Source organism: Carica papaya, chromosome 1 (assembly GCF_054855325.1).
Source record: "Carica papaya isolate Zhongbai chromosome 1, ASM5485532v1, whole genome shotgun sequence".
Lineage (NCBI taxonomy): Eukaryota > Viridiplantae > Streptophyta > Magnoliopsida > Brassicales > Caricaceae > Carica > Carica papaya.
In genome coordinates this window covers 9,602,843-9,674,931 of record NC_142309.1, presented here as the reverse complement: position 1 = coordinate 9,674,931, position 72,089 = coordinate 9,602,843, and the positions used below count along the sequence as shown (strand labels likewise).

At 34.9% G+C, this 72,089-nt stretch overlaps 3 protein-coding genes and 5 non-coding genes across 8 annotated transcripts; 4 read left to right on the top strand and 4 right to left on the bottom strand.

Moving 5' to 3' along the window:
* Positions 1-18,221: 18,221 nt before the first annotated feature.
* On the top strand, positions 18,222-23,430 carry XBCP3 (xylem bark cysteine peptidase 3). Its single transcript, XM_088218760.1, has 5 exons — positions 18,222-18,860; positions 20,142-20,377; positions 20,516-20,656; positions 20,746-21,177; positions 23,094-23,430. Exons 1-5 carry the CDS (start codon positions 18,422-18,424, stop codon positions 23,187-23,189), a joined length of 1,344 nt encoding a protein of 447 aa, XP_088074886.1. The 5' UTR covers positions 18,222-18,421; the 3' UTR covers positions 23,190-23,430.
* A 5,835-nt stretch (positions 23,431-29,265) lies between these two features.
* Positions 29,266-33,470, bottom strand: LOC110818110 (Pentatricopeptide repeat (PPR-like) superfamily protein). Its single transcript, XM_022046872.2, has 4 exons — positions 30,260-33,470; positions 30,027-30,100; positions 29,671-29,767; positions 29,266-29,577 (listed from the first exon to the last, which is right to left on the bottom strand). The coding sequence occupies exon 1, from the start codon at positions 33,236-33,238 to the stop codon at positions 30,578-30,580; it is 2,661 nt and encodes an 886-aa protein (XP_021902564.2). The 5' UTR covers positions 33,239-33,470; the 3' UTR covers positions 29,266-29,577; positions 29,671-29,767; positions 30,027-30,100; positions 30,260-30,577.
* An 11,635-nt stretch (positions 33,471-45,105) lies between these two features.
* LOC110825448 (Mannose-binding lectin superfamily protein) lies at positions 45,106-47,574 on the top strand. The gene is made up of 5 exons (XM_022055899.2): positions 45,106-45,275; positions 45,375-45,602; positions 45,696-46,145; positions 46,214-46,432; positions 46,529-47,574. Exons 1-5 carry the CDS (start codon positions 45,273-45,275, stop codon positions 47,405-47,407), a joined length of 1,779 nt encoding a protein of 592 aa, XP_021911591.1. The 5' UTR covers positions 45,106-45,272; the 3' UTR covers positions 47,408-47,574.
* Positions 47,575-49,408: 1,834 nt separating this feature from the next.
* On the top strand, positions 49,409-49,526 carry LOC148269184 (U5 spliceosomal RNA). Its single transcript, XR_015815929.1, has one exon. It is a non-coding gene; the product is annotated as a U5 spliceosomal RNA (small nuclear RNA).
* A 699-nt stretch (positions 49,527-50,225) lies between these two features.
* On the bottom strand, positions 50,226-50,387 carry LOC148269183 (U1 spliceosomal RNA). Its single transcript, XR_015815720.1, has one exon. It is a non-coding gene; the product is annotated as a U1 spliceosomal RNA (small nuclear RNA).
* A 2,493-nt stretch (positions 50,388-52,880) lies between these two features.
* On the bottom strand, positions 52,881-53,042 carry LOC148269182 (U1 spliceosomal RNA). Its single transcript, XR_015815851.1, has one exon. It is a non-coding gene; the product is annotated as a U1 spliceosomal RNA (small nuclear RNA).
* Positions 53,043-54,263: 1,221 nt separating this feature from the next.
* LOC148269181 (U5 spliceosomal RNA) lies at positions 54,264-54,381 on the top strand. The gene has a single exon (XR_015815935.1). It is a non-coding gene; the product is annotated as a U5 spliceosomal RNA (small nuclear RNA).
* Positions 54,382-55,074: 693 nt separating this feature from the next.
* Positions 55,075-55,236, bottom strand: LOC148269180 (U1 spliceosomal RNA). Its single transcript, XR_015815025.1, has one exon. It is a non-coding gene; the product is annotated as a U1 spliceosomal RNA (small nuclear RNA).
* Between the last annotated feature and the right edge of the window lie 16,853 nt (positions 55,237-72,089).

The window sequence follows — 72,089 nt, the reverse complement described above, 5'->3', positions numbered from 1 at the left end:
TAGGGTCGTCCTCATACCCCGTCCGGTATGAGCGCCAAAGATATGAAATCTCAATACCCCGTCCAGTATGAGGGTGAAGCAGCTTTTCCCCATACCCTGTCTGGTATGAGCGTCAAATTACCAAGTCTCCATACCCCGTCCGGTATGAGACAACGTTCACGGTAGGGTTTCCTATGTACCCGACCCATCTACCATCTCCTAAGATATCTAGTAAGGTTGTCATCCTATCTGTTTATTTGATCACACTCATTTTCTGTTTTCTCTTAGTCTCTATTACCAAATCAAACATAATCACATAAACAAATAAACATGCATCCGGTAATGCAATCGTGTCTCAAATCTCAAAATCAAACAGTGGTCAGGTAAAGCAGTAATACATGCATTTAAATCATAAAATAGATAAAATATATACGATCATACTTTTATACTGTAAAATAAATCAACAGAGAACAATGTCTAGTTTGGGCTCCATTAGCAATCTGTAATTAGTTAGACACATCTATTTAATTTGTACAAAATACCGTATTATTATTTATACAAACTTCAATTCTATGATATGAAATAGGGTGATAGGTCTTTACTTGATTTGACACCGAAAAGTTAAATAGTTTACTGTGCCTACCGACGGTCCCTGGGTTCCGTGAATTTTTCTTCGGGAACTCAGACGTACTTATAATACCTACAAATGTCCCAAATAAACCCAAAATCAGTCCCAAGGCCTACTCGGCCAATTTCAAAAATTTGGTACGGCAGCTTCGCCGCCTGCGGTGGTGGTCCACCTCGGGTTGGCCATTTCAGCCGAATTCAATTGATTTTACATCGATTCCTATGAGCACACACGTTAAAGGGCCCTGGTGGGCCAAAAAAACATGAAAAATTGAAACTCATCGGCGGCGGGGCTCTCCGGTACGACGGCTCCTCTTGCTCACATTGCGGTTGGGTGTTTCGCTTCGATCAACCTGTAGAAAAGGAAACAGTGATCACAACAGTAGAAAAATTATATAAAACGGGAATCAAGAAGGGCCTCATCGGAGGCGGTTTGTGAAATTCTCCGCAGCGGCGCTGCCGGGCTTTGGCGGTGTTTTTCGGCCAATTGGCCGATTTTTTCACTCCGATTTAGTCATGGGTGGATTTAAAATTGAATTTCATGCAAAAGAAATTTTTTTCTTTACATTTTTTTAGCGGTCGAAAAGGATTCCAGTGCGGCGGCGGGTGGTGGCGATCATCTCTCCGGCGGCTGGGTTATCTTCTCTGGCGAGGGGGTATGGCGGCTAGAGTTAGGATTTGGGTGCGGATGGGGTTATTTATACCCATCCATTTTTGATCTGGGTCGTCCATCACTTTTGATATGGATCGTCCGATTGCGATTAAATAGGGAGTGAATTTAGACCGTTCATCGCAATTCAATCTGGGACGTCCGTGTGCGATTCACTCTGGGTTATCCGTGCGTGCGGGAACGGATCTCAACCGTTTGATTGCGCGTACATGGATCGCCCACATAGCTCTCCCCGCGTGGCCTCCCGCTTCAGCGCCTCTGCCACTTAGTGCATCCTGGTTGGTCGGGGCTGCTGATCGGGCGTCTGACGTGGTGCAATTTTTTTAAATTGTAATTTAACATTCGATTTCCGATTTTTCTTTCAAAAATATCTCATAGAACATAAATTTTTATTTATTTTTCTCAAAATTATTTTTAAATTAAATCTTTTTATCAATTTACTTAATTTTTTTTATTAAATTAAAATAAAAAATATATAATAAAATAAATTAAATAAATAATAAAATTATATTTATTAAAAAAAATAAAAATAAAAAAGAAAAAAAAAATTAGGTGGGTGTTACATCATATATATATATATATACATGTTATAAGACGCAGCAGTTGCTATAACTCCAAAATAATAATTTTAATTGTTATTAATTTTTTTAACACATTATATATATTTATATTGGTGCAGAGGGTACAACCCCTGCCTAATTTTTCCTTCTCTTTTTTTCTTTGTTTTTTTCACCGTGCACATTATATATATACATCTCCTATATATGTATATATATATATATACATATTAATGCGGCATGGCAGCAGGGGATACAACCCAATTTTTTATTTCTTTCGTCCAGATTATATAAATATATATATTTACTGGGTCTAATTTCTGAAGCAACTCTAATTTTTGAAGCAACTCTAAAAATTATGTATACATATATCTCACACATGTATATGTACATATATCTCATATATATATTGCAACTATCTTAATTTTTTAGCAACTCAAATTTGAACCTTTTTTTTTTAAATTCGTAATATAAATAAAAAAAATTCAAATAAAATAAAAATAATCAAATAATAATTTATATATTTAAACTCTTCAAATATTTAAAATTTAACATCAAAAATTAAAATTTAATAATATAATTTAAATACAAAAATTTACGACTTTTATAAAACTGTAAGATTATAATATTTATATAACGCATTCCAAAAAATAAAAAATAATTAAATCTAATCTATTTATACTTAAAAATTTTATTATAAATTAAAAATCAAATTTAAAACATACATAACAATGAATTCTTAAATTAAAATTATTCAAAAATATGAATACTTTCTATTAATTAATATTAAAATCAATATTTATTATTTAACTTTTTTATCAACGAAATTCATGAACAAATTAAAAAATATAAAAAATATGTATTAAAATTTTCTCACAAAATTTTAATAAAAAAAATTCCCTAATTTTTTTTTGGCATGTGGCTTATTCTTTTTCAGCTCTCCTCTCAACCTTTTCAATCTCCACTCATATATATATATATATATATATAGGTGGCATGGGTGGTGATATTTCTTTTTGGATTCTTCTGGACTCATCTACTTTTTTTTTTCTTTTTAACACCCAATCATATACATATATATATATATATGTTTTTCTTTTTTAATTATTATTATTTAATAAAATAATTTTGTAAATAAATTAAAATTCAAATTAAATTTGTAGCACCCGGAAAGGAGGAAAAAAAAAAAAAAAAAAAAAAAAAGGGGGGGGCCACGTCAGCAGCCACGTCAGCAGTCCCGGCCAACCGGGGCCTGCCACGTGGCAAGACCGCGTCACTCCGAAAGGAGCCACGTTGGCGATCCGCGTGGGTGCGATCCGACGGCCCAGATCAATCGCGCGATCGGACGGCCCAGATTCAATCGCACGGACGGCCCATATTCAATAAAAAACGAACGGCCCAGATTAAAACGAAATGAACGGCTGTGATCAAAAGGCAAGGGGTTATAAATAGAACCCCCACACCAGACCACAAACCCTAGCCGCCCGCCGCTCGCCGGAGAAGACGAACCAGAGGCCGACCGCCGCCACCCGCCGCCGCACCGGGGAAATTTTCGACCGCCGATCGAGGTAAATTTCATACCCCCGACTCGTTTTTCTCCGCTGATTCCTCCTATGGCCAAATTGAGGCCGAAATCCCGGCCAAACGGCCGGAATACGCGGCCGAAACCCAGCGGCGCCGCCGCGCCCCTCTCGGTTTTTGCCTCCGACGAGGTCCTTCCCGGCCTCCGTTCGATGCAATTTTTATATCACCGTGATCACCATTCTTTTCTCTACAGGTTGACCGAAGCCGAATCACCAAAACACGAACCTCGCCGGAGAGCCGCCGTACCCGAGAGCGCCGCCACCGGTAAGCTCCGCTTTTCCGTGATTTTTGGCCCCCCCGGGGGCCCTAGGGTTGTTTTCTGACAAGGACCAATGCGAGTGTGGCCGAATTCGGCCGAAAACAGCCAACCCGAGGCGACTCGCCGCCGCCAGCGGCGGCGCCGTCGCCGGAGCACGGCGGAGCCGCTGTGCCGGAGTTGCGATTTGGTCCGAAAGGGGCCCTGGGCCTAATTTGGATTTTTTTGGAACACGTGCAGGTATTGTTAGTGTGTTTCAGTTCTCCGGAAAAAATTCAGGGAAAATTAGGGACGGCCTGCAGGCGCACTGTGAATCGTATTCGGATCCCGAAAACAAGTAAAGACACCTCACCCTATTTCCTATCACGGTATTAAAGTTCAAAATGATAAAACGGTATTTCTTGAATTAACGCATGTGTGAAATTGCTTAAGGTTGCTAATGGAGCCCGAGTCTAGTGTGATTGATGATTTACTGTTATTTGGCCTGTTTTACACTGTTTTACAGCTTTAAATGCATTATGGGGTTTGATGTGTTCATTTTATAGTTTCGAATGCATATATTACTGTTTTATTAATTATGGGTTGAATGACTGAAGAACTGATACTGTATGTTGTCTGTTCAGCATGAATTACGATTTGCTTGTTTAAATGTGAATTGATGATGCTTAATGAGGAAAAAGGGAAATAAAACATTGTATAGACTGATAATTGTATGATGGGGTCAGCCTGATTAGATATCCTGGGAGATGGTGGACGGACCGGGTCCGTAGGGAACCCTACCGGGATTGTGGTCTCACATGCCGGACGGGGTATGGAGATCTTATGGTTTTGGCGCCCATACCGGACGGGGTATGGGGACGGCCCGTTTCACCCTCATACCGGACGGGGTATTGAGGTTTATGGTTTTGGCGCCCATACCGGACGGGGTATGGGGACGGCCCTGGAAACTGATTATGAATGTTAAGGGTTAACGGGTAGCGAGACCCCTAGGGACCCCCATGGATACTAGTAGGCTGGTAAATGAGAAAAGGATATGTTGTATAATGATTGAATTACAAAAGGCGTGATAAGTGCTATGTTGTACAGCTTATATTATTCCATGATTGTGATAATGTTATTATTTTTCTTATATTGTTTTCATAAATTCCACCGAGGTAAGTGGATGGTAAAGGTTTTCATGTTAATAAACGAGTTTATTGTAAATTAAGCTCCATTGGTCTTTTTGTATTTTTCTACCCACCTTTACCTCCGTGACGGTGAGATATCGTGATGTTCTTACTGGGCTAGTGTAGCTCACTCCTTATTTAACCATTTCAGATCAGGAAGACATGGTTCCCGAGCCCGTTCCGCAGGAGGACGACGAAGGGGATACCTAGAGACTCTGTAGTCATACTCATAGTTTTATTTTCGAGTTTCTCTCTTAGTTAGTTTAATCTTTTATATCTTAAGTACGTTTCTGGTTTTTCGTGTAAGGGATGTTAACTGAAATTTTGATCTCGCTTCCGCATTTGATATATTTAAATACTCATTTCATTTTAATATTTCCGGGGCCGTTACAAAATTTTATAATAATTTCAATTATTATAATAATAACACATATTATATTATTATACTAATAATATAATAAAAAATATACATATTAATTTTTATTTTAAAAATAAAAAAAATTTAATTTGTTTCTAATATTAATTATATTTTTGGTGCTAACAGAAAATATAATAATATTTCATTTAAATCAAAAATTTTATTTATTTAATTAAATTAAATTATCTAATTTTATTATCAAATAATTAAAATAATTAATTCATTTAGCAAAAGTCAGAACACCGTTAGTGTACAAACCTATAGGTTCAATATTAAACCAGTAACAAATTAGTCAAATCAATGTACTAATTAAGATTGACGTATAGCAACACTTATCAACGATCGGATAATATAAAATGTACAATTATTTTAGAAAATCTGCTAGAAAGATGTAATATTTTCTTTCGTCATTATTACTCCAGTTTAATCTAAAGATATGGTTTAACTGTCAAATCTCAATAGGTAACTAATTATGTTCTATGTCAATTATAATTGATTAATGAATGACATAAAAAAAAAATTTTCTTTCATTCAACTGTCCTGACCAAGATCTTAATTTAGTCATTATAATAAATGACAATATAGAGTTTAAACTTATTACTAAAGTTGACAGATTTCGATTTGATCAATCATTAATTCTAAAAGTATTTAATCACACCTAATATTATTTCAACTATGGTTTTATAAGTATATGTGTATATAATCAAAGTATAATAAATGACTTGTCAATTACTATGATGATCTCATGTATAAGAAAATTTTTACATCTCGTCAAAATAAGAGAATACTCAATTGACAGTTTAAGATGATATTATCAATTAAAAATTCTTAATTGAATCGGTTCAATAATCATATCTCTATATGCATCATCTATATATGTGATTTAGTTAATGAGTCAACTAATTTTTATCTTATAAATACTATGTAACGGCCCCGGAAATATTAAAAGGAAATGAGTATTTAAATATATCAAATGCGGAAGCGAGATCAAAATTTCAGTTAACATCCCTTACACGAAAGACCAGAAACGTACTTAAAATATAAAAGGTTAAACTAACTAAGAAAGAAAACTCGAAAATAAACTATGCGTATGACTACAGAGTCTCTAGGCATCTCCTTCGTCGTCCTCCTGCGGAACGGGCTCGGGAACCATGTCTTCCTGATCTGAAATGGTTAATTAAGGAGTGAGCTACACTAGCCCAGTAAGAACATCACGATATCTCACCGTCACGGAGATAAAGGTGGGTAGAAAAACACAAAAAGACCAATGGAGCATAATTTACAACAAACTCGTTTATTAACATGAAAACCTTTACCATCCACTTACCTTGGTAGAATTTATGAAAACAATATGGGAAAAAACAATAACATTATCATAATCATTGAATAATCTAAGCTGTAAAACATAACACTTATCACGCCTCTTGTAATTCAATCATTGTACAACATATCTTTTTCTCATTTACCAGCCTACTAGTATCCGTGGGGGTCCATAGGGGTTCCGCTACCCGTTAACCTTTAACATTCATAATCAGTTTCCAGGGCCGTCCCCATACCCCGTCCGGTATGGGCGCCAAAACCATGAACCTCAATACCCCGTCCGGTATGAGGGTGAAACGGGCCGTCCCCATACCCCGTCCGGTATGGGCGCCAAAACCATAAACCTCAATACCCCGTCCGGTATGAGGGTGAAACGGGCCGTCCCCATACCCCGTCCGGTATGGGCGCCAAAACCATAAGATCTCCATACCCCGTCCGGCATGTGAGACCACAATCCCGGTAGGGTTCCCTACGGACCCGGTCCGTCCACCATCTCCCAGGATATCTAGTCAGGCTGACCCCATCATACAATTATCAGTCTATACAATGTTTCATTTCCCTTTTTCCTCAATAAGCATCATCAATTCACATTTAAACAAGCAAATCGTAATTCATGCTGAACAGACAACATACAGTATCAGTTCTTCAGTCATTCAACCCATAATTAATAAAAACGTAGTAAATGCACACAAATCTGTAAAATAAACACATCAAACCCCATTCTGCATTTAAAGCTGTAAACAGTGTAAAACAGGCCAAATAACAGTAAATCATCAATCACACTAGACTCGGGCTCCATTAGCAACCTTAAGCAATTTCACACATGCGTTAATTCAAGAAATACCGTTTTATCATTTTGAACTTTAATACCGTGATAGAAAATAGGGTGAGGGGTCCTTACTTGTTTTCGGGATCCGAATACGATTCACAGTGCGCCTGCAGGCTGTCCCTAATTTTCCCTGAATTTTTTTCCGGGGAACTGAAACACACTAACAGTACCTGCACGTGTTCCAAAAAAAATCCAAATTAGGCCCAGGGCCTCTTTCGGCCCAAATCGCAACTCCGGCACGGCGGCTCCGCCGTGCTCCGGCGACGGCGCCGCCGCTGGCTGCGGCGAGTCACCTCGGGTTGACTGTTTTCGGCCGTTTTCGGCCGAATTCGGCCACTCTCGCATTGGTCCTTGTCAGAAAACAACCCTAGGGCCCTCGGGGGGCCAAAAAATCACGGAAAAACAGAGCTTACCGGCGGCGGCGCTCTCGGGTGCAGCGGCTCTCCGGCGAGGTTCGTGTTTTGGTGATTCGGCTCCGGTCAACCTGTAGAGAAAAGAATGGTGATCACGGTGATATAAAAATTGCATCGAACGGAGGCCGGGAAGGGCCTCGTCGGAGGCAAAAACCGAGAGGGGGCGCGGCGGCGCCGCTGGGCTTCGGCCGCGTATTCCGGCCGTTTGGCTGGGATTTCGGCCTCGATTTGGCCATAGGAGGAATCAACGGGGAAAAACGAGTCGGGGGTATGAAATTTACCTCGATCGGCGGTCGGAAATTTCCCCGGTGCGGCGGCGAGTGGCGGCGGGTGGCGGCGGTCGGCCTCTGGTTCGTCTTCTCCGGCGAGCGGCTGGCGGCTAGGGTTTTTGGTCTGGTGTGGGGGTTCTATTTATAACCCCTTGCCTTTTGATCACAGCCGTTCATTTCGTTTTAATCTGGGCCGTTCGTTTTTGATTGAATCTGGGCCGTTCGTGCGTTTGAATCTGGGCCGTCCGATCGCGCGATTGATCTGGGCCGTCGGATCGCACCCACGCGGATCGCCAACGTGGCTCCTCTCGGAGTGACGCGATCTTGCCACGTGGCAGGCCCTGGTTGGCCGGGACTGCTGACCGGGCCTGCTGACGTGGCTGCTGACGTGGGCCCCCCCCCCCCCCCTCTCTTTTTTTTTTTTTTTTTTTTTTTTTTTTGTGTCCTCCTCCTTTGCGGGTGCTACATACTATCACATATATATTAGTTTTACCGGATCATTAATGTTATATTTTAATGATCCAATGATTAAGAACATTTTAAATTAAATCATAAAAGATTTTACTCTCATTATCAAAATCCCTATCTTGATGTAAAATTTATAAATTTAATTAAGAACTTTATCACATAAATTAAACAATAAGATAATAAATATAATAATAAAAATATTATTATTATATATTAAAATAAATTGTCAAATAATAATGTATTCAATATATTACACGAATAATTGGATCGTGGACAAAACACTTATATCTCTAACACTTCTTATAAAACTAGTCTATATGTAATGGTATTTCTCAAATATATTTGTTATAATATACAAATTAATTAGTTATTTATTTAACTAAGCAGTATTTTGTTCATATTCTTGATGCTAATCTTGATAATAAATAAAAATTACAACTCTTCTGAAAATATGACTCATATTGCCTAAGTTGATTCAACTCAAGTTTTTAAATGACTCTTGAAGATATTATAATTTTTTTAGTATTAAGTACATGTATTTTTAAAATTTTGTTTTTTAAATACATTAAACTTTACCAGTTATGGAATTGAAGTTGGATAATTTAGGTTATAAGTTGAAAATTTTTGCATAAATACGAGAAAAAAAATATTTGATAATTTTTGGTATGAAACAATTTTAAAATATTTTGGATGATTTTATGACATTTATGTATTTAAGTTATATTTGTAATTTTATTTTCATAATAATTTGAATAATTAAAATAATTATATTTATGATTCAAGTAATAAAATAAATATATAATACTAAATAGAGTTGTTAAAGCTCATGAAATAGAAGAATTAATAAGATTCAAAGAAATATGAAATTGTAAGAAATCTAAAAGTGCAGTTCAAGAATGAGAGAGAACTGATGCTGAAGATACTTGTAAAATGAATTTTCTTATCTTTTATTCATTGGGGAACTTGGTTTTTATACAGAGAGAAAAATAAAACTTTTAGTTATTACAAAGTAAACCATATAGTTATAATATTTACAAACTAAACCCAACAAAATACATTAATTATAATCCTAACAAAACTTGTTAGGTAATCTAATAGCCCCCCTCAAGGTGGAATATACAGGTTTTGTATACCCATCTTGGACATAACATTTTAAAATTGCGAGACAGCTAAAGCTTCAGTAAAACAGTCTAACAATTGATGGAAGGAGGGAACTGAGAGTAGATGAATAAGACCTTCTAAAAGTTTTCTCCGGATAACATGACAATCGATCTTTATATGTTTAGTTCTCTTATGAAAGACCGAATTTTTAGCAATCTTTATAGCTTACAAGTTATCACAATATAAAGCTGTTGTATAAAAAGATAGAAGCAGATCATTAAACAAGTACTTCAACCATTGCAACTCACATGTGACTGCAGCCAAAGCCCTACTGTAGCGCCCAGGAAATTGAAGAAGAAGAGAAGAAAAAAAAAAAAAAAAAAGAGGGGGCCACGTCAGCAGCCATGTCAGCAGTCCCGGCCAACCGGGACCTGCCACGTGGCAAGACCACGTCGATCCGGGACGGGCCACGTTGGCGATCCGCGTATGCGCGATCGGACGGCCCAGATCGAACGTGCGATCGGACGGCCCAGATGCAATCGCACGAACGATCCAGATTCAATCAAAAATGGACGGCCCAGATTAAATCAAAATGGACGGCTGAGATCAAAAGGCAAAAGGGTATAAATAAGACCCCCACACCAGACCACAAACCCTAGCCGCCTGCCCTCACCGGAGAAGACGAACCAGAAGCCGGCCGCCGCCACCCGCCGCCGCACTGGAGGGATTTCCGACGCCGATCGAGGTAAATTTCATACCCCCGACTCGTTTTTCCACGCTGATTTCTTCTGTGGCCAAATCGGAGCCAAAATCCTGACCAAACGGCCGGAAAACACGGCCGAAGCCCAGCGGCGCCGCCGCGCCCCTCCTCGATTTTTGCCTCCGATGAGGCCCTTCCCGGCCTCCATTTAATGCAATTTTTATATCACCGTGATCACCATTCTTTTCTCTACAGGTTGATCTGAGCCGAATCACCAAAACACAAACTTCACCGGAGAGCCGCCGCACCCGAGAGTACCGCCGCCGGTAAGCTTCGGTTTTCCGTAATTTTTTGGCCCCCCCAAGGGCCTTAGAGTTGTTTAATCGCAATGATCGATGCAAGTGTGGCCGAATTCAGTCGGAAACGGCCGAAAATGGCCAAACCGAGGCGAATCGTCGCCGCAAGCGGCGGCGCCGTCGCCGGAGTACGGCGGAGCCGCCGTGCCGGAAATGCGATATTGGCCGAAAGGGGCCCTGGGACTAATTTGGGATTTTTTGGAACACGTGCAGGTATCAGTAGTGCGTTTCAGTTCTCCGGGAAAAATTCAGGGAAAATTAGGGACAGCCTGTAGGCGCATTGCGAAGCCGTGTTCGGACCCCGAAACGAGTAAGGACCCCTCACCCTATTTCCTATCACGGTATTAAAGTTCAATAAATGATAAAACGATATTTCATGAATCAACGAATGTGTGAAATTGCTTAAGGTCGCTAATGGAGCCCGAGTCTAGTGTGTTTGTCGGTTAACTGTTATTTGGCCTGTTTTACAGTTTTAAATGCAGCATGAGGTTTGATGTTTTCATTTTATAGTTTCGTGTGCATATTTTATTATTTTACTGATTATTGATTGAATGATTGGGATATTGATACTGTATGTTGTCTGTTTGGCATAAATTATTGTCTTGCTTGTTTGTATGTGTATTGATAATGCTAACTGAGGGAAAAAGAGAATGAAAGATTATGTAAGTGGGTAATTGTATAATGTGGTCAGCCTGACTAGATATCATGGGAGATGGTGGACGGACCGGGTCCGTAGGGAACCCTACCGGGATTGTGGTCTCCCATACCGGACGGGGTATGGAGATCTTATGTGTTTTGGCGCCCATACCGGACGGGGTATGGGGACGGCCCGTTTCACCCTCATACCGGACAGGGTAATGAGGTTTATAGTTTTGGCGCCCATACCGGACGGGGTATGGGGACGACCCTGGAATATGATTTCAAATGTTAAGGGTTAACGGGTAGCGGGACCCCTATGGATCCCCATGGATACTAGTGGGCTGGTAAATGAGGAAAATATATTGTGTAACGATTGAATTACGAAAGGCTTGATAAGTATTACGTTATACAGTTTATATATGTTTTCATGATGATGATGATGTTATTGCTTTCGTATATTGTCTTATGAATTTCACCGAGGTAAGTGAATGGTAAAGGTTTTATTATTGATAAAAGGTTTTGTTGTAAATTATGCTCCATTGGTCTTTTTGTGTTTTCTACCCACCTTTACCTCCGTGACGGTGAGATATCGTGATGTCTTTACTGGGCTAGTGTAGCTCATTCCTTATTTAATCATTTCAGATCAGGAAGACATTGTTCCCGAGCCAGTTCCGCAGGAGGACGACGAAGGGGACGCCTAAAGACTCCATAGTCATATTTGTAGCTTTTACTTTCAAGTTTCTCCTTTAGGTAGTTTGATCTTTTATATTGTGAGCACGTTTTTGGTTTTAGTGTAAGGGATGTTAATCGAATTTTTGACTTCGCTTCCGTATTTGATATTTTTAATATACATTCCATTATGAATTTACGGGGCTGTTACACCTACACTCTGCTTCAAAAGAAGACTTAGAGATAGTATTCTTCTTCTTTGTTTTCCAAGAAATAATTGTCTCTCTAAAAAAAATCCAAAAAAACTAGTGATAAACTGTCGGAAATCAATGCAAGATGCCTAATTGGAATCACTAAAAGCCTCGAAATGTAAAGAATTCTTGCTGGGATAAAATAGTCCTTATCTAGATGTACCTTTGAGATACCTAAAGACTCATTAAGCAGCTTGCAAATGCACTCGAGTAGGCGCATCTAAAAATTGAGAAAGCTGCTGCATAACATAACAAATATAAGGATGAGTATTTGTAAGATACAATAACTTCCCTATAAGTTGGTGATATTTAGTGACATCAACTGCAGATGACTTCATGCCAAGAAAGTTTAAAAGATGAAGACATAAGAGTGGGGCTTGGCTTACAACCAATAAAACCAATGTCTCTCAATAGATCCAGAGTGTATTTTAACTGGCAAATATTAATACTTGTATGTGATCTAGCAACCTTGAGGCCCAAGAAAAATCTCAATTCATTAAGATCTTTGATTCTAAACTGATCACGCAAATATGTTTTGACTGATTGAATTTGAGAAAAATCATTACTTGTTAAAATCACATCATCTATATATATGACCAAAGTAATGAATGAAGAATCATTGTATTTAAGAAATAATGATGAGTTCGCACGAGCCTGCAAAAACCCTTGGCTTCTTAATGCATCTGTAAGCTTAAAGTGCCATTGTTGGCTGACTTGCTTTAAACCACACAGACTTTTCTTTAGTTTACATACTTGATTTTTGTGAAAAACTTAAAAACTAGGTTGATGAGTCATATAGACCTCCTCATACAGATCATCATGTAAAAAGACATTATTTATATCCATCTAGTGTAAAAACTAGCCTTTAGCTACAGCCATTGCTAAAATAGTTTTGATGGTAGTCAATTTTGTAATAGGAGAGAAGGTGCCTAAATAATCAATACCAAATTGTTGTGTATATTCTTTAGCCACTAACTGGTTTTGTATCACTCAACAGACCCATCAACCTTTCTCTTTATTTTATAAATTCATTTATAATCGATGGGCCTTTTATCATATAGTAAGGTAACCAAGTCCCAAGTTTAGTTCTCTTCAAGTGCTTTCAATTCAGTAAGCATTGCCTCTTTCCAATGGGGAAATTGGATTGCTTGATTGTAAGTCTTAGGCTCGATATCTTTAGAGATAGATGAAACAAATGGTTTATATTTTGGGGTAATTTTGTCATATAACAATACATGGGAAATACAATGTGGTGTTAATGAAATGGAGTTGACCTGAGCTTTAAACCATATAGATGGTAATCTTGAAATCAAACTGGTTGTTTATAAGACCTAGTAGACTTCCTTTTTGGCTGTGGATTTATGGTATCATTATGAACGAACTCTGTGGCTCTAATAGGATCAGTTTCTATAGATGCTGGTTAAACATTTTAGTTAGCAACAAAGTTAGAAATAGGAAAAAGTGAAGGAGGATTATGAGAATTAACTGGTGCACTAGAGGTGGCATGCACTATATCACCCTACTATCTATAAGATCAGATAAGTTGTTGTCAAATTATGTCATAAAATCATCGATGAAAGGAAGCATAGGACATTCAGTATTCAAGGACTTGGATGTATGAGGAAAAACATGCTCAACAAAATTGATATCTCTAAAAACAAAGACTCTTTGAGCTTGAAGATTAGAGACATGTAGCCTTTTATTTGAGATGGATATCCAAGAAATAGACATTTGGATGCACGATGATCAAATTTAGAACAATGAGGATCAAGTATAGAGGCATAGCAAAGACAACCAAAAACTCTAAGATGTTTTAGAGTTGAAAGAGTATTGAACACGAGCTCAAATGGAGTTTTATTGCTAATGAATAGGGAAGGTATACGGTTGATCAAATACATGGCATGCATGACACAATAAGCTAGAATTTCATAAGCAAAATAGCTTAAAATCTTAAAGTGCTTGTTGCATTCATTATATGTTGGTGTTTCCTCTCCATCACATTATTTTGTTGTGGTGTGTATGGATAGGATTTTTGGTGTAAAACACCTTTTTTTGCATAATATTCTGCAATGTTAAATTCTTAGCCATTATCTGTTCGAACCACTTTAATCTTTGCATTGAACTAATTGTTAACATATGCAAAGAAATTATGCACTATTTCCCTTGTTTCAGATTTTGCTTTCATAGGAAACAACCACGTATCCCTACTCCTATAATCAATAATAGTAAAAAAATAGTGGTGAACATATAAGAGATTGAGGCTAGTCCCCATATATCAATATGAACAAGATCAAAGCACTGAACGCTAGTCAATTTACTGATTGTAAAAGAGAGTCTATTTTATTTAGCAAAGTGACATATGTCACATATAATGTTTGAATAAGGAACAACAGAATTTTTGATATCATAAAGTATCTGAAGTCTTGGTGAAAAAATATGGCTAAGACAAAAATGCTAAAGATTTTTATTATTGACAAATTAAGAAGAGTCTAAAGCATTTGATCTAATAACATAATTTATAATACAAAGATCTTTGGTCCTTAATGGTTTCAGGTGATACAATCCATGCCTCTTTTCAGCTATACCAATTATCTTCTAGCAGCTCATATCCTGGATAATATAATAACCATTGTTGAATGTTAAACAATATTTAGAGTGTTGTAACATGCGACTCATCAACATAAGATTAAAAGAGAATTGTGGAGCAAATAATGCACCTTTAAGTACAAGTAAATGTGAAAAAATGTACATCACCTATATGAGTGACCTTGATAGTTTGAGAGTTTGACATTTTTATGTGTAAGTTATCTATTGGTCTACATGTGATAAACAGTTCCTTAGACCTAACTATATGATCAGTTGCCCTAGAGTTAATTATCCACTCATTTGTCTTTTTATTGGACTGAAAAAAGAGGAATGAACAGTACTTGGTCAATGAATGGCCTGGAAATTGATAAAATTGTATCAATATGAAGAATGGTTTGTGGAAGTGCTGATGGCTGAATCAATGCCAGGATCTTATTGTAATGTCCTTTAGTAAAGGTAGGAGGCAAAACTTCAGAATTGTTACACAGAGAATAATTGAGCCTCACTTGAGAGTTAGTTATATTCAAACATGTCTACCATTTGAACACTAACTTGATTAACATTGGATATATTTCTTAGTTTATGCCTATAACCAGGTGGATAACTATTTTTTTATAGCATATATCCACTATATGTCCTAAGAAACTACAGTGTGTACATGTCAGTCTCTTAGGATTTGCTCAATTAGGTGGAGTTTTATTTCCTTTATGCAATTGAGTGAGCTTATTTACATAGAATACACTCGGCTCAACCTGTTGTATACCAGATCCAATAGTTAAATTGCTTTCATGTTGTAGAACTAGACTAACCACTTTGGTACGGCTAGGTATTGGCTCCATTAAAAGAACTTGAGATTTTACAACACCAAAGGATTCATTCAGTCCCCTAATAAACCTAATCACCTTTATCCTCCTTCTGAAATCTCTTAGAAACATGTTCATATGCAGGAGTCAGTCTATAATTCAATAGTTCATCCCATAAAATTTTTATTTAAGCAAAATATTCTTGTACAGAACACGTACTTTGCTTCAATGTATAGATTTCCTCTTAGATATTAGAAATTCTTACCATACCTCCTTAAACGAATTTATCGTGCAGATCCTTCCAGAGGCCCTTCACATAGTCAAATAAAAACACAGATTGAGCTATGGAAGGTGATAAGGATTTCAAGATCCAAGTTAGCACAATAGTGTTGCGACGCTTCCACGCTTCATAAACTAGATCGTCCTTGCTCGGAACAGGAATTGAACCGTCAATGAACTTGAACTTGTTTTTAGTGACTAATGCCATATGCATTAATCTTGACCAAGAATAAAAATTATTACTTGTCAAGATCGAAGAAGTAAGCATTAATGTTGGACTTTCATTCAGATAGAGGTAAAAAGGATTGGCAAGGATCTCTTCAATCTTCGAAGATTCTGAGTTTGCAGACATTGTTTCCAATTTTACTTGATAACACGTCAACAAAATTGCTGTTGAAAGTCATGAGCTAACAGGACTAGATTCTAAATTAAGGATCTAGGGTTTCTTAAAAAAAAAAAACTTATGATGTTGCTTGAATCGACTCTTTATTGCTTTGATACCATGTTAAAGTTGATGAAACAAAAAAATTAACAAGATTTAGAGAAACATGAAATTGTAAGAAATTTGAAAGTGTAGTTCTAGAATGAGAGAGAATTGATGCTAAAGATATTTGTAAAATGAACTTTCTTATCTTTTATTAATTGGGGAACTTAGTATTTATATTGAAAGATAAACAAAATTTTTAATTATTACAAAGTAAACCCTATAATTATAATATTTTTAAACTAAACCCAACAAAATACATTAATTATAATCATAACAAAATTGTTAAGTACTCTAATAAGAGTAGCAATTGCTGCTGTAAATCACAACTTATACAAACAAAATTCCATTAATATAGAACCCTATGCTAATAGAAATTTTATTGAAATAGGTGAAAACTATACTAAAGAATATTTTTCGTTTGGAAGAACTTCATAGAGGAACAAAAGAGGAAGAGGCTTTTGTTGGTATAGCCCCCAAGGACTATATAGATAGTAATACTTTTTTTATTGTTATATTATATTATATTTAAATAATAAAAAGTTTGTTATATCATAGGGTGATTTTTTTTTTCCAAAAATCTATTACATCAATTGGACTCATCAATTAAGTTAATATCTGAAAATCATATCATCTAGCGAGATGAATAAATCATTTTAATTGGTAGATTATGTCCTCTCTTCATTCTTATAAAATTGTATTATTTAGATAAATAAGTCTAAAAAATTTCAAAACTAAATAAAGTCGCAACAAGTCGGGTTATGTTTAACTATAAATTGGATAAAGTCGAACTAAAACTTCTTTTGTGAACTTGTCTCAAGTCCAAGTCAGGTTCCTTTTTTTCTTTACATATTTGGATTAAATTTAAGTTTTAAATCTCTATATAAACCATTTTTGCTCATAATCTTTTTTTTTAAAATATTAATGCTTTTAAATAGCTTCTGGTTTTTATTTAAAACTTTTTATAGAACTTTATGAGAAATAATTTTAGCATATAACAATTTAGCTAAGAATGTTAACCTTCATGCTTTTTGATTATTTTTTGTATTAGAATGATATTTTCGTAGGATAAATAGTTGGTTTAGTTCACACATTAAAAAAAAAAATACATGCAAATAATATGAAATTTAAAAATTTTCATGAAAAATATTTTATGCAAATTACATAAAATTTTTTGGTAGGACGTAGTAATTCAAGTTTGAATCACATTGATTAATTTTTTTTTTGGTAATAAAAAAGATCAAATTAGTAAGAATTAAACAAGAAAAAAAAATGCAATATTAGCTACAACAAAATATTACAAATAGGTTGTGAATAAAGAAGAAATGCTCTTCAAGAGTTACGACTTTTATTTGAAAATTTTAAAAGATACCAGCCTTAGAGGAGGGTTATGTTTTATTATTAGTTTAAAATAAAAAAGTTTTAACTTTGATATTTAAAACTATCTTTGTAAGAAAATTTTTTTATCTTATATTTACGTTATTAGTTTAACACGTGATACTATTGACTAGTTATTTTTTTTTTAATAAAGTTAATCAAATAAAATATTACAATAATTATTTTTCATTTTCCTTTCAATTTGAGTTATCTAGACTAGACAAAATAAATTATGTATTTTTTTTAAAACTATTATTTTCTTTTCTTAATTATTTATTTACTAATGTTTTACCAAAATATATCTGTAATATTTGATTAAAAATATATATAATAAATGAAACTGGTATAATGGTTCATGAATATGATGTCTTGTAGTAGTGAAGATTTACTAAGCCTATATAAATAGGCTTGTTCTTATAAAGAAATGCAAAAATTCCAAGAAATAATCAAGAGAGAGTTGCTTCACACGGCAATTGGCAATTCTTGATTGCCCACTTTTGTAACTGTAACTGTTGAAGCTCTTGCAAAAATTTGGGGGCTTTTTGTTTGCTAATACAGTTTTTTATAACCATCTTTCTTAATTACTCTTTCAATCTCCTCGGTCTGTTTGGATCTATCAAATGAAATCTCTGCATTTCTTCTTCCTCTTCACTTTTTTTCTTCTTCTTTCCTCTCGCTTCTCCTTTTCTTCATCTCCATCATCATCTTCTTCTTCTTTACATTTAACCCAACTGTTTGACGATTGGTGCAAACAATATAGTAAGACATACTCGTCCGAGCAGGAGAAGCTGTATAGGCTCAAAGTCTTTGAAGACAACCTTGCCTTTGTTACCAAGCATAACCTCTTCTCAAACGCTTCTTATTCTCTTTCCCTCAACGCCTTCGCGGATCTCACTCCCCATGAGTTCAAGGCCTCTCGTCTTGGTCTCTCTGCTGCGCCTTTTGCTCTTCATACTTCGTTTTCTCATCACGTCGGTGGCCCTGTTGGCGATCTTCCCGCTTCTGTCGATTGGAGAAAGAAAGGAGCAGTCACCTCTGTCAAAGATCAGGGCGCCTGCGGTACTTAATTCTTTTTGCCTTCAATTCTTACTTCCATGTTATTTTGCCGAGTTTTTGGCTGTTGATCCAGATTCGTGTAGTGTTGTTTCCTTTTTTTGTATGAAATTGAACATATGCTGCTTACTATTTGTGCCCTAAATTGCCCATGGCCTGGGGAGTTGAAATGAAAAAAGTGAATGACTTTAGTTTCGGTTCCTCTTGACTAATGGTCGGCTTGTGGTCGGCTGCCTTCTTCTTCTCATTCTGACTGGACTTGTCATCGCTGTTGAGTTGTTCCACTACCATTTCTGGAATGGATAAGCCCTTTTTTCCTCAAACCTTCAAAATAGCCAGTTTTCAGCCATTTGCCGCTGTCAGAATTATTCATTTACTGAGCTATTTTTTGAAAAAAAAAAAAAAATCTTTTTCATTATCGTGAAAGTTCAACGATCTAAAGATGCCTTATCGAGCTAAAAGCTCCTTTATTCATTTTTCCACTATATTAGAATGAAATTCAAAGCCTACTCTTGCATGTTCCATTCGTGCATCTGCTGCTTCCTTATCTTTCTAGTTGCTCGGTTCCAGAGCAGTCCTGACTTTGATGTAGTATAAGGAATGATAATAACTAAAAGAAGAGAAAGTGCCATAGTGAGAATGAGAACCGCTATGGTGACTCAAGTCAAAGTACTGGGAATAGCACTATACGGATTGCTGACACTTGTTACTTGACCAAATCGCAACAAACAATAAATACTAGGAGTCACATGGGATTTCTCTAACTAAAGCCAAGCTAAGCTAACGGGAGGGAAAGGCCCAGAAGCCAAGTTGCAATCTTAATTTAAATGCTATTCATTTCACCCCTGGATTTAGATACAGTGAAACCTATCTTGTTTTTTTTTTCTTTTGTTTTTATATGTGGCTTTTTGCAATTATCAAACCATCTATGAGAAGTGCTTAGTTGATGATTCATCATTCCCCTACCTTCATGTTCGTGCACATCAAGCTTAACGGAAGTTTCCTTATTGCATTTGTTCATTTCTTATGTTGAAGATTCTCTTGGTTTTGAAAGCTAGACAAGTTTTCTTGTTATTGACCATTCTATTGTCTCACACCTCTGATTTGCGCCATGTTGAAAATTGCCGACATTAATTTGGATTGAAGTAGATGGAAACCATAATCAGTCAGGATAATTCAGGACCATAAAATTTTAGTGATCTTGATGCCGTGGAATCTGTTCTCTGCCATTTGTCAGGGCTTTTCTGATGTTATCCGATGACACAGTTGGGTGTTCTTTTTTTGTAGGCGCATGTTGGTCATTCTCAGCCACAGGAGCTATAGAAGGCATAAACAAGATTGTCACTGATTCTCTAGTCAGCCTCTCTGAGCAGGAGTTGATTGACTGTGACAAATCTTATAATAATGGCTGTGAGGGTGGTCTCATGGATTATGCATATAAATTTGTTATAAATAACCATGGAATAGACACTGAGGAAGATTATCCTTATCAAGCTCGAGATAGGTCCTGCAACAAGGACAAGGTAACTGCTTCAGGCCCCTTTAAGTTCTTCTCCTAAATCCTACTTCTATTCTCCTCTCCTATCTAGTCTTACTTCCTGTTTTTTCGGTTCTTTTTAGCTTCTATTTGCAATCTATTCTAATTCATTTTTGTTTGGTAGTTGAAAAGACATGTTGTGACAATTGATGGTTACACCGATATTCCTGCAAGTAATGAGGACTTACTGCTTCGAGCTGTAGCAGTTCAGCCTGTGAGCGTAGGTATATGTGGCAGTGAGAGAGCATTTCAGTTATATTCCAAGGTTGCTTAAAATTTAATCGTTGATAGTAGATTCCTGTCAGCACCATTTTTTAGTGGTGATTGAAAGTGTTTCGATTGCCTGTTTGATAGGGGATATTTACTGGCCCATGTTCCACTTCATTGGATCATGCTGTGCTGATTGTTGGATATGGTTCAGAAAATGGTGTAGACTATTGGATTGTAAAGAACTCCTGGGGACCGCATTGGGGAATTAAGGGTTATATTCATATGCTGCGTAACAGTGACAAAGCTGAAGGGATCTGTGGTATCAACATGCTAGCTTCATATCCAGTTAAAACTAAGCCTAATCCACCTCCACCACCTCCTCCAGGTCCCACAAGATGTGATTTTTTCACTCACTGTTCAGAAGGAGAAACCTGCTGCTGCACACGTCGAATTTTTGGAATATGCATTTCATGGAAATGTTGTGGGCTGGATTCTGCTGTGTGTTGTAAGGATGGCAGACACTGTTGCCCCCATGATTATCCAGTCTGTGATACAAGTAGAAACCAGTGTCTTAAGGTTGGTAACCATATCTACTCTTTCCATAAGATATTATGCTTGTTATATATAAAACGCAAGTAACGGATAGCTGATTCGATTTTGATGTCTCTTGAAGTGTAAAATTTCTCCCATTATTTTGCTGGTGATTTCAACTTACCATGTTGTTTTGGTTATAGCATTTCCTGGAGCTATGACATATTCATACCTTTTCCTTTTTCTGATTAACATATTTTGAAATTACATGCTTTTAATTCTCATATAATTGAATTTTATATATTACAAAAACCTTAGGTTAGGTTATGAACATAGTAATCTGGAACCGTGGTATATTTCTATTGTAGGACAGGTACGGATATTAATACTAGATGCTAAATTTAGATTCGAAGGGGGTCAAACATAGTTAGTATATTATTGAATTCAGAGTTCAATTGAACCACTTATTTGGTTTATTGTTTGGGTTATAAATAATAGTTTAATAAGAACTATGCTCTCTTGGTTCTTGTTTTTCTTTTAGAAGAAGAGACATAGGATTCAAATGCTTTTTATAACTATAATAAGAATATCAATATCATGATAGGAATTCCTAAAGAACGGAGTTGATATATTACAAGTTTTTAGAAAATATTTTAATATGTTTTAAGTCCCAGAAAAGAAAATGTTGTTTGATTGCTTGTTCTTTATTTAGAACACCTAGCTCTTTTACTTTATTTGTAACTAATCTCAAATTTGACAAAAAAAAATCATTAAGAGTACAAACTTTTCAATCTCTCATTCAGTACTTTTTTCTTCTCTCACTCTCTGTGGAATCCTACTCTATTAACTTGTCCAATTCTTCATAAATCTTGGTTCTAATTTTTGAAATCTGGGTCAAGAACCAAAATGTACCCATGCGAACTTGTACTGCCAAAAGAAACTTCGAGTTGTCAATTATATCCTTTATGGAAATGGCAAACCGGTTCGGGGAATTTTTGACACAAGTATTCAATTGGTTCGAACTTGTTTAGTCTTGAATTGGGACCAAGACAACAAAAGTTCTTCCGTCGAAGAGGTCCGTACTTTCTTTGTGGAAGTGAGTACAAATAGTCTGATTCGAGATTTTCTAAGAATCGACTTAGTGAAATCCTAATCCCATATTTCGTATATCAGAAAAAGGAATGATCCGTCTGGTTTAGGATTGATCTCTGATAATGGGTCAGATCGCATCAATCCGTTTTATTACAAGGAAAGGATTCAACAATCACTTAGCAAAAATCACGGAACTATTCGTACGTTGTTGAATAGAAATAAGGAATGCCAATCGTTGATAATTTTGTCAAATTGAAAAATTCAGCATGTGCATTACAGGGTTTGTGTGATGGTAGTAATTATTCTTAGAAGTAAATCAAGCATTTTTATGGAATTTATTTGAATATTTAATTTAATTAGGAAAACTAAAATGTTCATAAAATTAAAATACTTATTTGTTAGATAATTTCAAGTGAAATTGAAAATACACTTTAATTCTATCCAAATTGATGGAATCAAAATGGTTCCTTTCAGTTCCATTTGAAATTCCTGGTGAGATAATGTTTTATTATCTTAAAAAAGAAAAAATCATTATATCCTAATTGAATTAGATGTCATTTTTCAATTAAATCTAAAAAAGATCTGATTTGTTGAAACATGACGTGAATATTTCTAGGAGATAAATATCAGTCCTGTATAACAGAAATAATAACTTGAGACCATGGATAAATGGAGTTACAAACACCTAGGGTTGTATATGAGGTGAATTATTTGGAAATAAATTGTTCTTACACATCATATGGACTTCATTGTTTGAGTTGGATGGTTGCACAAATGTGCAATTTACTGATATTGCTTTTGGCAATTTCTTGTAATGAAAATCTTGTTGGCTTTTGATGTTCCTAACAGTAAATCTTTTATGTTTGCAGAGTGCTATGAATATCACGACAATGGAAGATTTTGAGAAGAAGAGTGTGGGGAAGTTTGGCGTCTGGAGATCCTTGATCCAGGATTGGATTCTATGAAACAAGTAGGTGACAGTTTTATGTATACCTGCAGGAATTACATGATTTACACAGAAAGGAAGACAATGATAGGAATACTATTTACACTTGGAATTGGAATTATTTTGGTAGATTGACACGAAGTATTGGTACAAAAAATATGTAGTGTCTTCATTGTAAATCAAGGAAATTGTGAACCTGAAAATCTAGATATAACCATTGCATCTTCTTATTTATTTGCAAAAATAGTTGATCTGGAGAATTATATAGGATGCATGTTAACTTCTTTTTTATTGGAAAAAAAAATGCTTGGTTGGAAGATTGTGTGGGATGGATTAACAGAAGTCAGGTACACTCCACGGAGACTGTACCTTGGGTTATACTTGAAACAAATTAAAAATCTTTCCATAATTTAGTTAGAAATTCACAATCTTGTTTAACTATGAGAGTTTGAAAATTCAATTGAAAATGATAAAAGTTGAACAGCTTTTTTATCCTTCTGTTATAGTTGCTTGTTGGTCATTCTTAACCACAGGAGCTATAGAAGGCATAAACAAGATTGTCACTGGTTCTCTAGTCAGTCTCTCTGAGCAGGAGTTTATTGACTGTGACGAATCTTATAATAATAGCTGTGAGGGTGGTCTAATGGATTATGCATATCAATTTGTTCTAAATAACTATGGAATAGACACTGAGGAAGATTATCCTTGTCAAACTCGAGATAGGCCCTGCAACAAGGATAAGGTAACTGCTTCGGTCCTCCCCTTTAAGTTCTTTTCCTAAATCTTACTTCTCTGCTTCACTCCTATTTAATCTTACTACTTGTTTTTCGATTCTTTTTAACTTTTATTTGCAATATATTCTATTTCATTTTTGTCTTGCAGTTAAAAAGACGTGTTGTGACAATTGATGGTTATACCGATATTTTTGCAAATAATGAGGACTTAACTGCTTTGAGCTGCAGCAGCTCGGCTTGTGAGAGCAGGTATATGTGGCAGTGAGAGAGCATTTCAGTTATATTTTAAGGTTGCCTAAAATTTAATCGTTGATAGTAGATTTCTGTCAACATTATTTTTTAGCTGTGATTGAAAGTGTTTTGATTGTCTGTTTGAGTGGGGATATTTACTAACCTGGTTTCCACTTCATTAGATCATGTTGTGCTGATAGTTAGATATGATTAAAAAAAATGGTGTAAGCTATTGGATTATAAAGAACTCCTGGGGATCATATTGGAGAATCCAATAGTCTACGCAATTTCCTAAATCATATCCAACTATCAGCACAACATGATCTAATGAAGTGGAACACGGGCCAGTAAATATCCCGTATCAAAGAGATAATCAAAATACTTTCAATCTCAACTGAAAAATGGTGTTGGCAGAAATCTACCATCAAGGATTAAATTTTAGGCAACCTTGGATATAACTAAAATGCTTTCTCACTGCCACATATACCTTTGTTCATAGGCTGAGCTGCAACAGCTCAAAGTAGTAAGTTCTCATTATTTGTAGGAATATCGGTGTAACCATCAATTGTCACAAGACGTCTTTCAACTGCAAGATAAAAATGAAATAGAATAGATTGCAAATAGGAGTTAAAAAGAACTGAAGAAATAAGTAGTAAGACTAAATAGGATAGGGGAAGAGAAGTAGGATTTAGGGGGAAGAACTTAAAGGGGAGTTGCAGGACCTATCTCGAGCTTGATAAGGATAATCTTCCTCAGAGTCTATTCCATGGTTATTTATAATAAATTGAAATGCTGAATCCATGAGACCACCCTCACAACCATTATTAAAAGATTTGTCACAGTCAATAAACTATTGCTCCGAGGGGCTGATTAGAGAGCCAGTGACAATTTTGTTTATGCCTTCTATAGTTCATGTGGCTGAGGATGAGCAACAAGCCAGCACCTATTAAAAAAGGAGAACATAGTTTTATCATTGGATAACATCAGAAAAGCCCTGTGACAAATGGCAGAGGACAGAGTCCAAGCCATCGAGATCACTGAAATTTTATGGTCTTGTAAATCAAGGAAATTGTGAACCTGGAAATCTAGATATAGCTATTGTATCTTCTTTTCTGACAGATTGTTCTTGGCACCTTATTTATTTGAAAAGATGGTCGATTTAAAGAAATATGTAGAATGCTTTTTAACTTCTTTTTAAAAGCTTGGTTGGAAGATTGTGTGGGATGGATTAGCGGAAATCAAGACACTCCACCGAGACTTTATCTTGAGTTATGCTTGAAATTCACAATCTTGTTTAACTACGAGAGTCTGAAAATCCAATTAAAAATGATAAAAGCTGAACAACATATTTAAAATTCATTAACATATGAACAACATTGAATTCTTACAATTTACACATGTTACCAAATAAATTTTATTCATATATTTAATCTATCAATTATGAATTTTGTACATCCACCTATTCATATATTATTTAAATTAACATAAAATTATAATTAAAATGTTATTTTGATTTAAATTGTATTTTTATTTATAATCTACAAAATTTAAATTTAAATTTAAATCAAATCAAATCAAACCAAAGAGATTTCGATGATTTAATCTCCCACCCTTGTAAAAATCTGCCGTACGTTAGTTTGTTCATCATGAATTGGAATGTGTGTGTGAAAAATAACTCTATATTAGTAGCGGGCATAAAAGATTAAAAAGGTTATTTGAGGCATCTTATAAAAAGTTAATCCCCTTCACCAGATTAATCCAGATATATGAAAAGATTTGGTTCGTGAATATGATATATATCATTCATCCGCTCACTCAACTTGTTTCTACCATGTTTATGTTGGAGGTACCAGTTTCAGCTCCAATGGAAGAACACCTAACAACCCAACAACAATTAATCATATATATGTGTGTGCAATCTATAAACATTCAAAATTTACACCCATCTCTTTCTGTCTCTCTATCTTCCTCTCTAAACACACATTCTCTTCTCTGCCCATTGGACTTTGCTAAGATGACGGGAACACGTCCTTCACCGCAGACGCAGCGCTCAAATAGTTGAGAGTATTCCTCAGAGTCTCTTTCTCTCTCTTCAGCCTCGCCGCAGTATCTTCTAGCTCCAGCAACGCCTGCTGCTCCCTCGGCGCTCCTTCAAACGTGCTCCCTACAAAGAACGAAAACGGCGTCGGAAACATCTTCCTCCTCAGGTCTTGAGCCTCCTTTTCCGGCTTACCGTTTAGCCGGTTCGAAAGCCTAATCACATCCTTCATGTAACCCTCCACCTCCTTCGCTAAACCTTCCAGGTCCTCCTCCCCCGACGGCCGGTCCTCCAGCCAAGTCACCTCCGCCACCAGATATGGCTTTGTTCGCACCAAATTGCGAACCCGGAACCGCTCCTGCCCCTTGCATATCAGGAAGAATCGGTCGTCCACCAGCCGCTCGTGCTTCACAATCTCTCCCACGCAACCAACCTCGGCCGTCCCAGATATGGCGTCGGAGTAAAGGACACCAAAGCGGAGGTCTGTTTGAAGAAGGGTGTGCATCATGATGCGGTATCGGAACTCAAAGATCTGGAGCGGAAGGATGGCACCGGGGAATAGGACGAGTGGGAGAGGGAATAGCGGCAGCTCCACCAGGTCGTCTGATTTGGGAGAGTTAGTGTGATGTCTTTCGGAGAAGGAAGACGCCGAACACTGAAGGGAATTCCGCCTGTGGCGGCGTGGGTGAAGAATGGTCGGAGAGGAGGACCTCGAGAGGAATCTAGGGTTAGGGTTTAAGGAAGAAGGTGTGGTGTTGGGATTTAAGGAAGGGGCGTGAGGCAGAGAGGAGGAAGACGCAGAGGGAATGAGGTGAGGGAGCGCCATTTTCCCAAAATGAAGAGTTAGTTCTGTGCTAGTTAGAAATCGGCATTGGTGCTGAGAAATGACTGAGTGGCAGAAGATCCACAAGTTGTGGATAACATGGGAGGAAGGAAGACGAAGGGGGAAGAAGTGGGACAGAGGAGGAATTTGGGTTGTGGAGTGGAAATTCCCACGTGTGAGTAGGGTTATCTATCTGGAGATTCTATAGGTGGCACGTGCGTATCCACACTGTTTCCCGTCTCCCTCTCAAACCCAACTTAAAAATCTCTCTCTGTGCTTCAGTGCACTCATCACGTTATTTTCGTTTTTAATCATAGCCAAATAAATTTATAAATCTTTTTCAATATTCTTAAATGTCTCTCTCTCTTTTTTTTTTTATTTAAAAAAATACATTTTATTTTCTGTATATGACTTCAAATAACACATACAAAATTAAAATTAAACTAATTTAACCCATCTACCCACAATAAATGAGCTTTCTTTATATAATTTATTTTAAAATTTATATTATTTTAATTAAAATGTGATTGAAACAGTGAAAATTAATTTCGAAAAAAACTTCAAGGCGAAATAAATTTTTAATACGTGAATTTTTATTATTTTCGAAAAAGTTTTTTTTTTTTTGTTTAAAAGTAAATTTTGATACAGCTTTAATATAACATGAAAAACATTAGAAAATATACAAAAAAAAAAAAAAAAAAAAGAGTAACTGCATTAAATTTGACTATTAAATGATGTAAGTTAGTTAAACTTTATTTCCAAATAATCCAATATTGCTCTCAGTTACTTCCTCTTTAAGAAGAAAACATCATCAAAATCTTGACCTCCATCTAAACTCTGACGAACTTTCCTTTTCTTTTTTTTTTTTTTTCTTCACTAAATCTTCATTTCAAATGTTTTGATCTATCCAAACAGATGCACAACAGAAGGGATCATGCGTTATCTTGCTTGATTAACGTGAATAATTTTAGACAAAAATCTATTAATTGAAGTTGGAAAGCAGTTCTAGTAATTTATGAAGTTTTAATCTGAATAAGAAGTAAAGAAATGTATTTTATATAGTTACATTTTTCTAAGATAAGCTCAAATTTTCACTAGTGAAATGGTAAAATACTAATACTGCATATAAAGAACTACCAAAAAAGTTGTTTGCTACAAATGAACCCTATAAAAGTAAACTAAAATCAAACCCAAAAAAAAAAAAAAGTTAAATATTGTCGTGCTTAAAAGCGTAGATCAATTAAAAAATTAAAGACTCGTAATTCAACTTAAAAAATTGAAGTAGAGAAACACTGGGAAAGAAAAACTTCGAAGAAGATAACTTTCTATTAACCTTTTTATTCTCCAAGTTCAAACTCTAGGACAAAAATTCGAGAGAACATTTGTTTTCTTATTCTTCAAGTTTGTTAAAAGTAAAAAATTAATTTTTTTTCTTTTCTTAAGAATACGATCTAAATTAAATTTTTTTTTCAATATTATATACATAATCTTTAGATTTTAACCCTAATTTTAAAAATTTTTTGTAACTGATCTTATGATAACCACGTGAGCTAGTAATCGAGAATTATGCTCTATTTATAGGCTTACAAAGAAGAATTTGACTATAGCAAGAGAAGGAAAAATATTAGAAAGAAGCAAGTTTCTTAAACATGTCAAAATCAATTTGTCCCCATGAACTTAGTTTCGCTAAGAATATTCCTGACCCTTAATGCAATTTTTATACTTTTTCTTTGAAATCTTTACTAGGTCATATTTTGTTTATAGATTCAATTGTTATTAAGTGTTTAAGCATTCATGTCTTATTTAAATCAAAATAAGTATTAATCTAACCAGTATTAGTATTTCAATTGATAACTTAACATAAAATGTGTTATAACACTAATATACTATCAACATATATGTTATTTACTATGTTTGTACTTCAAACATAAAAGAATATCGAGAAATCCTATAAATAATTGGAAGCATAAGTCTTCCATTAAATATTACAACTACTTATCAATAGAACTAAATATGCATTCTCTTCATTGTTGAGTGTCATTGACAACCCTATGATTGTTGGTGTGTTTTATGTCATTTGCCTGAAAATATATATATTTTTTGAAATATAAAAAAAGTATTATCATGCACAGAGGCATCAAAGAAATACCGGCCGTATACAAAACATAGTAACAAATCAATCAAGTGATATATGACAATCCCAAAATCATCACAACCTTTGTTTTTTTGCTACATCAGATTATGCATGCATAAAATGAATAGGTTCAAGTTGTAAATTCACCATGATTTTCTTGTAAAAAATCTGATATTCTAAAGTTCATAGCCAAATGTTAATAGATAGTTCTACTTCTGCTGTTTAAGAAAACTCCAACACTGCAAATCATACAAGAGAATTTGAAAAGTCTTCGTTCCTGTTAGCTGGCATCCCTCCATACTATCCAGATTGCTTATTTTCTTTATGGTAGGAAAGTAATTATTAGTAGCTGAAAAGTTGAGATTGTGGAGTCACATGGACAGAGAAGTTCGAAGAGGGAACTCCACAATTGCCCATAAGTTTGAGCTCAATAATGATCTCTGCTATCTGAAATATGTGCAGCCAAGTGCAAGCAGTTCAACATGAGCATTCTCTAGACGGACAAATGTATTCATGAAGTAAATGATTCAATTTGGTTACCAGATCCTGCAGGGCTTCAATGAATATATCATTTACAAAAAGAGCAAAATTTTCCTTTACGGAAAGGTCCACAGCTTGACCAATCAAGTACATGCACCTGAGAGAAGTCATTGAAAAGACTTTTTGTGAAAAAGACAGTTGGAGGGGCTTCGCTAATAAGTATATGCACCAGAAATGAGTAACGTATGCAGCAATAAAAGGTGAAACAATGAGAAGATTCATGTTTAAGAACTTCCAAGCTGTTGAGGAGAATAAAGAAATTACAATATGAGGTAACAGCAAATAAGAAGAAATTCATCACAAATTGAAATGCAACAGCTATAATATCATTGTCTAATACACATGCAACAGCTAACCTGAAAATGGTCAACTGACGAAAAGGATCCAATCACATAGATGAGAAGCTTTCTGCATATCTCCCCACTTGAACCTAACAAAAAAAAGATGGCAAAAGAAGTGAAAACAAATAGATACAATTCAACATTTCATTCAACAAGAAAGTCCTCAAAGAGGATAGGCAAGGAACTATTCTTCCAAAAACTTTTTGATACATTACCAAGTCAGCTACTAATTTGAAAATAAATATTACCCGTTAACACAAGGTCCTCGATGTGATCAAAGATATCTCATCCTCAATGACTGGTAGGGAGAAAATACAATGAAACCTTAACCCGGCCAGCATGTTGACAAGCATATCAACACTACGGTTTTTTGGAATGCTGATAATTTTTATGCCTACACTCTCAACCTGAGCCACTGCATGGTGAGGGAAACAAAGTTCCCAGAAGAATTGCATCCTGTGTATTTTCTTCACCAGCAAGCTATACCACATTCTCTCCATGTAAACTGTGCATTGATGTTTTCTTAGAAACAAATTTATGTGCATTTTACAGATCATATACTTACTCTACCAATAATCCCCACAAGAACAATATCCACTCTTAAAACAGTGCAAGCATGTTGTATCATGCAAATATATATCACATCCATATGTAGCAGATATGTATTTAGCAGTTCTGTGACAATCTCTACATATCCTCTTGTTTTTCATGATCCTCAAAGTCCGAGGTACAGGAGATGAGCTAATTAGAGCAAAAGCAATCGCAAGTTTTTCACTGTGGATACCACTAGTTTCTTCAGGATCTTCTTCTTCAATGTATAACTCACAATGACAATCATGTCCACTGGCCTGTCTGCTGATGCTTTGTATCCAAGGATATAAAACATCAGAATAAAATTTACACTTGTCAGCTGTAAAAAATGTATGTACAACGTTTTTAACTTCAATCCAGCTCTGTGCAAGGGGTTTATTTAATGCATTGTCTTTGTCAGACTTCCTAAGTTTTGGAACATCCTTCGACTTCCCTTGTAGAGTATATGCCTGAGAAATCAAATGCTGAATCATGCAGTTCCCTGGTTCCAAGTCAAGCAAGTGTTCCCCTGCCTGGATTAACAAGTCACTATTTCCATGATTCCTGCAGGCAGTTAGCAATGCAGCCCAAACGGAGGAGTCTGGTTCAATAGGCATATATTCAATAAACTGCATTGCTTCTGCAATCCTACCTAAACGACCATATAAATTTATCATAGCTGAATAATGTTCTAAAGCTGGTATGATATGATATTCATCTGTAATGCTAGAGAAGACTCGCATTCCTTCATCCACCATTCCTGCAAGACTGTGTGCAAGGAGAAGGCTTAAAAATGTACCTCTGTTCGGTTTAAATCCCAACTTCCTCATCCGATCAAAGAGATCAAGTGCTGGAGCAGAACAACCATGTAAAACATAACCTCCAATAAGGGAGTTCCAGGTTATAATATCTTTTGTTGGCATGCTCTCGAAGATGGTTGTTGAATATGCTATATTCCCTGACTTTGCATAAGTGTCTATTAGGGAATTTGTAACAGAGAGTGCAGATTCTAGACGTCTACGCAAAACACAACCATGAATCTCTTTTACTTTTTTCGCTGCAATTAAATTTGCACAAGCAGGTAAGATACTAAGTATGGTAACCGAGTTTGGAGCTACACAAAATGACTGCATTTGTCGAAAGATGCCTAATGCCTTGTTTTTCTTTCCATTTTGCAAGTAACCAGCAACAAGAGAGTTCCAAGATGCTGCATTTGGCTTAACTTTCCCATCTTTTTCCATCCTTTGAAAAAGATCAATGGCCTGATCCTCATCTCCATTTTGCATATATCCAGAAATCATGATATTCCATGTAATAACATTAGGTCTGACTTCTGAATACTGCATTCTCATGAACAGTTCATAGGCCTTCCCGCAGTAGCCAGCTTGGCAATACCCTGCAATCATTGAGTTCCAGGTATAAACATCTTTCTCTTGGATTACGTCAAAGACTTTCCTAGCAGCTTCCAGTTCCCCACACTTTGAATAGACGTCAATCAGTGAATTTCCAACCAATAGGTCATCAGCAAAACCCATTTTAACAGAAACAGAATGGATTTCCATACCCATGTTCAAAGATCTCAAGGATGCACAAGCTGCAATTGCACTCACAAGAGTGACCCCATTGGGTTTTACCCCTGATAAAAGCATGTCCTTGAACAAATCCAATGCTTGGTTCCTCCTCCCATTCTGAGCTAACCCTGAAATCAAAGAGGTCCAGGTGAACACATCTGCAGCTATCCCTAAGCCCTCCATCTTCTTTAGTAATTCTATTGCAAGTTCACATTGCCCTAACTGATTATAACCACTAATCAATATATTCCAAGTAATTAGACTCGGCTCAATTCCTTCTTTCTGCATCTCGTTAAGCAATCTATGAGCTTCTTCATTCTCACCCTTTTGACAATATCCCAATATCATTGAATTCCAACTGACACTATCCCTCTCTTCCATGCTCTCAAAAAACCTTCGCGCCAAACCCAACTCCCCACATTTCGCATATACAGCCAAAATGGAATTAGTGACACGAGGATAACAAACCATTCCCAATCTAATCACCAAAGAATGAATCATCTTTCCAAGCTCAACATCGCTGCAATTCCCGCAAGCCTGCAGAACCTTCGGAAGCAGGAAGTCATCAGGCAGAACACCATCTATTAACATTGAAGAGAAAAGCTCCAAAACTTCCCTCCAAAGATGCTCTCTCGAGCAGGCGCCAATCATTGCCGACCACGTGTATAAGCTCCTCTGGCGCATTGAATCGAACACTTTACGTGCATCGTTTAAACACCCGCATTTGGCATACATGCCAACCAGCTTAGTCTCGACAAACAGGTCTGCATCCTCAACCAGACCGATTCGAGCATGGAGAGCTCGACCCAGATGAATGGCTCCCGAATCAATACATGACTGAAGTAAGTTGATGTATGTTTTTGACTGTACCTTGGATCCGACGCGGGCAATGGAGTCGAGAGCTATTATGGCTTCAGTTAAGCGTCCATCGCTGCATAGATAGTTCAAGCGAGCGTCCATTCTTTTTGGGTCCGCTTTTTTAATTAAAGTTTTGGTGCGTTTGGGGGAGAATTCAGACGAATTCTCCATTTTCGTTGGAAAAATTAATGGAGGCTTTGTGATATTGGATATTATCAGACTCTCCATTCTTCAGCGATTAATGAACAGACAGACTGCAAAAGAGGATAATGCGCATAAAGGGAACGGAAGAACTACATCGCCATTCTTAAGCAGCCTGAACTTGGTTTAGATCCATGGGGAAGAATGAAGTAAAGAGTAGATAATTTGTGTTGTGCCTTCTGGATAATGATCTTTCTCGCCATCGCAAGATAGCCAACGGGATCTTCCCACGTCATAATTAGCCGGAGCAGTTTATGATCCGTCGTGTTTATTTTTTAAAAAATTATAACGTATTTATCAATGTTATATATATATATATATATATATGTACTTATACACCTTACATTTTTATCTCGAATTACAGACAACTTATAATTTTAAAAATTAATTACATAATGCATAACTTACAATTAATTAAAAATTAAATTTTATTTATATTTTTTAAAATTTAATGGGTAACTAATATATATATTATTAAATTAATTGTATTTTTACATTTAAAAATTATTTCAAAAAATTAAGAAATTACCACATGATAATTTCCGGTTTTACTTATATATATATATATATATATATGAGAAGTTTGATTGAAAATTTAATTGTATAAAAAGTATACCATAAGTAGAACGAAAATTTAGATGAAAATATATTATAGTTTAAATAAATTTTATGTTTAATTTAAATTATATTTCGATAGTTTATTCTTAATATGTTAAATTATATATAAATATGTATCGTGAAATTAAAAACATGAATAAAGATTAAAATATAATATTTGAGTCCGAAATTAATTTTAAAAATTAAAATTAATATATAGAAATATAAATTTTAATTTTATAAATTTTTATTTAATGTAAAATTTGAAAAAAAAATAGGTAAATGATGAAATTAAAAATAATTTTAGAAAAAAAAGATGAAAATTTGGGTTCGATGATGTTTTTGAAATAAAATCGATTACTGGGGGTCAAAATACAATTTTAAAAAAATGTGTCACGTAGGACCATTCAGTCAGCAGCCTCGACGAATCGGAGCGAGCCGCGTGGCAAGGCATGCTGACTCGGTGCCACGCGGGAGGCCACGCTGGCAATCCATGTGCCCGCGATTGGACGGTCCCGATTTGTTCCCATGCGTGTGGAAGGTTCGGATCCGTTCCCTCCTCAGATGCGATCAGATGGTCGCGATCAAACACAATGAATGTTGCAGATTCGTTTCCTCTTTAAATACGATCGTACGGTTCAGATCAAATCGCGATGAATAGTCTAGATTCATTTCTTCTTTAAACACGATTGGACAGTCGAGATCAAATGCGATGAACGACCCAAGTTAAAGAAAGACAGGTATAAATATCTCATTTCACACTGAACTCTAACCCTAGTCGCCAGCCCCCCGCCAGATAAGAAGAACCAGTCGCTGGAGAAAAGAACCGACCGTTGCCCGCTGTCGTGCCGGAGCCACCTCCGACCGCCAAAAAAGATAAAAAAAATTTCATTCGTTCAAAATTTAGTTTTGAACACCCCCATGGCCAAATCGGAGCAAAATAACGGGTGGATGAGCTAAAAATCACGGGTAAAGCCCAGCGATGCCGCCGCGGGAAAAACTAAAAATCGCCTCTGATAACTCCCTTCTCGATTCCCGTTTCGTGTGATTTTTCCACCATTGTATTCACCATTCTGTTTTCTACAATTTAATCGAAGAAAAATGCCCAACTGCGAAGGTGAGCCGGTGGAGCCGCCGCACCAGAAAATCTCGCCGTCGGTGAGTTTTTATTTTTCGATTTTTTTCAACCAACCGAGCGCCCTTAATGTATTTTCTCGCAGGGATGAGTATAAAACAGACCAAAATCGAACAGGACTGGCCGAAAACAGCCAGTATGAGGCAAACTGTCGCCGCGAGCGGCGGTGCCGCCGTGTCAGAGTTTTAAAATTGGCCGAAAAAGGTTTTTAATACAAATTTTAGATTTTTTGGGGGTATTTCTAGAAACTTGAAGCGTGTTTTAATCTTTAAAGAAAAATTCAGAAAATCTGTCAGTAAACGCAGTTAAAAGTTTAGTATTTCGGACACCAATTCGTGTAAGAATCCATCATTTTATTCCCTGTTATAAAATTGAAGTATAATTATAAATAATACGGTATTTTATAAAATTTACAAAACTTCGATAATTAATTACAGATTACTAATAGAGCTGGAATCAGTTATTTATTACTGTTTATCTTGTTTTAACTAATTATTTGATTTTACAGTTTCGAATGTATGATAATACACTAACATTGATAAGATGATTCGGTTGTGTTTCTTTGATGCATGTATACCTTGTCTTGCATGATTTACAGTTAAATTGTGAAACTGAAAATTAAATGTAAATAAGAAATTTACTTTGTCAAGTGAATGAATGAAACGATTGTCTTACTGGATATTTTGGGAGATGGTGGACGGACCGGACACATAGGGGACCCTACCGTGAACGTTACCAAATACCGGATGGGGTATTGAGTAATGATATTTTTGGCGCTCATACCGGACAGGGTATGGGAACGGCCTGATTCACCCTCATACTTGACGGGGTATTGAGGGATGGTACTTTTGGTACTCATACCGGATGGGGTACGAAGACGGTCGGTTAGTTGACAAGTTTTGTTATGGGTTCACACGTAGTGGGACATCCCTATGGACCCCCAGGGATACCAGTAAGCAAATAAAAAGAGAAAGTTGTTGTTCTGGCTAATTAAAAATAAGATTATGATGTTATTTGTGTTATTGTCTTTATAGGTCAGTTTGAAAATCTCGCTACAATAAGTATGTAATAAATGATTTTATTTATGATAAATAAATTTACTTAAATTAAGAGCTCCATTAGTTATTTTTATAATTTTTACCAACCTTTATTTCTGTATCGGTGAATAGTGTGATATTCTTACAGGGCTTGTGTAGCTCACCCTTTCATTAACCATTTTAGATCAAGAGAACCAAAATCCAAATCCCGATCAACAAGGAGATTGTGAGTAGTTCACCACCTAGACTCCCTTCAAGGGCTAGTGAAGATCGTCCTAGGATATCTAATTGTTTACTTTTCATTTATTTCTTGATTTTTCGCTTATTCTTTTAAAAAAGTCATTCCCGTAGCCTTATTGAGTATTCTAAATTATTGTGTAAGGAATGTAAACCATAACTCTATTATTTCGCTTTCGCATTTAATTCATATTTTTATCTCCCTTTCAAGTTCCAGGTCGTTACATGAAATCCGTTTGGCTCTCCATTTGTTGTCTCTCAAAAAATACTATAGTTTTTGAGACTTTATACAAATTTTTATTATTTTATTGTAGTGAATTATGGGTAGAAAAAGTAATCTCCTATGAAAAAATATATTCTTGAAATATGAAGGATTAGAAAAAGGAAATACTGTATGCAAAATGCAATGAAATTGCAATGTGTCCTCAACTACAAGTTCTTTCATGATGGATAATAGACTTGCATTTAGGAATCTTATGTAGCAAAAGGTGACATGTGAGTTTTATAACATACTTGGCCATATGCAAAGTTAGTGAATTACGACTATAGAAAAAGGTCCGAATGTTGGTTTTATATGCTCATAGAATGCATAATTTGAATGTTGTTAAAGGAAGTCGTCGATTCATGTAGGACATTAAAGATATATAATCCAATTCTTTTTTAAAGTTTCTACTTCATTAATAGAGTTTAAACATAGTTGTATTGCATTAAGATAAAGTTATGATCAATATATAATTGTTAGAAATTTTCTTCTCTCTTCTATACATGGTCATGTAATGAATGAAGGAAATTTAATTGAGCCATTTGGAGGCAAAATATAGACACAAAATCTTTATTGTTTGAGGGTGCATCCATCAAACCTCAAACGTTTCCTTCTCATATAGAGAAGGGAAAACTTTGAATTAACAAAATACAAGTGTTTTTTATTTATGAGTTTTAACAAAAAATTGTTCCCAGGGCATTTATGTTTAAATTATGAGTAGAAATACTCAACAAAAGGGAATAAAATTAGAGGGCTGAGCTGCTTTGCATCTTTACAATATTAGAGTTAACCATAATTAATAGATCAGTTAAACAAACTAACTGTAGTTAGTTATAATTACTTTGTGATTAACTAGATTAGTTGTTGATTAACCTCATTAATTATATTTATATAGATACTAAAAAATAGTTAATGAGAAGTGGCTTTTCATTTTGTTTTTCCTAAGTGAAACTTCTCTGTAATATACCAAAATGATGTTATTTTTGGAAACTCCAAAACGACCCCATTTTAGGTAAAAGAAAAAAAAAACTGGAGGGTGTGTTTGCCTTTAATCGGGAAAGGTGAAAAGACAGATGTGTGTATGCCTCTGCCACTGGCCAAGAAAGCAGAGGATGAGACTTGAACACCGAGGAAGAAGGGTCGTGCAAGACTCTTCCTGCCCTTCCCTATAAAATACGAAGGGAGGGAAGGAGATCGGTACTTACTAAGTATATTAAGCTTACCCTATGTATTATTCATTTCTTTTCCGCTCCTAAACAGTGAAAGACTTACTAAGAGATCGTTTAATTTTTATTTTAATTCGAACAACACTTAATGTTAATTACTTTATTTTTAGTGAGTATTTATTTTAGAGTTTAGATATGCCTCATGAATATTGAATATTTTGAGTTAAGTATATAAGGAATGTACCTTTTATTATTTTAAAATTTATTGCATGAAGTATTTTTATAGATTATTTTATCATGATATGGTGTGCATACAGTCAAGACTCTGGATGAGAGTTCGGGCCGTTACAATTGGTATCAGAGCCCACGTTCATTGGAACCATCCCTTGAACATGAGACTTAAGGATAAGACTATAATTGAGAATATAATTTCAAAAGGGTAAATCTTAAATTTTTTTTTGGTGATGTAGGCAAACAAAAATGAGGCAAGGACGATCCCCTATGAACAGATCTTCTCAGATAAAATCATTACGATAAGATGTTGATCGTCTTTATAACCTGGTGGAGAGGCTCATTATTGGTCAACAGCCTAGAGAAGAAAAGAGGGACCTTCCTGATCCTCTCCCTGTTCCTGCAAGAGGAGATCTACCAGATCCTCCACCTCAACAGGGCCCAACTCTATTAGTGATGGATCCAAGTTATATTGAGAGGGACAAGAGAGTGAATCTAGTCTCATTTGCAGGAGCATCGACTTTCTATGAGGCTAAAAATTGGCTCAAGATGACTGAAAAGTCTTTTAGAGTTTTGGGGATGACTAATGAACAAAAGGTTATCCTCGCCACCTTTATGCTTAAGGGAGAAGCAGAGTACTGGTGGGAAGTTAACCAGACTACTCTACCCACACCCATCACATGGGAACATTTCTTGGAGGTGTTTAATGCCAAATACTTCCTCGACCACATTCATCATCAAAAGGAGGTAGAGTTTGCCCAGCTTACCCAAGAAAGCCTCTCAGTCACTGATTATGCTAGAAGATTCACAAAGCTTAGCTGCTACTCTCCCGAGATTATATATAATGAAAGGAAGATGGCTCAAAGATTTCAGTGGGGTCTCCATCCAAAGATTAGGAACCCCTTGGTAGTGCTTGAGCTTCGTACTTATCAGTAGGTTCTAGTCAAGGCACAACTAATTGAGAGTACTATTAGGACCTCTGCATCGACAACAGGTAGTTCCAAGCCTCCAGTCCCCTACAAAAAGTCACTCCCAAGTCAGGGTCACTAGAATAAGAGACCTAAGGTAGCTCACCCTACCCAACTACAAACTCTACTGGTCAGACAAGGTCAGAGTTGTGTTCATTGTGGCAAGAATCATGGAGACATCCCGTGCTACCGACTCAATAATGCCTGTTTCAGATGTGGAAGTACCGATCATTATATCCGTGATTGCCCCAGCCTCAGTCGCCAGCTAGACCAACAGTCCCATGCTAAGTTTATGCCATCATAGCTAAAGATGCTGAAGCTGCTCCCGACGTGATTTAGGGTACGTACCTTATTTGTAAGAACATAGCACATATTTTAATTGACTCTAGAGCTACACATTCTTTTATTTCACATGCTTTGCACAATATTTAAGTGTTGTTCCTGTGTCTCTTGATTTTGCTTTAATAGTGTCCACCCCCATAAATGGTAACATGGCGGCCAGTATAGTTTACAAGTCATATATTATAGAGGTCGCAGATAAAGAATTTGAGGTAAATTTAATATTATTAGATATTAGAGATTTCGACGTAATAATAAGAATGAATTAGTTAACAACTTATCGTGTTACTATTGACTGCTACCATAAGAAATTTTTATTCAATATTCCTAATAAGTGTCATTTTCGGGATAATGACTTTCTTTTTGTTTTCCTTCTTAATTATTTGTGTATAAAGAAAATAATCTATTGATTTTAATTTATGTGATATGATTTAACAATCTTAATATGTATTAGGAAAGATAAGTAAGGGGGCTGATATCCAAGAAATTCCAGTAGTCAGGAAAATCTTGGATGTCTTCCCTGATGACCTACCAAAATTACTTGTAGACCGAGAAGTGAAATTCGCCATTGATCTTCAACCAGGTACTCAATCGATTTCATTTGCCCCATATAGAATGAGTTGAATTGTAATGAAAGAGTTGAGGAAGCAAGTTCAAGAAATTTTGGATAAGGGTTTCATCGGGTATAGTGTGTCCTCTTGAGGTGCTCCGGTCACATTTGCAAAGAAGAATAACGAAACATTGAGATTATGCATAGATTATAGGGGGCTAAATAGAGTTACAATCAATAATAAGTACTCTCTCCCCAGAATCGATGATCTCTTTAACCAGTTATAGGGTGCAAGAATCTTTTTTAAGATTAACCTACATTCGGGGTATCATCTGATAAAGATAAAAGCTGAAGACATTCTAAAAATAGCTTTCTGGACTAGGTACGGACATTATGAGTTTCTTGTCATGCCGTTTGGGTTGACTAATGCACATGCAATCTTCATGGACTTGATAAATAGGCTCTTCAGACCGTTTTTAGATCAATTTATTATAGTCTTCATCAATGATATCTTGGTCTACTCTAAGAGTAAGGAGGAACATGTTTTGCATCTAGCTTAAGTCTTACAGGTTCTTAGAGAAAAGAAGTTGTATGCAAAGTTAATTAAGTGTGATTTTTAGCTCGATCAGGTTGCCTTTATGGGACTTATAATATCAAACGATGGTGTATTAGTGGATTCCCGCAAAATTGAGACCATGTTAACTTGGGAACGACCTACTACGGTCAGGGATATCAGAGGATTTTTTGGATTAGCTAGGTATTACCACAGATTTGTGAAGGGATTCTTCAAGATTGCAACTCCTTTTACTCAGCTTACAAAGAAAGATATCAAATTCAAATGGGATGAAGCATGTGAGAGAAGTTTCATAGAGCTCAAGTAACGGTTGACCACAACTCATGTGCTAGCTTTACCGAATAGAACTCGTGGATATACAGTGTGTAGTGATACTTCTTATCAGGAATTGGGATGTGTTTTGATGCAGTATGGACGAGTCATAACTTATGGGTCTAGACAACTAAAGACACATGAATGAAATTACCCCACCCATGACTTTGAGCTCGCTGCAATTGTCTACGCCCTGAAATTTTGGCATCATTATTTGTATAGTAAAACATTTGAGATCTATACTGATCATAAAAGTCTAAAATATATATTTCACTCAGAAGAATCTCAACATGCACTAAAGGTGATGGATAGAACTACTAAAAGATTATGACTGTAAGATCTTGTATCATCCAGGCAAGGGTAATGTAATAGCGAATGCACTTAGTAGAAAGAATGTAGGTATGCTGGCTTGCATGATGATTTCTGAGTGGAAGCTTTTAGAGGCTGTGCAGGAAATTCAACTTTGTGATCAGGTTGAAGGTGTTTATTTGACCAGTTTAAATGTCCAACCTGCAATACTACAACAGATCAGAGATGCTCAGTTGATTGACTCTACATTATTGGTCATTAGGGAAGACACAAAGTAAGGTTTAAAGCTAGAGTTTAGAGTGTTAGATGATGGGTTACTCATATTTAATGAGAGAGTGTGTGTTCTCAATAACGATGAATTAAAAAAAAATATTTTGACTGAGGTTCATTGCTTTAAATTCGCCATACATCCCGGTAGTACTAAAATGTATCAGAATTTGAGACCCCGATTTTGATGGAATGGTATGAAAAGAGATATCGTTGAGTATGTTTCTAAATGCCTCACTTATCAGCAGGTGAAAGCAGAACAACAGCATCCTGGTGAACCCCTCAAACCTTTGTCAATTCCCGAGTAAAAATAGGAACATATCACTATGGACTTCGTGATTGGATTACCTAGGACCTGAGCAGGCCATGATGCTATCTAGGTGATCGTGGATAGGTTAACTAAGTCATCCCACTTCCTGACAGTGAAAATGACAAGCTCTTTGAATAAGTTAGACAGAACTTATATCCGCGAAATTGTAAGACTACATGAGATTCCAGTTTCAGTAGTATCTGATAGAGATCTTAGATTTATCTCTAGGTTTTGGACAAACTTTTAGCAAGCCATGGGCACTTAACTATTCTTCAACACTGCTTTTCATCTTTAGACAGATGGACAATTAGAGAGAACCATTCGCACATTGGAGAATATGCTACGAGCATGTGTTTTAGACTTTGGTGGATCTTTAGATGACCATTTGCCACTAATAGAATTTGCTTATAACAACAGCTACCAGGCAAACATTGGTATGGCCTCCTATGAAACATTGTATAGCCAACCCTGTAGGTCACCCATCTGCTGGAAAGAAGTTGGGAAAATGAAGTTAATTGGCCCAGAGTTAGTTGGCGAAACTACTGCAAAGATTGCTAAGATAAGGAAAAACATTCATGTAGCCTAGAGTATAAAGAAAAACTACGTAGATAACTGAAGAAGGAACCTAGAATTCGAGGTAAGTGATCATGTTTTTCTGAAGATCATGCCTCTCAAAGGCGTTAGTAGATTCGGAAAGAATGGAAAGTTAAGCCCTCGATTTATTGGCCCATTTAAGGTTTTAGAGAGAATTAGAGCAACCAATTAACATTGCTCCCTGAGCTATCTCGAGTTCACTACATATTCCATGTATCGATGCTATGGAAGTACAATCCTAATCTATCTCATGTGATACCTTACAGGTCTTTTTCAATTAAGAAGGATCTATCCTATGAAAAAGTTCTTGTCACTGTCTTAGACCAGAAGGAAAAAGTGTTTTGGAACAAAGTGATTCCCCTAGTTAAGGTCTTGTGGCAGAACCACACTCAAGAGGAAGCCACTTGGGAGCTAGAAATGAAATTTCGAGACAAATATCCCCATCTATTTAATGTTTTATAATTTAGATTAACTTTATGTAATGACATTTTATATTAATAAAATAAATTTGGACGGCCAAGTTTTTCTAAGAGTGAGAGATTGTAATAGACCAAAACAACATCGTTTTGGGAAACCTCAAAATGGCACCGTTTTATGTAAAAGAGAAAAAATCCAGAGGTGTGTTTGCCTCTGGTCGGGAAAGGTGAAGAGGCAGAGGCAAGTATGCCTCTACCATTGGCTGATAAAGAATAGGAGGAGACCTGCACGCCGAGGAAGAAGGGTCATCTAGGATTCCTCCCGCCCCTCCCCATAAAATACAAAGGGAGGGAGGGAGATTGGTGCAAGAAAAAAGAGAGAGAGAGAGAGAGAGAGAGAGAGAAGGGCTGCAGTCATCATCAATCGTCAGCCGAGAGAGGAGAGGAAGAAGAAAAAGAAAAAAAAGAGGAGGAGAGGCTGGTGTTGCGCGCAGCAGTGCGCAAGAGAAGAAGACGATTTGTGCGGTGGCTCAGCATGCATTTTGCTATTTCACGACTCCCTTTGGCGCGATTCCACCAGATCTGTACCGGATCTGAGGGCGTGAAGCACTCTGCGGTGAATTTCGGCCAATACGAGCAGTGGCAAACGGCAGTGCGTGGCGGTTTGGTGGCGGTGTGTGTGGAGGCACGCAGACTTCCGTTGGTTGCACGTAGTGAGTCTAAGGAACCTGGTTCTAGTAAGTGAGTTTAAAACCCTAATGGTTTACCATTTTAGATTTAGAGTTTATTAATCCTATTTAATTTAATACAATAAATTATTTATCTGATTTAAAATTAAAAATAAGTCTAGATATGGGTGTTTAAAATTAAAGAATAATCAATTCATTACTAACCCGATACGGATATCACTGTAACATTTTAATTTTGTACATCAGAAATAATTTCACGAACAAGATTTAGACAGAAATCAGATAAGTGCATAAGCGCTTACAAATGTAGTTTAATCTTTCTAAGATATTAAAACTATGGCGTTTAATAATTGATAATTAAGCACAAGATTCAGATGAGATTTTACTGTTGATTATTGTGTTTCTATTTATGTTTACTACTGAAATTGTTAATAAATTATTTTGCTATGTTTTGGTAACTGAATTTGTATATGTACTAGTTGCTATGTAATTGGGAGTATATTAAAGATACGTAGAAGAGTGTAGGGTGATGAATAGTTACACTGTGTGTGTTATAGGTATAGAATATATTAAATAAAAAAAATGAAGAAATTTATTAGTGAGTTGAAATATATAAATAGACACTAAAAGATTTGAAAAATTCATTTAACCAGTATCACCGAGGGATGGGTGTGTGTGTAGCCTTTTGGCGTGTAACTGTGGTGAACTGTACCAGTGGATACGACTCTAGTCAGACGTGACGAAGTGATAAGAACTATGAACTATATATTGTGTACTGCAAATTGTATACTGTGTACTGCAAACTATGAACTGTGAACAGAATTCGGACATATTCACGTGGTAGAGGGGATTCTTATTACTCTCATTGATAACGTCAGAAATACCATCAAGTGGTGAAACTATTTTTAATAAGATATAAACTGATAGAAAAGGAATAAGAAGTTATGAGTAAAGTTTACGATACCAAAATACTAGATTTATATCTATTGAACTGTTTACTGCTTAAATTGTGATATTGAATACTGAATTATATTATTTATTAAAATATTTATACTCTGAATTATGATACTGAAATAATAAATTTTAAATGTTTACTCAATAAGCTGATTTATCAGGTTTGGTCATTGAATTTGGGTGTAGATACAACGTGCTTTCTGAATTAAAGAGAAAAATATTTTAAACTATTTTCGTCGGTAGTTTTATGTTTTCTACCAACTTGGACATATTATCATATTATTTGTTGGTACTTACATGCTTATTGAGTATATTAAACTCACCCTATTTATTATTCATTTCTTCTAAATTAGTATATTCAGAATTTTGCTCGTGAACAGTAAAAAAATTGTTAGAAGATTATTTAATTTTTATTTTAATTCAAACAATACTTAATGTTAATTAATTCGTTTTTAATGAGTATTTATTTTAAAGTTTAGATATATCTTATAAATATTAGATATTTTGAATTAATTATGTAAGGGATATATTGTTTATTATTTTAAAATTTATTGCATGAAATATTCTTATAAATTATTTTATTATAATATAATGTATTTACAGTCAAAACTCTGAATTAAAGTTGTCTACGTTACATTCTCTCTATTGTTTAGCTCATCAACTCTTCAGATTCTTCTTCCCGGAAATCAAGAAGTCAAATCACTCCTCGAGATTTCTTGCAGTATCTCAATTAATTCATGCTTATTTTTCCAATATGCAATGATGATTTGCTTTTCCTTCGCGCTATATATAAAAGCCATAACAGAGAATATGTTTTCAAGTGCAACTTTTTGTAATCTTATCATAAAGCCTCTCAGAGATTCTTTGTAGCATCAGATTCTTTTGCTTTGTGTTTTGCCCCTCCATAGTGGAAACCAGAATAAGAATATCCCTCTCCCTCCTCATAAATTTTGTGCTATATATTACATATATATATATATATATATATATATCTCCTACTATCAAATCACCCCAAAACTAAGTTCAGCTTTTCTAGCTTGTTCTTTGTTCACCATTTTTTTTTTGCAGTCTCTTTTAGTCATCACCATCTTCATTACCATTACCATTAAAGAAAATGGTAAGATTATTAATCACTGTACACTGACGTATTTGTAATTATATACGTATATATATATATACGTAGATTCTAAAGAAATGATTCACTTTGATATTGCAGATCACTACTGTTGATGTTGAGGATATGAGGAAGCAGCACCCAGTCTCATCTGGACCATGCGGAGGAGGAGGAGGGTCTCGTTGGGATGATGGAATTTACTCAGGTATACGACAGATTGTGATAACTCATGGTGCTTGCATTGACTCCATTCAGATTGAGTATGAAAAAGATGGACGATCAGTTTGGTCAAAGAAGCATGGAGGGAATGGAGGAAATAACACTGACACGGTTAATTATATTGAACCCTCTAAACCGTAATTTAACTACATAAAAATATGGTCACATATATGTTTAACAGACCTATATATTTTATACATATAGGTGAAGCTTGATTACCCAGATGAGTTTCTGTCATCAATTGGTGGAAAATACGGGAGCCAAGATTTACTGGGTGGACCTGAAGTGATTCGTTCACTTGTTTTTGAGAGCAATAGAAGAAAATATGGTCCATTTGGAATTGAACAAGGTAAGTCCTTTCTTGTGCCAAGAGAGAAGGAGAAGATCGTAGGGCTCCATGGGAGATGTGGTTGGTACGTGGATGCCATTGGGGTTTACAGCTTGATGAAGCCTGAGATGAAATCCTCAAAAACACTTGTTCAGTCAAACAGCAGCTCTAGTTTCTCTGTTATTCAAGGCAGTGTAGCAGAAAGTTATGACATAGTTCTTGCTGTGAGACAGAAGGATTTACATGCCAAGCCTTCACCCAGTATAGTTCTCTCCAGGCAATCTTCTGGGTCCCAAGATTGTTCCAGTGATGAAGTAGCTGCCAAGGTATATATATAATTTGCTTAATATATACCATGGTTTACATACCAATAACTTAATGTTAATTTATCCAGACTCCAAAGGTAGTCTCCAAAGAGGAAGGAGTGATAACATACGGACCATGGGGCGGCAATGGTGGACTGATATTCAACGATGGTGTTTACAGTGGAATTAGACAAGTTAATTTATCGAGGAACATTGGAATTGTGTCGATCAAAGTCTGTTACGACCATGATGGGCAAGCTATATGGGGAAGCAAGCATGGAGGTACTGGAGGATTCAGAAGTGATAAGGTAAATCCAATTTGGTTTTTCTTTTTCTTAATTTTTCTAAATAGAAAAAGATGAATATTGACCTATATGTACATATATAAATTGGTGTTGTTGCAGATAATCTTTGATTACCCATCAGAGATTTTAACACATATAACAGGAACCTATGGACCTTTAATGTACATGGGTCCTAATGTCATAAAGTCATTAACTTTCCACACAAATAAAGGTAAACATGGTCCATATGGAGAAGAACAAGGACCCACTTTCTCCAACAAAATAAACCAAGGCAAGATTGTTGGGTTCCATGGAAAAGAAGGTTTGTTCCTTGATGCCATTGGTGTATATGTGAAGGAAGCCAAAATAACACCTTTAAATCCATCTTCTTACAAAGTTATAGAAGGACACGTAGCTGAAATACAGAATTCAGGTTGGTCGAATAAGTTAGTGCTCGCTAAACCAGGAGCCATTGAAGAGGTTTCTTGTGGAGTTGTAAAAGAACCAGCACCATGTGGACCGGGTCCATGGGGAGGAGATGGAGGAAGACCATGGGATGATGGGGTATTTTCTGGGATTAAACAAATATTTGTGACCAGATCATCAGATGCTATTTCCTCCATTCAAATTGAGTATGATCGGAATGGTCAATCTGTTTGGTCTGTTAAACATGGTGGGAATGCAGGAGTTGTCACTCATCGGGTAAAATTAAACTACCCACATGAAGTATTGAGTTGCATATGTGGGTATTATGGGGCGGTGAGTAAAGAAGATAAATCAAATGTGATAAAGTCAATAACTTTTTACAGTAGCAGAGGGAAGTACGGACCTTTCGGGCAAGAAAAGGGAACATTTTTTACTTCAACAACTACTGAAGGAAAAGTGGTTGGTTTCCATGGCCGGAGCAGCCTCTACTTGGATGCTATTGGAGTTCATATGCAGCACTGGTTAGGAAATTATCAGAAATCCATCAGACATTCTCTCTTTAAGTTTTTTTGATAATATTCCAATGGAAATGTTTAAATAAATATTTTGTTTGTTGGACTTGCCTATCCATATTTGATATAATTATATATTGTGTAAGTTGTTTATGCTTCCAAATTAATGCTGATTTTGGTCGAATTGACGCATGAATAACAAAAATAGTGAGGAATAAGCTTCTTTAATTGTTTAAATTGTTCATGATGTAGTGGGTGAATTACAAAGGTAGTAATATTATGTTGTTTGTTTAGAATATTTATGATGTGAATATTTTAGGAAGGAGTTGATGACGGACGAAGTGTTTATGTCTGAGTTTGATGGCGATGATAGAGGAAGAAAAAAAATGAGGAAGGATCCATGTTCGTTTGATGTCTGTCTGAATATGATTGTGAATGTGGTGGTGTGATTCGTTTATCAGTTTATATAAGGAGAAATGAGATATTTATAGAATGTTGTACGTATGGAAATTATTAAAGAGTAGATCCATATAGAATATCAACGTATGTGATGTTTGAAATCATTATTCACATGGACTTGTGAGAAGATTTTATATTTTTGGTACATCCAAATAGAATGATTGATATTTACGTTTAACATTTTTGGTAATTCAGAAATCCCAAAATCGAAATGGAAAAATGAGTTGTATTTAACCAATTAAGTTAATATATAACCACTTGTATCGTTCAATAATTTATGTACTTCTATGGATAATAGATTAACACACAACTCGGATTTAACCAAGAACAAAACATAGACAATGAGATTAAGTAAATAATTATTTATATAAAATCCACACAGACAAAACTTTTTACGTATATAAAAACATGCTCAAAGAGTAAATCGCAATTTAAGATAATAATTTATTTTATAAAATAAATTCTCTTAAATGATATATATGTATATATATCCATATTAGATATTGTAAAAAAATAGATTTCAAAATTTCACAAAAAAAATTAATTCTTAATGTTCTTGTAAGTATATATTCTCAAATATTCTCGAAATTAAATTTAGTTTGTTTAGCAGATAATTTTAATTTATTTAATAAAATATTCATTTTTTGAGCAAATAACTCTTAGTTCCCTCAACTAAAAATTTTAATATGGAGAAATTTCTATTTTTACCATGTTTTATTGATTTAAAAATGAACTTCGCTAGTATGAAAAGAATTTTTTGAACTAGAAAAAAAATCATAGCTTTCTCGATCTCTTTTAAATGTATGAAGTTCACAATTCAATATTTGATTCGTGAGTTATTTACTGACATAATAGTATGAAAGAGAGTCTATAATGATAGCTTACTATTGGGATGCTCATGTGTTGCACGTGCACAATCGATTTGCAGTTTAAATTACTAACTCCAATTTCAATTTAACAAATTACTTTGAACATGTTAAATTTTTTTTACAATTGATCGTATCAAGTAGAAATTGATCATAATATAATTGAAAGCAACTCACATATTTGACATTAGACACATGTAATTTGGGATGAACAGAGAATATACAAATTACAGATAAATTATAAAATTCATGGATGTGAAAATTAGCGATTTAGTTTCATAGATACTATCCTTATCTTAAAAGCTTTTTAAAATTTGATGAGATTTGTATTTAGTTCAATGAATCAAATGAAACAAGATTCTAAATATTAAAAGTTAATTAACTGTTTAATTAAAGTTTAAATCTTTTTTGTGATTGTTTCAATTAAATAGAAATTTATCACTGTAAAACCGAAAATACGATAAAAATATAACTAAATTATGCATTTGAGACGATTACAATTGTTTAGAGCAAGATTAAAGTAGTTTAAGATAACCAAATACAAAGAAAACAATATTCTGGATCCTTTTAGTAATGTATATTTCGTTTTATTTATTAATGAAGAGTGGATATGCATGCGTAACTTCAAATGGGAGTTGAAGAATGCGACATACACAGTCCCACACAACCTGGAGATAAAAACTCCAGATATAGCATTTATAGATTTATTCTTAGAATGTTGTTTTATAAACTTGTACAGTCGTGCAACGAACACAGAGCGAACTATTCTTTCGCCTTTTACTAAAGAATACCGTGTGCTCGTTGCTTTAAACGACATATACTAATTTTTGGAGGGATTTCTCTTTTAAAGAGTATAATCCCTTATCAAATCTAATTTTAATATTTATTGAGACAAATTACAAAATAAAAGAGTTAAGCCAATTACTAAATAAAAATATTTATTAAAGAAGTTTCTCTTTTAAAGAGGAAAGCCCCTCATTAAAACTAATTTCAAGATTTATTGAGACAAATTGCAAAGCAAAAGACTAAGTAAAAGATTTTAAAAAGTACAACTTCGTATCATATATATTATAAAATTTATGGAGTCAAATTGCAAAATAAGACTCAAACCAATTGCTAAATAAATATAAGTCAATTACTGAAATTAGTTCATTAAATTTTTTATTTAAAACATTTTAAACAAATTTTATTAAAAAAATTATTAAAAATTTCTTATTAGAAAACCTTTTATGAAGAGGTAGAAAAGGGATTTGGATTGGTAAGATGAACTTGGTGACATGCCTTCCATAAAAAGAACAGAAAAAATAGTTTGGAGTGGTTGTTCAATTCAGAAGATGCAACTCTTTGAAATAAAGTACAAAATGCAAAATACATTCATTTGAATATCACCACAAGCACAGTTGGACACTTGAATGAAATGGGGGAGTTGGGACTTGTTATCTCGAACATTATTATGCAAAAACAAAGAGTAAAATTTCAAAACATCTTATTTAAAAATACTTTTCAAGAGCTCCCATAAAAACATTTAAACATTTGAAAATTAGAAGTCTTTAAGTAGGGGCTGCGCGAACGCAAGCCCCCGCTAGCACAAATTATGACGTAGGCTCTCCCACTTGGGGAGACCTTAAGCTAAGCACCCCTTCCAAGTGCAATGAAAGTCACTAGCTTAGGCCATGAGTCTTCATGATCACCCATTGACCCCGTCCAGGTAAGTATGTTTTTGAGTTGCTTCCTTCTCTTTATTTATTTTTAAAGTTCTTTCAAATCATCCTCTCTTTTCTTCCATGTGGGATCATATCTCTCTTCCTCATTTCTAATCCATGCCATCCAGGCATTCATTGTTTGCATTTAAAGTTTATTAGTTCTTTAAAAATTATTAGAATTTCTTTTTATTCCTCTCTTTTGCCTACATATTCTTCATCATTTCATAAATTATCCTAATATGATTGTTTCATTATCAAAAATAAAATAATTATAATAGTGAAAATGAATTACTCTCTTGAAGTTTATTTTTATCTAAACCAATAATTTTTTGGTATAAAAAGTGATCGCACAGCAAGCGAAACACTCATTTTTCATCTTGTGATTGTTTTAAAAAATTAAAACAGAAATAAATTATATGACATATTTGAATATGTATATAAGAAAAAACAACTACACATGTACCTAAATTTATATATCTGCACATATATTTCATATATATTATCTTTAAATAAGATCCAAATATACGTTTTTTATTTTTTTATTTTTATTCAGATTTAAAAAATCTCATGATTAGAAAATTTTAAACTCTAAATTCTAATCACCATTTTTCTCTGCCAGTTAATTAACAAAAAATTACATTTCACATCTTTTAACATCTTTATTTATGAATAAACAAAGTTATCAAGAAAAATCATAATTAAAAGAAATAATTTTTTTCTTAAATTTAATTTAATTTATTTTCTTAATTGAATTTACTTTGATATTTCCATAAATAGTATATAATTTTCATACAATCAAGTATATATATTTGATATCTTAGAACTGTATATTCCATAATTTGATAAATAAAATAAATTTTTATTGTTTTCGGTAGGAGAGAGCGTATGTCAATCACCATAGGTTCATTGCTTATATATCTGGTATTGATCATAATTCACAAAAATATTTTGTAATCTTAATTAGATGAGGGAAAAAAAAAGATTAAGTATTTATCCGATATGAAATATCACATTGTGCGAGAAACTCTAGATTCTATTGTTGTAAAGGATCATCAACAAGCATGCTATAATGCATTATGGATTCTTATCAAAGATTTGTATTATTTGACGATGTCATGTGAATTGTTAGAAAAGTGCAAAGTGTACAGCTAACTCAATTATTATTATATATAATTATGTATATATCATAAGTATAAAAATTAGTAAATTAAATATATATACATAAAGTGTACTGGGTATTAGTTTAATTTATTAGCGTATATATGCAAATATATATAGTTATCTTATGTATAACAGTAATAACATATTCGCGGACTCTGTAGCCCACTGCCTCGCCCTTATATATATATATTACATGTATATATATAATGAACATAAAATAATAAAAATGCATTTATTTTTATGCACAATATTTTATAATTACCTCAAAAAATATGTAATTTATTAATTAAAAAAATAAATAGTTTTTCAATTGGTTTTGATGTTGTAAAATGGGAAATCGAAATCGATTATTCTATTTTTAACCACTTTAACTGATAATCTATTTTTTTTAATTATTTTTGCTTCGATTCGAATAATTTAATTAGTTTTTGTTTAATTTCGTTCTCCCCTACCTCTCGGAGGCATAGGGTTTTAAATATACGTCAACTATTCTAATAAATTATTGGATTAAAATTTATAACAAATTTAGACTTTAATAAGCAATGTGAAAGTCATTATTTCAATTTTGCTTGCTAAAGTAAAGTTCTTTTCTTTAATAGGTTAGCTCTAGTTTATTCCCAAAAAAATTCAATATGAATCAAAACTTACTTCGTGTTTGCTTTATCACTCTAAATACAAAATTTACATGTTGAATTTTTATTCGACATAAGAAAATGTTGAATAGAGTAATGAAAAAAAATATGATCCAACATGGAGGAAGAAAAAGAGAGGGTGATTAGAAAGGAGTTTATGAATGAATTAAAAAAAAAAAAAAGAAGACAACTAAAAATAATACTTACCTAGGCAGGTCAATGAGTAATCATGAAGACTCATGGCCTAAGTTAGTAACCTTCATTGCACTTGGTCTCCCCACAAATAGGAGGCTCCCCTACTAAAACTTTTAGTTTTCAATGTTTAAGTTGTTTGCACTTCTAAAATTTGTTAATGTTTTTGCTACTCTTTGTTTTCAAATGATATGTTCAAAGAAATTCACCTTCTTGTCCTCTTCTCCCCTCACTTACATCATTTTTTTAGGGTGCATTAAATAAATGGTAAATGTTTTTCAAATGGATGAATTTTTCTTTTTTGGCACACCAATGAAATGTTGTTATTGAATTTTTGTAATACACACAAAGCACAGTTGGACACTTGAATGAAATGGGGGGAGTTGGGACGTTTGTTATCTCGAACATTATTATGCAAAAACAAAGTTACAAAGAGTAAAATTTCAAAACATCTAATTTAAAAACACTTTTCAAGAACTCTCATAAAAACATTTAAACATTTTAAAACTAGAAGTCTTTAAGTAGGGGCTGCGCGAACGCAAGCCCCTGCTAGCACAAATTATGACATAGGCTCTCCCACTTGGGGAGACCTTAAGATGAGCACCCCTTCCAAATGCAACGAAAGTCACTAACTTAGGCCATGAGTCTTCATGATCGCTCATTGACCCCATCCAGGTAAGTATGTTTTTTGGTTGCTTCCTTCTCTTTATTTATTCTTAAAATTCTTTCAAATCACCCTCTATTTTCTTCCATGTGGGATCATATCTCTCTTCCTCATTTCTAATCAATGCCATCCAGGCATTCATTGTTTGCATTTAAAATTCATTAGTTCTTTAAAAATTATTAGAATTTCTTTTTATTCCTCTCTTTTGCCTACATATTCTTCATCATTTCATAAATTATCTTAATATGATTGTTTCATTATAAAAAATAAAATGATTGTAATAGTGAAAATGAATTACTCTCTTGAAGTTAAATTCTCATTATGTATCAAAAAGGAGGAGATTGTTGGAACCCAAAAATAGTATAAAAGAATTTTTTGAACTAGAAAAAAATCATAGCTTTCTCGATCTCTTTTGCATGTATGAAGTTCACAATTCAATATTTGATTCGTGAATTATTTACTAACATAATATTAAGAAAGAGAAAGTCTATAATGATAGCTTTACTATTGGGATTCTCAAGTGTTGCATGTGCACAATCGATTTGCAGTTTAAATTACTAACTCCAATTTCAATTTAACAAATTACTGATTATATACATGTAAAAAAGTTCTAAATGTTCAAAGTTAATTTGACAAGTTAAAATCTTTTTACAATTGATCGTATCAAGTAGAAATTGATCATAATATAATTGGAAGCAACTCACATGTTTGACATTAGACACATGTGATTTGGGATGAACAAACAGAAAATATGTAAATTACAGATAAATTATAAAATTCATGAATGTGAAAATTAGTGATTTAGTTTCATAGATTCTATCCTCATCTTAAAAGCTTTTTAAAATTTGATGAGATTTGTATTTAGTTCAATGAATCAAATGAAACAAGATTCTAAATATTAAAAGTTAATTGACTGTTCAATTAAAGTTTAAATCTTTTTTGTGATTGTTTCAATCAAATAAAAATTCATCACTGTAAAACCGAAAATACGATAAAAATATAACTAAATTATGCGTTTGAGACTATTACAATTTTTTAGAGCAAAATTAAAGTAGTTTAAGACAACCAAATACAAATAAAACAATATTCTGGATCCTTTTAGTAATGTATATTTCGTTTTATTTATTAATGAAGAGTGGATATAAATGCGACATACAAAGTCCCACACAGCCTAGAGATAAAAACTCCAGATATAGCATTGATAGATTTATTCTTAGAATGTTGTTTTATAAAATTGTACAGTCGTGTAATGAACACAGAGCGAACTATTCTTTCGCCTTTTACTAAAGAATACCGTGTGCTCGTTGCTTTAAACGACATATACTAATTTTTGGAGGGATTTCTCTTTTAAAGAGTATAATCCCTTATTAAATCTAATTTTAATATTTATTGAGATAAATTACAAAGTAAAAAAGTTAAGACAATTACTAAATAAAAATATTTTTTGAAGAAGTTTCTCTTTTAAAGAGGAAAGCCCCTTATTAAAACTAATTTCAAGATTTATTGAGACAAATTGCAAAGCAAAAGACTAAGTAAAGGATTTTAAAGAGTACAACTTTTTATCATATCTATTATAAAAATTTATGGAGTCAAATTGTAAAATAAGACTCAAACCAATCGCTAAATAAATGTAAATCAATTACTGAAATTAGTTCATTAAATTTCTTATTTAAAATGTTTTAAACAAATTTTATTAAAAAAATGATTGAAAGTTTCTTATTAGAAACCTTTTATGACGAGGTAGAAAAGGGATTTGGATTGGTAAGATGAACTTGGTGACATGCCTTCCATAAAAAGAAAAGAAAAAATAGTTTGGAGTGGTTGTTTAAAGGGTTTTCATTAAGAAAAAGTTTAATTCAGAAGACGTAACTTCTTCGAAATGAAGTACAAAATACAAAATACATTCAAGCACAGTTGGACACTTGAATGAATGGGGGATATTGTACAAAAACAAAGTTATAAAGAGTAAAATTTCAAAACATCTTATTTAAGAACACTTTTTAAGAGCTCCCATAAAAACATCTAAACATTTTAAAACTATAAGTCTTTAAGTAGGGGCTGCGCGAACGCAAGCCCCCACTAGCACAAATTATGACGTAGGCTCTCCCACTTGGGGAGACCTTAAGCTAAGCACCCCTTCCAAGTGCAATGAAAGTCACTAGCTTAGGCCATGAGTCTTCATGATCGCTCATTGACCCCGTCCAGGTAAGTATGTTTTTGGGTTGCTTCATTCTCTTTATTTATTCTTAAAGTCCTTTCAAATCACCCTCTCTTTTTTTCCATGTGGGATCATATTTCTCTTCCTCATTTCTAATCCATGCCATCCAAGGCATTCATTGTTTGCATTTAAAATTCATCATATGTGATTAAGCATAAACTACAAATTAGTTATTTAAAAATCATTAGAATTTCTTTTTATTCCTCTCTTTTGCCTACATATTCTTCATCATTTCGTAAATTATCTTAATATGATTGTTTCATTATCAAAAATAAAATGATTGTAATAGTAAAAATGAATTACTCTCTTGAAGTTTATTTTTATCTAAACTAATAATTTTTTGGTATACAAAGTGATCGCACAACAAGCGAAACACTCATTTTTCATCTTGTGATTGTTTTAAAAAATCAAAACATAAATAAATTACATGACATATTTAAATATGTATATAAAAAAAAAACAACTACAGATGTACGTAAATTTACACATATATTTCATATATATTATCTTCAAATAAGATCTAAATATCAGTTTTTAATTTTTTTTATTCAGATTTAAAAAATCTCATAATTAGAAAAATTTTAAACTCTAAAGTCTAATCACCATTTTTCTATGCGAGTTAATGGACAAAAAATTACATTTCACATCTTTTAACATCTTTATTCCTGAATAAACAGAGTTATTAAGAAAAATCGTAATTAAAAGTAATAATTTTTTTCTTAAATTTAATTTAATTTATTTTCTTAATTGAATTTACTTTGATATTTCCATAAATAGTATATAATTTTCATATAATCAAATATATATATTTGATATCGTAGAACTATATATTCCATAATTTGATAAATAAAATAAATTATTAATGTTCTCAGGAGGAGAGAACATCAATCAACTTAGGTAGGTTCAATAAAAAAAATCTTAAAACTAAAGTAACTGATTTTCATGAGATTTTTCATTAGGCACTAAAATCAACAATTTTTATAAAAATTGTATAATAAAATGTTCAATCAAAGATGACAAATAATAAAATCATGTAATATGTAACTCATAATTATAATTACGTCTAAACATCACATATCTTCACAGTTAACATAATAATGAAATTATAATGCATTCATCATAGTAGAGAACTAAATGTTATAATGTTTAATAGTAATTCCACTAGAGACATTCAATTTTGTAAAACAAATAGTCCCTAGGCATATCACTTGATATTATGGCATACCCTACGTAGTTTTAAAATATTTTACATATTTTTAGTATAAGAATATGAAATCGTTCAATTTGTTTTTCCTATTAGTAAAGTAAGTATTTGTTAAAATTTTACTTTGATATAAACGTTATTTCACATTTTATTTTTGAAATATAATTTTGATATGTGTGCATCACTCGTTATGAAAATGAGTTGTTCTAAAAGTATCTGCATTATGCTATACATTAATGTGGTCGTACATAACTGTTTCGTATTCGGGTATATTAGCAAAGTGATAAGTGTGTATCCATACATAACCGTTCCATGTTCGGGTGTATGAAAAAATAGTTTAATTTGCGTACCATAACTATTCCATGTTCGAGTGCTAGCAGTATTTCAAGGTACTCATGTATGTCGTTCTATGTTTGGGTACATGAAAATCAGTGATAAGTATGTGTGTCTACGTATAATGTATGATAACTAATTGATCATTCATAATAGTAACAAAGTATACAATGAAACAATTGTGAATCTATTTTCGAATTTGTGCATTTATTTTTTGATTCGTAAATATATTTTTGGAAGGATTATATAATATATGTTTTATTGTGTGTAAAAAAACTATATATTGTATGTACTATATTGTAGTTTCATAATATCACTTATTAAGATATTTTATCTCATCCCCTATTACCCTCCACATATCGAAGATACCGCCATAGAGTGAGTGGTGATATAGAAAAAAATTTTAAAGATAGACTTTGAGATTAAAGTTACTATCTCATACTTTTATTTAGTAATGTAAGTAAGAAAATTTAGAGTCTCGTACAAATATAAACGTGTTTTATATTTAAGGGATGTAATGTTTCTACGACTTTATTATGATTAATAAAGTTAACTTATTTTACTTAATTCGAGTCTGTGTAATTTAAATAAGTATGCTTCGGTTATTATATTATAAGACGATGTGTGATCTGTGACAAGTGGTATCAGAGCACGGTTCTAGGACATCACTTGAATACGAGAATTAGAGTTACGTGAGACTTATATAGAGTTATGAAACATAGTGAAATGCCTCTATGTTCGAATTTCATGAATGTAGAAAATGACAAAAATACTGAGAGAGCATGCACATCAGGTTCTAGAAGACTAAATTGAGTAGAGTCTAAATAGACTCATTGGCATAGTCGAAGGTTTAGCTATGGTGGTAGGTCAATACGTAGTCCATAGCTAAAATGCTAATAACGGTAATAATGCTAGTACCAATAACACCTAGCCGCTGCAAGGAAATAATAGAATACTCATAGAAAGGTTCAAAAACTCATAGAAAGGTTCGAGAAGATGAACCCACTACATTTGCTAGAGCAACCGATCCGATATTAACTGAGTAGTGGATCATGAAGTTGGATAAGATGTTCGAGGTTCTCAGCCCCACTTCAAAGCAAAAGGTACAACTAGCCACATTTATGTTCAAAAGAGCTGCAAAACATTTGTGGCGCCTGAAAAAGGGATTTCTGAGGACATGATCCTTTGGAAAACATTTAGAGCAGATTCTACGAGAAGTAATTTTTCGAATTTGTTTGAGAATAGAAGCAAATGGAGTTCTTAGATTTAAAGTAAGGGAACATGGGGGTGACAAAATATGTGTAAAAGTTAATGGAGCTGGCTCGGTTCGCGTTAATAGCAGATGGAAGCTTAAGAGTTAGGAAGTTTCAGAGATGTCTGCGTAAGGAGATCTGGGATAAAATCTTAGCTCTTAAGATTAATGACTACCAAAAAGTATAACGGGTCCAGATTGTAGAAGAGGCTGCAAGCCTAGTCCCATAACAAATCCAGTGGGTCTGATAATTCATATCAAACAATAAGAAAAAGGCTCAAGAGCCACAATAACCTAATAAGAGGCAGAAGACGAGTCTCATAGTCCCAGCACAAGAGTCAAAGTAGATATGTCCCAGTTGTGGGAAGAACCATGGTAGTAAACGCTACTACAACCTAATAAATGGATGTTTTAAATGTGGTAGTACTCAACATCAGATCAAAAAATGTCCTATCAATGAGGAACAGATTAGGCCAAGAACTTAAGGAATAGTATATGTCATTTCAGAGAGAGATGCTGAAGCCTCCCAAGATGTGACCCAAGATATACTCACTATTTCTAATACCTTGGCTAAGATTCTAATTGACCCAGGATTTATACACTTTTTAGCATCATATGAGTTCGTTCAGCATCTGAACATTGAACAATCACCTTTAGATTATGTATTAGTAGTCTCTACCCCAGCTAATAAGGATTTGACCACTAGTACAATCTATTGAACATGTATTGTAGAGATTGCCAACAGAGAGTTACCTGTAGATCTCATATTCTTATACATGCATGATTTTAACATCATATTAGGAATGGATTAGTTGGCGGCGTACCATGTAATGCCCGGAAAATATGGAAAAAAATTTGATTATTTTATTTTAAATATTTTAATTAGGTTTTAAAAAAAACAAAAAAAAAAAACAAACGCCACGTCAACAGCCACGTCAGCAGACCCAGTCAGCAGTCCTGGCCAACCAGGACCTGCCACGTGGCAAAACCACGTTGACCAGGGACGGACCACGTTGGCGATCCGCGTACGCACAATCGGACGGCCCAAATCAAGCGTGCGCACGGACGGCCCAGATACAATCGCACGGACGGCCCAGATTCAATAAAAAACGAACGGCCCAGATTAAATCAAAATGGACGGCTGAGATCAAAAGGCAAAAGGGTATAAATAGAACCCCCACACCTGACCACAAAAACCCTATCCGCCTGCCCTCGCCGGAGAAGACGAACCAGACGCCGGAGACGCCGGCCGCCGCCACCTGCCGCCGCACCGGGGAGATTTCTGACCGCCGATCGAGGTAAATTTCATACTCCCGACTCGTTTTTCCACGCTGATTTCTCCTGTGGCCAAATCGGAGCCAAAATCCTGGCCAAACGGCCGAAAAACACGACCGAAACCTAGCGGCGCCGTCGCGCCCCTCCTCAGTTTTTGCCTCCGATGAGGCCCTTCCCGGCCTCCGTTTGATGCAATTTTTATATCACCGTGATCATCATTATTTTCTCTACAGGTTGATCGGAGCTGAATCACCAAAACACGAACCTCACCGGAGAGCCGCCGCACCCGAGAGCACCACCGCCGGTAAGCTTCAGTTTTTTGTAATTTTTTGGCCCCCCGAGGGCCCTAGGGTTGTTTTATCGTAAGGACCGATGCAAGTGTGGCCGAATTCGGCCAGAAACGGCCGAAAACGGCCAAATCGAGGCGAATCGCCGCCGCTTGTGGCAGCACCGTCGCCGGAGCACGGCGGAGCCGCCGTGCCAGAATTGCGATATTGGCCAAAAAGGGGCCCTGGGCCTAATTTGGAATTTTTTGGAACACGTGCAGGTACCAGTAGTGCGTTTCAGTTCCCCGAAAAAAATTCAGAGAAAATTAGGGACAGCCTGTAGGCGCACTGTGAAGCTGTGTTCGGACCCCGAAATGAGTAAGGATCCCTCATCCTATTTCCTATCACGGTATTAAAGTTTAATAAATGATAAAACGATATTTCATGAATTAATAGATGTGTGAAATTGTTTAAGGTCGCTAATGGAGCCCGAGTATGGTGTATTTGTCGGTCAATTGTTGTTTGTTCTATTTTACGGTTTTAAATGCAGTATGAGGTCTGATATTTTTATTTCATAGTTTCGTGTGCATATTTTACTGTTTTATTGATTATGGGTTGAATGACTGAGAACCCAATATTGTATGTCGTCTTGTTTGGCATAAATTACTGGTTTGCTTGTTTGTGTGTGTGAATTGATGATGCTGACTGAGGAAAAGGGGAATGAAATGTTATGTAAATTGATAATTGTATAATGTGGTCAGCCTGACTAGATATCCTGGGAGATGGTGGACGGATCCGTAGGGAACCCTACCGGGATTGTGGTCTCTCATACCGGACGGGGTATAGAGACCTTATGTGTTTTGGCGCCCATACCGGACGGGGTATGGGGACGGCCCGTTTCACCCTCATACCGGACGGGGTATTGAGGTTTATAGTTTTGGCGCCCATACCGGACGGGGTATGGGGACGGCCCTGGAATCTGATTACAAGTGTTAAGGGTTCACGGGTAGCAGGACCCCTATGGATCCCCATGGATACTAGTAGGCTGGTAAATGAGGAAAATATGTTGTGTAATGATTGAATTACAAAAGGCGTGATAAGTATTATGTTATACAGTTTATATATGACTTCATGATGATCATAATGTTATTGCTTTCGTATACTGTTTAATAAATTTCACCGAGGTAAGTGGATGGTGAAGGATTTATTATTGATAAAAGAATTTGTTGTAAATTATGCTCCATTGGTCTTTTTATGTTTTCTACCCACCTTTACCTCCGTGACGGTGAGATATCGTGATGTCCTTACTGGGCTAGTGTAGCTCATTCCTTATTTAATCATTTCAGATCAGGAAGACATTGTTCCCGAGCCCGTTCCGCAGGAGGACGACGAAGGGGACGCCTAAAGACTCCATAGTCATATTCGTAGCTTTTACTTTCGAGTTTCTCCTTTAGGTAGTTTGATCTTTTATATTTTGTGAGCACGTTTTTGGTTTTAGTGTAAGGGATGTTAATCGAATTTTTGACTTCGTTTCCGCATTTGATATTTTTAATACATATTTCATTTGAAATTTCCGGGGCCGTTACATACCATACCAATATAGATTGTCATGGGAAGACAGTGACCCTTAATATTCCCAATAACTAGGCCTTCAAATTGAAAAAGAATAGGGAGCCCCAACATCCATGTCTCATATCTTGCATTCAAGCTCAACAATTACTTGAGAAGGGATGTGTAGGGTATTTAACTTACGTAATGGAGAATAAAAGTAAAAAAATCAATCTATAACATATACTTGTAGTGAAAAAAATTTCTGATGTTTTCCCAAAAGATCTTCTAGGTCTACTTTTTGAATCAGGAGATCGAGTTTTTTATTGACTCAATTCCTAGTACAAGCCCTATCTCTAAGGTTCCATATCGAATGGCGAAAGTTGAACAAGAACTCAAGAAGCAATTGCAAGAATTGTTGGATAAGGGTTTCATCAAACCAAATGTATCACTATGGAGAGCTTCAGTACTATTTGTAAAGAAGAAGAATGATACGATGTGACTCTATATCGACTATGGATAACTAAACCAAGTTACTATAAAGAATAAGTATTTGTTGCCTTGTATCGATTATCTGTTTGACCAACTTCAATGAGTCTAAGTATTCTTAAAAATTGATCTATGTTCTGGATATCATCAACTAAAAATTAAGAAATAAGATGTTTCCAACACTACCTTCAGGACCAAGTATGACCATTATGAATTCTTAGTCATTTCTTTTGGTCTAACAAATGCTCCCACATGATTTATGAATTTGATGAGTAAAGTCTTCTAGCCATTTTTGAATAAGTTCATCATCGTGTTCATTGATGATTATACTGATCTATTCACAAAACAAGGTTGAACATGTGAAATATTTGGCAATTGTGCTTGGGATGCTTAGGAAAAAAAATTGTATGCCAAGTTTAAGAAGTGTGAGTTTTGGTTCAAAGATGTTACTTTCCTCAAATATATAGTTTTAAAGGACAGGATATCAGTAGATTCAGTCAAAATAGAAGCAGTAGTAAACTAGAAAAGGCCCAAAACGATAATTGAATCTTGAAATTTCCTTGGCCTAGTTGGATACTATAAGAAGTTTATTAAAAGTTTTTCAAAGATTGTCACTCCACTAACTCAGTTCACTAGAAAAGACACAAAGTTCGAGTGAATGACAAGTGTGAAATTTTTTTCAGTAATTGAAGAAGCAGTTAACAATAGCCTCAGTATTTATTATTCCTAATAGTTTTGGTGGATTCTATATTTATAATGGTGCTTCAAAGCAAGGATTGAGATGCTGCTAATGTAACACGAAAAAGTGATAGCTTATAGTTCTAGAAAATTAAAGAATCATGAGCAAAAATATTTTACCTATGACTTAAAACTAGCCGCCATAATTTTATCTTAAAGATTTGGTGCCATTATCTATATAGTGAAATTTTTGAGATTCACACAGACCATAAGAGTTTGAAGTATTTGTTCTTGTAAAAAGAACATAATATGCACCAAAGGAGATGGATGCATTTACTTGAGGATTATTATTGCAAGATCCTATACCATCTGGAAAAAGATAATATGGTTACAGATGCACTTAATATGAAGAGTACTTACACTCTTGGATACATGATAGCCTTAGAGTAGAGATTCGTATAAGAGTTTCAAAAGTTGAACCTAAATGTCTGACATAAGAGATCAGGAGGATACCTAACCAATATAAAAGTACAATCCGTTTTGGTACAGAAAATTAGAGAAACCCAGCAGCCTGATATTACCTTGAAGTTGACTATGGAAGATGTTAGTAAGGAACCTAAGCTAGAATTCAAACTGTTAAAAGATGGTATATTGAGGTTTAGAAACATGATATGTGTGCCGAATAATAATAATATGAAAAATGAGATGTTAAAAGAAGCGCACTCCTATAGATTTGCTATGCACCCTAGCAACACTAAGATGTATCAGAACTTGAGAACCAAATACTGGTGGAGTGGGATGAAGAATGATATAGCAGAATTCGTTTCCAAATGCCTCACTTGCCAACAAGTAAAGACTGAACGTCAGATACCAGCATGACTACTTCGGCCCTTGTCGGTAGCAGAGTGGAAATGGAAGCATATTACTATAGATTTTGTGGTAGTCTACTAAAAACAAGATCCCAACATGATACCATTTGGGTTATCGTTGATAGATTAATTAAGTCTTTTAATTTTTTGGTTATCAGAGTAAATGACCCACTGGACAAGTTGGCTAGACTCTATATTAAGGAGACTATTAGATTGCAAGAAATTTCAATTACAATTGTCTCCGATCGAGATCTCACGTTACTTCAAGATTTTGAATCAGTCTACATAATGCCATAGGGACCAAGCTATGCTTTAGTACGACTTTTCATCTTCAGACGAATAGTCAATCAGAATGGACAATCTAAACTCTAGAGGATATGCTACGGGCCTGCATCATTAAGTTGCGAGGTAATTGGGATGATCATTTACCTCTGATTGAGTTTGCATATAACAATAGCTATTAGTCTAATATTCAAACAGCAACCTGTGAGGCTTTATACAGAAGACTCTGCAGATCGCCTATCTGTTAGGAAGAAGTTAGGGAAGGAAAATTGGTTGGACTTGAATTTGTAGAAGAAACTACAAGGAAGGTGAAATTGATCAGGAAACATCTTTTGATAGCTTAAAATAGGCAAAAAAGTTATGCTGAAAATCGGAGAAGAGATTTAGAATTTGAAGTAGGCGACCATATATTTTTAAAAATCTCACCCATTAAATGGACCATGAGATTTAGGAGGAAAGAAAAACTCAACGCTAGATTTATCAGACCTTTTGAGATATTGGATGGAGTGGGAGTTATCGCCTACCGTTTAACATTACACCCTAGTTAACCAATATACACAATACCTTTCATGTGTTGATGCTGAAGAAATATCACATAGATCCATCGTATGTACTCCGATATGAATCCCTTACACTTCAAGACAACCTATCCTACATTGAGTATCCTGTGCAAATAGTGGATTACAAAGAAAAGATATTATGTTCCAAGGTAATCTCTTTAGTAAAGGTACTATGGCAGCATCATTCGACTAAAAAAGCCACTTGGGAGCTAGAAGAGAAAATGAATGCTAAATATTCTCATCTATTTGTGACTACTGGTAAGTCCAATTTAGAGGACCAAATTTCTTTTTAAGGGCGGGAGGATGTGATAGCTCAAGAATACTCTTGAATTAATTTCTTGTAGTTGATATATTTAATTTAGTATTTATATGTATTTAAAAATATATAATAACGTTAAAGTATAATTTAGAGTCAAGCAAATAAATGATAGATAGGAATTAGAGTCAAGCGGAGAAATGATGGATAAGGATGAAATATTTAGAATAAGCATGAAAAGACATGACAAAAGGTAAGAACCTTTTAGATGAAGTGGTATAACAGAAAATTATAACTTTTAGATAATGTGGCATGTAAAAAGTAATAACTTTTTAGATGAAGCGACATGATGAAAGGTAACAACTTTTAAATAAAGTGGCATGATGGAATGGTGGCAATCTTTCTCTCGCGGCTCCCCACTCTTATAAATAGGGGATAAAAGAATGGAGGAAGAGACATTCCAAATGAGAGAAAAATAGTGAGAAGAATAGAGGTGATGGAGGAATAAAAAATACGAAATATGTGATTTTTAAGAATATTGAGAGGTTTCAGATAAAAAATCTTCAAAAAATTCAGAAAAATTCGTGAGAGTAAGGGGAAAGGAAGAGAAGAGCAAGAAGACTCAAGGTTAAAATTAGGTTATAAACCATTAGAAAGGTAAGATTTTTCTTAAGTTTAAAGTTCGATTTCTCTTTAATTTTTAGGATTAATTTTTTAACTATTGTGTTGAATATTTTTTAGTCAAGAGAGTGACAAAAAATTACTCGAAACTCTACTGGATTTTTGAGAGAAAATTTAAAGTCAGAACTCTGTAGGAATTAAAATTACGACTGCTAAGGACCTAAGATAAGTAGATATTATGAATTCATAGTTTACGTAATTTTGAAGTATTTTATGTATTTTCAGTATAAAAATGTTGAAGTGTTCGATTTATCTTTCGTATTTGCTAAGTATTTGTTAAAATTTTACTTTGATATAAGTGTTTTTTCACTTTTTGTTTTCAAAATGTGATTTTGATATGTGTGCATCACTCATTATTAAAAAGAGTTATTCTGAAAGCACCTGCATTATGCTAAGCATTAATGTGACCATACATAATTGTTCCGTATTCAGATGTATTGGCAAAGTGATAAGTGTGTACTCATTCATAATCGTTTCGTTCCTGAGTGTATGGGATAACAGTCTAATATGTGTTTCTTAACTATTCCATGTTCGGGGGGGTTGGGGGGGGGGTAACAGTGTTTCAAAGTACTGATGTATGTTGTTCCATATTTGGGTACATAGAAAACCAGTGATAAATATATGTACTTACGCATAATGCATGATAACCAATTGACCCTCCATAACAGTGATGAAGTATACAACGAATCAATTGTCAGTTTTATGATTTGTACATTCGTCTTCTAATCTGTAAATATTTTAAAAAAAAAGATTATATAATACATGTTTTCTTGTGTATAAAGAAAACTATATATTGCATATACTATACTGTGATTTTATAATATCACTTATTGAGATATTTTATCTCATCCTCCTATTACCTTTCAGATATTGAAGATACCGCTATAGAGTGAGCAATGATACAGAGAAAAGTTTTAAAGCTAGACTATAGGATTAAAGTTATTGCCTCACACTTTTGTTTAGTAATATAAGCAAAAAATTTTAGAGACTCGTACCTATGTTTATGTTTTACATTTAAGAGATGTAATACTTCTGCGACTCTATTATGATTGATAAAATTAAGTTATTTTACTTCAATCGAGTTTATGTGATTTAGATAAATATTCTCTGGTCATTACCCTATATCTGGTCATTACCCTATAAGGCGGGGTATGATCCGTGACAAGTTATATTAGAGCACAGTTTTAGGACATCACTTGACTATGGTGGTAGGTCAATATGTAGTCCATAACCAAAGTTCCACTAACGGTAATAATACTACTACCGATAACAACCAGTCATTGGAAGAAAATAATGAAAAACTCATAGAAAGGTTCAAGATGATGAACCCACTATCATTTGCAACGTTATCTTCGGTATCTGCGACTCTATTATGATTAATAAAGTTAAGTTATTTTACTTAAGTTTATGTGATTTAAATAAGTATACTTTGGTTATTATCCTAAAAGACGGGGTATGGTCTGTGACATAAATATTACATATATATTATTATTAAATCCTCTAAAAGAAGTATATGTATAAACATAGATCAGTTTGCGAAAGAAAATTCTTGCTCGATAAAAAATTTCTCTTAACCATTATATTTTTCTATACTTGTATTTCTCTCAATATTTTAAAATTTATCTTATGTGTCTCTAAATCAAGCAATTAACAATTTCCTTAGACAAGTAATTAGATGCAACATCTAAAGACAATCCCTATCCAACAAATGAGAAAATTTTATGTTCCATGAATATACCATTATAGTGGAGCTAATTTATGTTTAAGGACAATCCCCTTGGGACAAGTAAGTATATGCAATATCTAAAAACAATTCCTATCCAAGATAAGAAAATTTTGTGGAATTTTTATCTGTGTATCATTATAGTGGAGACAATTCATATTAATTCATAAATTACTTCAAATGATATATAATTTTGGCCATGTAAACTCATTCCATAAACCCAAAATAATGTCATATCTATGATTATCAAAATAAGATACTAAACTTAATATATTTGTTAAAATTATAGATTTAAAAGATCTGTTATATTCAATATTGCTCTGATACTTCAAATAACATAGTTTATATATGTGATTATTTACGAAAAAGAAGATAAAACAAATATAAATATAACGCATTAATATATCATACATAGGAGAATATGAATAACCTTCATACCATTATAAGTGTAACGCCCACTAATTTTGTAATTTTTATTATTATTATTATTAATTTTTTTTTATTTAGTTTATTTTATAATATTTGAATTTTAATTGATTTATTTAATTTAATTTAATTTAATTTAATAAAAATAAAAATAATAATAATGATAAAATTGGGTAAAAATATTATTTGGATTTAATTGAAATTGATTTTGGGAAAAAGGGGTGAAAATTAAGATTCTGGGGGTATTTTTGAAAAGAAAATCGGAAACCGGGGGTCAAAACGTAATTTAAAAAAATTGTGCCCCGTCAGCGCCACGTCAGCAGCCACGTCAGCGGCCCAGTCAGCAGTCCTGGCAAACCAGGACCTGCTGCGTGGCAAGACCACGTCGACCTGGGAACGGGCCACGTGGGCGATCCGCGTGCGTGCGATCGGACGGCCCAAATGCGTCCCCGCGCGCACGGACGGCCCAGATCAAGCGTGCGCACGGACGACCCAAATGCACGCGCATGGACGGCCCAAATGCACGCGCACGGACGGTTCAGATTCAATCAAGTACGAACGGCCTAGATTTAATCAAGATGGACGACTATGATTAAAAGGCAAAAGGGTATAAATAAAACCCCCACACCTGACTACAAAAACCCTAGCCACCTGCCCCTCGCTGGAGAAGACGAACCAGACGCTGGAGGAGCCGGCCGCCGCCACCCGCCGCCGTACCGGGGAGTTTTCTGACCGCCGATCGAGGTAAATTTCATACTCCCGGCTCGTTTTTCAATGCTGAGTTCCCTTGTGGCCAAATCGGAGCCAAAATCCCAGCCAAACTGTCGGAAAATACGACCGAAACCCAGCGGAGCCGCCGCGCCCCTCCTCGATTTTTGCCTCCGATGAGGCCCTTCCCGGCCTCCGTTTGATACAATTTTTATATCACCATTATCACCATTCTTTTCTCTACAGGTCGATCGGAGCCAATCACCAAAACACGAACCACGCTAGAGAGCCGCCACACCCGAGAGCACCACCGCCGGTAAGCTTCGGTTTTTCGTAATTTTTTGGCCCCCCTAGGGCCCTAGGGTTGTTTTATCGCAGGGACCGATGCAAGTGTGGCCGAATTCGGCCGAAAACGGCCAACCCGAGGCGAATCGCCGCCGTGCCGGAATTGCGATATTGGCCGAAAGGGGCCCTGGGTCTAATTTGGGATTTTTTGGGACACGTGCAGGTACCAGTAGTGCGTTTCAGTTTTCTGGGAAAAATTCAGAAAAAATTAGGGACAGCCTGTAGGCGCACTTTAGAGCCGTATTCGGACCCCGAAACAGGTAAGGACCCCTCACCCTATTTCCTATCACGGTATTAAAGTTCAATAAATGATAAAACGGTATTTCATGAATCAATAGATGTGTGAAATTGTTTAAGGTCGCTAATGGAGCCCGAGTCTGGTGTGTTTGTCGGTCAGCTGTTGTTTGGCCTATTTTACAGTTTTAAATGCAGTATGAGGTCTGATGTTTTCATTTCATAGTTTCGTGTGCATATATAACTGTTTTATTGATTATGGGTTGAATGACTGAGAACCCGATGTTGTATGTTGTCTTGTTTGGCATAAATTACTGGTTTGCTTATTTGTGTGTGATTTGATGATGCTGATTGAGGAAAAGGGGAATGAAAGGTTATGTAAATTGATAATTGTATAATGGGGTCAGCCTGACTAGATATCCTAGGAGATGGTGGACGGACAGGGTCCGTAGGGAACCCTACCGGGATTGTGGTCTCTCATACCGGACGGGGTATGGAGACCTTCTGTGTTTTGGCGCCCATACCGGACGGGGTATGGGGACGGCCCTGGAATCTGATTACAAGTGTTAAGGGTTCACGGGTAGCGGGACCCCTATGGATCCCCATGGATACTAGTAGGCTGGTAAATGAGGAAAAATATGTTGTGTAATGATTGAATTGCAAAAGGTGTGATAAGTATTATGTTATACAGCTCATATGATTTCATGATGATGATTATGTTATTGCTTTCGTATATTGTTTTATGAATTTCACCGAGTTAAGTGGATAGTAAAGGATTTTATTATTGATAAAAGAATTTGTTGTAAATTATGCTCCATTGGTCTTTTTGTGTTTTCTACCCACCTTTACCTCCGTGACAGTGAGATAGTGTGATGTCTTTACTAGGCTGGTGTAGCTCATTCCTTATTTAATCATTTCAGATCAGGAAGACATTGTTCCCGAGCCCGTTCCGCAGGAAGACGGCGAAGGGGACGCCTAAAGACTCCGTAGTTATATTTATAGCTTTTACTTTTGAGTTTCTCTTTTTGTTAGTTTGTTCTTTTATACTTTGAGTACGTTTTTAGTTTTAGTGTAAGGGATGTTAATCAAAATTTTTATTACGCTTCCACATTTGACTTTTTTAATACACATATTTCATTTTAAATTTCCGGGGCCGTTACAATAAGCTTATAATTAGGAAAAAAAAATTCAAATGCATTATTATCAACCTCTCTTCGGGTAGAGACAATAACGTGCTTAAAGAAAATTTTCTTATAAATTAAGTGTATAAAAGTGAACAAATTTTTGGGAAAAAAAAATTGTTTTTATCTATCTAAATTCTCTTATTTTTATTCAACATATTTGTACTACCCGATCGCGAAATTTTGGCCCGAAATTAATTTTAAAAATTAAAATTAATATATAAAAATATTTTTTTAAAATTTATAAATTTTTATTTAATGTAAAAATTAGAAAAAAATAGGTGGAGGATGAAATTGAAAATAATTTTGGGAAAAATGGATGAAATTTTGGGTTCGGGGAGTATTTTTGAAAGAAAAATCGGAAACTGGGATCAAAACGTAATTTAAAAAAAATATACCACGTAGGACTGCCCAGTTAGCAGTCCCGACGAACCAAAGCACGCCGTGTGGCAAGGCACGCTGACTCGGTGTCACGTGGGAGGCAACGCTAGCAATCCGCGTGCCCACGATCGGACGGTCTGGATTTATTCCTACGCGCGTGGACGGTCGGGATCCGTTCCCTCCTCAGGCACGATTGGATGGTCGCAGTAAAACGCGATGTAGGGTCAAGATTTATTTTCTCTTTAAACGCGATCGTACGATTCAGATCAAATTGCGATGAACGATTCAGATTCATTTTCTCTTTAAACGTGTCAAAAGGTCGAAATCAAATGTGATGGACATACCAAATTAAAGGAAGACAGATATAACTATCTCACTTCACACCAAATCCTAACCCTAGTCGTCAACCCCCCACCAGAGAAGGGAGTTGATCGTCACCCCTCGTCGCGCCAGAGCCACCTCTGACTGTCAAAAAAAGTAAAAAAAAATTTAATTCACTTGAAATTTGATTTTGAGCACCCCCATGGCCAAATTAGAGTAAAAGGACTAGTGGATGACCTGAAAACCGCGTGTAAAGCCCGTCAGCATCGTCGAGAGAAAAATCAAAAACCACCTCCGATGAGGCCCTTCCCAATTTCCGTTTCGTGTGATTTTTTCACCATTTTATTCATCATTCTATTTTTCACATGTTAACCGAATAAAAAGGCCCAACCGCGAAGGTGAGCCAACGAAGCCACGGCACCGAAAAACCCGGTCGTTGGTAAGTTTCTATTTTTTGACTTTTTTTGGCCAATCGAGGCCCTTTAACTTGTTTTTTCGCAGGAATGAATATAAAATTAGCCGAAATCAGCTAAAACTGGTTGAAAATGGCCAGTTCGAGACAAACTGTCGCAGCAGGGGGCAATGTCGTCGCTAGGGCACAGCGATACTACCGTGTCAGAATTTTGAAATTGGTCGAAAAATATTTTTAACACTGATTTTTGAGTTTTTAGGGTATTTCTAGGTACTTGAAGCGTATTTTAATCTCCAAAGAAAAATTTAGGGAATTCATGGACCGCCAGTAGGCGTAGCTGAGAGTTTAATCTTTCGAATACCGATTCGAGTAGGAATCCATCACCTTATTTCCTGTTATGAAATTGAAGTTTAATTATAAATCATACGGCATTTTATGTAATTTAGAAAACTTTAATAATTAATTACAGGTTACTAATGGAGCCAGAACTGATTATTTATCATTATTTATCCTATTTTAACTAATTGATTGATTTTACAGTTTTAAATGCATGATAATACGCTAGAGTTAGTAAGATGATTCAGTTGTGTTTCCTTGATGCATGTATTGCTTGTTTTGCATGATTTATAGTTAAATTGTGAAAATTGAAAATTAAATGTAAACGGAGAATTGCTTGATTAAGTGAATGAATGAATAGTAGCCTTACTGGATATCTTGGGAGATGGTGGACGGACTGAGTACATAAGGAACCCTACCGTGAACGTTGTCTCATACCAGACGGGGTATCGATGATTGGTATTTTAGCACTCATACCATACGAGGTATGGGGACGACCCGTTTCACCCTCATACTGGATGGAATATTGAGGGATGATATTTTTGGCACTCATACCGGACGAGGTATTAGGATGGCCAGTTAGTTGAAAATGTTGAATAAGTGTTCAAGCGTAGTGGGGACATCCCAATTGACCCCTATGGTTACCAGTAGGCAGATAAAAAAAAATTATTGTTCTGATTAATTAAATATGAGATTATGATGTTGTTTGTGTTATTGCCTTTATAGGTCGGTTTTTGAAATCTCACTACGGTGAGTATGTAATAAATGATTTTATTTATGATAAATGAATTTACTTAAATTATGAGCTCTATTAGTTGTTTTTATGATTTTTACTAACTTTAATTTCTGTATCGGTGAGTAGTGTGACATTCTTACTGGGCTAGTGTAGCTCACACTTTCATTAACCATTTCAGATCAGGAAGACCAAGATCCAGATCCCGATCCACAAGAAAGTTGCAAATAGGATGCCTAGTTGCTTACTTTCCATTTATTTCTTTGATTTTTCGTTTATTCTTTTAGAAGTGTCATTTCTGTAACCCTATTGGATATTCTAAATTATTGTGTAAGGAATGTAAACCCTAACTTTA

Coding starts and splice junctions, on each gene's coding strand:
- XBCP3 (XM_088218760.1), top strand. CDS start 18,422: ATGAAATCTCTGCATTTCTTCTTCCTCTTCACTTTTTTTCTTCTTCTT. Junction 18,861..20,141: donor CAAAGATCAGGGCGCCTGCG/GTACTTAATTCT, acceptor CTTTTTTTGTAG/GCGCATGTTGGTCATTCTCA. Junction 21,178..23,093: donor GTAGAAACCAGTGTCTTAAG/GTTGGTAACCAT, acceptor TTATGTTTGCAG/AGTGCTATGAATATCACGAC.
- LOC110818110 (XM_022046872.2), bottom strand. CDS start 33,238: ATGGAGAGTCTGATAATATCCAATATCACAAAGCCTCCATTAATTTTT.
- LOC110825448 (XM_022055899.2), top strand. Junction 46,146..46,213: donor GTGATGAAGTAGCTGCCAAG/GTATATATATAA, acceptor TAATTTATCCAG/ACTCCAAAGGTAGTCTCCAA. Junction 46,433..46,528: donor GAGGATTCAGAAGTGATAAG/GTAAATCCAATT, acceptor GTGTTGTTGCAG/ATAATCTTTGATTACCCATC.